The sequence below is a fragment of the Podarcis tiliguerta genome (genome assembly GCF_965153285.1).
Source record: "Podarcis tiliguerta genome assembly, chromosome: 9".
In the NCBI taxonomy this organism is placed as follows: domain Eukaryota; kingdom Metazoa; phylum Chordata; class Lepidosauria; order Squamata; family Lacertidae; genus Podarcis; species Podarcis tiliguerta.
In genome coordinates, this window is record NC_139542.1 from 40,146,438 (window position 1) to 40,218,526 (window position 72,089).

General features: G+C 41.6%; 3 long non-coding RNA genes across 4 annotated transcripts in view; 1 reads left to right on the forward strand and 2 right to left on the reverse strand.

Annotated features, from left to right (window-relative positions):
* Window positions 1–21,485: 21,485 nt before the first annotated feature.
* Window positions 21,486–28,925, reverse strand: LOC310685433. The gene is made up of 2 exons (XR_014515250.1): window positions 28,827–28,925; window positions 21,486–21,781 (listed from the first exon to the last, which is right to left on the reverse strand). It is a non-coding gene; the product is annotated as an uncharacterized lncRNA (long non-coding RNA).
* A 619-nt stretch (window positions 28,926–29,544) lies between these two features.
* LOC310685419 lies at window positions 29,545–44,637 on the reverse strand. Of its 2 annotated transcripts, none has more exons than XR_014515225.1 (4): window positions 44,357–44,637; window positions 42,836–43,076; window positions 40,230–40,473; window positions 29,545–30,895 (listed from the first exon to the last, which is right to left on the reverse strand). It is a non-coding gene; the product is annotated as an uncharacterized lncRNA (long non-coding RNA). The 2 variants fall into 2 exon arrangements; XR_014515226.1 differs by having other exon boundaries at window positions 42,775–43,076.
* Window positions 44,638–64,124: 19,487 nt separating this feature from the next.
* The window catches only part of LOC310685463, a 16,937-nt gene continuing 8,972 nt past the window's right edge, over window positions 64,125–72,089 (forward strand). The window contains exons 1-2 of the long non-coding RNA XR_014515295.1: window positions 64,125–64,272; window positions 70,481–70,657. This is a non-coding gene — a long non-coding RNA (uncharacterized lncRNA). The remainder of the gene's footprint in view (window positions 64,273–70,480; window positions 70,658–72,089) is intronic.

The window sequence follows — 72,089 nt, forward strand, 5'->3', positions numbered from 1 at the left end:
GAGCTTTATTTTCCTTCGGTGATATTTGTTCACAATCTAAGATATCTTGGTCATATAAAGGCATCTCTCTGAATATTTGAAAATGTATGGATACACCCTTGAGCTCCACAGGCCTCCTTATTAATACATGCACCATCAATAACTGTTGCCTTTTGTAACACGCATTTGAGTATCCTATGGGAAATTCTGTGAAATATCACCAGAGTAGAAACATAATAATATAAATTCCTGTTGAAAATTATATCCTCACAAAGTACATTCCCTTGGTAGTTTAGACTGAAACCACAGTTAGGCTGCATTTTTTTAAACACACACACACACACCATATTGCTCGAAAAATAAGTTATCTGCAAAGACCTCATCATTAATACATTGATATGAAAAGCAAAGCCATACATCACAACTGACAAATATCCATAGGTTTGTAATTCTGCATAACAGCATGTGCACAAACCCACAGAGGGACTAGTCTTTAAAAACCAAAGAGACATCTCAGAACATCTCTGAGTCAGGATAGGACATAAGGACCTGATGGTAGGCCAATGGTCTTCCCTATTCTGAAATATCCCTAGCATCAAAACTCCTGCACTATGTTAAGGTAATAGGTAAATACTGTGCTGAAGCTCAAGTATCAACATTTTTTGCTGCTTGGGATCAAAAGCAACCCTCAACACTGGAACCCCGAGTCAGCTCTAAAACCTTGAGTGGCATGAGAAGCAGATCATAGGATCCGGCTGCAATCCTAAATACACTTAAGTTGCCCTTTGTCTTGTGTGGTTCTTTTAAAAGGAGATTCAGAAGCAATACAAAATGCACAAGTGAGTGAGAAGATTAAATATTTTATTCTAAAAAAGCAAGCAATGTCTACATACTAAGCAAGCACTTCAATCTGTGACTTCGAAGCCCTCAAGAAGTGGTGAAGTGACTCTCCCAGGTAGCCTCAGTTTGCACGGCCCAGCAGCTGATCAGTCCATGCATGAGCTTCAAAAAGCCTCTGCCCAAACCATCAAATTTTATAGATAGCCTGTGTGGCTAAGTAGAGGTCATCCATTAGCCACCCTCCCCCAATGCCTCACTTTCTCAAAACAATGTCTAACATCAAAGAAGATACCCAGCACTATCCTCCACAGCTGATTAAGGCAGCTGTGTGTGGGGCTTCACCTCCTCCCAAAGTTCCCAGGACATTAAAGACTGTTCTCACACCATCAAAAAACTTAGCAAGAGCGAGGGAGCGGGGAGGAACAAAGGCAGGAAGGGCAACTGTGTCAGATCACTAACTCCTCGATACATTTTGTCTTCCGGATGAATTTCCCATACAGCTTTTAAGAGTAAGCTACACTGAACACAGTAGGACTTACTTGCCAGTAAACATGTACATAGAATTCCACTGTCAGATTTTAAATAAAAATAATAATCACCATCAAAGTGCAGGGATTCCACTCCTATCTCTGAGACACTGCCAGAGATTAGCATTGAGGGACTTCTGCTAGGATGCTTGAGACTTTTATTGTGAGGTCCCCATGCTAATCAACACCTGGGCAGAACCTGGAAGAGGTCTGGTTTACCAGTTGCAGGATAACCTAGCTTCAGTGATAACCTTACAGCTGGGCTACTCCAATGGTAAAGGTAAAGTGTAAAGGGACCCTGACCATTAGGCTGACTCTGGGGTTGCGGCGCTCATCTCGCTTTGTTGGCCAAGGGAGCCGGCGTACAGCTTCCGGGTCATGTGGCCAGCATGACTAAGCCGCTTCTGGTGAACCAGAGCAGCGCATGGAAACATAGTTTACCTTCCCGCTGGAGCGGTACCTATTTATCTATTTGCACTTTGAAGTGCTTTCGAACTGCTAGGTTGGCAGGAGCAGGGACCGAGCAACGGGAGCTCACCCCGTCGCAGGGATTTGAACCGCCGACATTCTGATCGGCAAGTCCTAGGCTCTGTGGTTTAACCCACAGCGCCACCCGCGTCCCTAATGTACTGCGTCCCTAATGTACTAATGTAGAGTGGAGTACTCCAATGGTACTCCACTCTAAAGAGGAGTAACCTTGAAAAAGATTCAGAAGCTGCATGTGGTGCAACATGTGACCACCCAGCTCCAATTGGAGAATAGCCTCTACAAAAGGCATCATGAACTTTCAAGAAGCACAAACTCAGGACAAAAGGGAGAAGTGAGCTAAGAGGAAGGCACATTTGGCAAATCCTCACTGCGATCAACTCCCGCCCAGAAACTTAATGTCCCCACTGTGGGAGGACATGTGGATCCAGAATTGGCCTCCACAGTCACAGACACACCATTAAAACCATATTCATGGAAGATAATCTTACTCGGCTACAAGTGATTGCCAAAGAAAAAGCAGAAACAAAACAAGATGCAATACCACAATGCACAGCACAGGCTGCCTGTAAGGTACCAGACCTAATTCAAGGTACTAAAACCAATATTTAAAGTCTACAGTGGTTTGGGCCCAAGGAATCACAGGGGTGACTTCTCTAATACAAGCCCGTTCAAGATCTGTGGTGGAGACTTTCATCCCCTCCAACAGGTTCCAGATGAAAACCAGGATACGTGTCTTTTGGGTTTGTGCTCCCACGTGAGTAACATCGAATCAGAAAGCAATTCTGTTCAAACCAGAAGCGAAAGTCTGTGTGTGAACTCCTCATCTTGCCCTTAGTTTGACATTGATGATTGCTAAAGGAAGTTCTGTTTCAAAAAACCCCCCAAATTAATAAAAAAATTGTATTATTCATTACATTAACATAAATCTTTGCTTTTATTCTGTGGGTAGCAGGCAACATCTGCAGGTTATGTGCGGCATGTGACTAAGATTGAGCACGTGTAATGGGACAGTAATGCTTCTCTGACAAACCTTTATGAATTGTATTTGTGCAGGTAAAGAAATATAGCTGCTGTCAATGCTTCTTAGAAAAATTTATATCAGTGTCAGATCTAAAGCATTTTATAAAACATATCATTAATGTAAGTGGGGGAGAATGCATTTAAGTCTGGGTTTGGGTAGAGATTGTTCTACAGCTATACAGTTGTCTCAGTTTAAAGAATATAAGCAGAGCCTGCTGGATCAGGCCCATGGCCCATTCAGCCCAGCAACCTGTTCTTACATTGGTCAGTCAGATGCCTGTGGGGAACCTGCAAGCAGAATTCGAGCACAAAAGCATTCCCCCCTCCTGTGGTTCCCAGCCACTGATATAAACTGGTATTTTCTTCAGTTTTCTTTTTCAGACTTTACCGGTCTTATCTGACATAGTTGGATTTCCTGGTCATTAATAAATGACAGGCATGTTGCAAGAGAGCCAAACGTAGGCAGTAGTATCAAGCATTGGTAAAACCATTATCTAGAGTGTAGCAATGATAGAAATCTTCACTGCGTTTTATTTTCTGGGAAGGGTATTTAGTCCACAGACAAGATAGCATGACTGAAAATACCATCTATCTAACTTCAGCTGGTGGTGGCACCGATATGGAGGGATGGCTGCAAAGTTTGTATAGGCTTGTGTGATTGAATATAGTCCTCCAGGTACCCAGAACCAAAGATGTTTAGGCAATCACCAGCATTTTGACCTGGGCCTGGAAATGGACAGCAATCAGTGTTGTCGTTAGAGACCTGTAATATATATAGCCAGCACAAGTTAGTAAGCTATGAGCTGGATTTTGTACTAACGGAGATTCCCAGGAAGTCTGCAAAGGCAGCCCCATAGGCAGCACCTTGCTGCATTTTAATCTGTGACCAGGTCAAATTGCAACTTTTAGAAAACTTTTAGAAAGCATGACGCAGGTCAGTTGGGATTCCAGTGACAAGCCAGCATTACTCTGAAACTACGAATCTGGTCCTTCAGAGGGAAAATGACTCTGTCCCAAACAGGATGAATCTGCCCTTCTTGGTTGAAGGAGATTTGAGGAAGCATGAAAAGGTCAACCTGTGTTCTAGGAAATATTTTCCGTACAGTTTATGTAATAGATCACAGGTCTGGAAAGGTCTAGAAATTCCTGGCACCACCCCTCCAAAGCCATAATCACACACACACGTATATGTACACATGCACAACAATCATATAAACAAAACAGAAGAGCAGCAGTGAACAAAATGTTCCCCAGCAGGCAAAGAATTACATAGCATAACAAGGGACCCAAAATGAAATGGAGAAGGAATTTATTTGCAACAGTCTGGGAGGGTATGAGGCACAATGAGAAGCTTGCTATAGTACAACCATAAATACTGGTATGAAACTGATGCTACCACTAATCACAGCCTTTAAAGATTCCACATAGTGTTGTCAAGACATATTTGCCAGTAATTTTCACATGATGCTATTTCTGGAAGTCCTTGCCTGTCATGTAGACCCTAGAGGCAGCAATAACTGTGCCAACTGTTTAGCTAGTGACAGTGATGGTGGTAGCTCCTGTTCCATCCACCATATGTTCCACAACCAGGACAAAAATGCCTTGAAATTGTGGCATGATGTGATTCTTTAAAGCTGTACCATGGCACTGCTGGACTTTAAAGCAGAGATGGGGAACCTGCGGCCCTCCTGATATTGTTTAACTCCCATCAGCCCCCAATGGTGAGGGATGATGGGATTTGTGGCCCTTCAGATGCTGCTGAACTACAACTTTCCCATTCCTGTTCTACAGATTCATTCTGAAGCCTGCATCATGAACCTCACAGAAGAGTAACAGGAAAGGATGAAAACAACAATGCAATTTTATCTTTCAGTTTACTTAAAGTACATTTGTTTCTGTTACTTGTGTGTTCATATTTTAATGCTCAAGTCTTCTCCAGATTTCATTTCATAAAAGCTCATTCTGACTGTAAAGGCTGTTATCTCAATAGAATGGTGGAAGCGTTGCCATGGAAATAAGAATCTTTGAGTATCACAAAGGATAATCTTGACTCAAACATGGCTGTTATCTTTCACTTTCAGCATCTGAAATCTGCTCTTCAATGTATTTAAGTGGCTCCTGCAAAAATGGTTAAATGGATATGCAATCCTATTTTAAATATGTTTAAGGGGGGGAAAAAAAACATTTCTTGGTGTTCACATAAAGTTATCTGATTTGTCCTTGTAAACATGCATGTGGAACCCTGCAGGGGTAATATCCACAGGCCACAAGAGATGAGATTTGGAGCTGAAAGTTGGTGGGTGGGGAAATGGTTAAGCATCTCATGTTGCCCACATATCCATTCTAAATTCACCTCTCTCGAAGCAAGCTCCTAAGTGGTCGGTTTTAAATTCAGCTTCCTCAGTACCATACCACATACATTTGTTAAGGATCATTTCCAAATAGAACTGGGTTTATTTTTTTCTCTAATTAAGCTAACCATCAGAGGATGCTACAAAAAGTTCACAAGATGGAGGTGCAGAGCCAATCTTGTTATTAGGCAGGGTGAGGAGAGTGCCTCAGGCAGCAGAAACTGGAGGGGCAATAACAGCAGCCCCTGGCTGTTCCTCTTGAACCACTGCCTATGCCATTCCCTTCTGTTGCCTCTCTGCCTGTCCTTGGCCCCCTACTCTGGTCTGCTACCTCAGGTTCAGAGGGGGATGCTATCCCATCACCAGTTTCAAAATAAGATTTTATCACCTGCCCAGTTGGCTTCCGTACATGGAATGTGGAGGAAGTAGTATCTTGTCACTTGCCTCAAAGCAGCAAAATGCCTGGCGGGGGTGGGGGGAGAGATTCTTCTCCAGCTTGGAGTTGCTCTAAGCCAAAGAAGAATGACAGGTGCCAGGAACAGCCCTATGATGAGACAGCATGAATGCCATATGACCTGCCTGATGCCCCCTGTAGCCTACTGCACTCAAGTGCAGTGGAAGACACTTTCCTTTCACTAGTACTGAAGTAAGATTCAACTACCTGTCAACTTGGCTTCTGCGTGTGCCTGGGGCAAGAAAACCATCTTGTTCTTCACTTCAGGCAGGCAAAATGTCTTGAGGCAGTCCTGACAGGTGCCTTCAATGTTTGCCCCTCCTTCTACTTTGGAGCCCAGCTTGGGATAACTTCCCTGACATCCTGGCTAGTCCTGCTTTGTAGTCTGACCTAACTTTGCATTGCAGTGTCTTCAGCCTTCCTTGGTGTGTTTCAGTTTGTGGTTGGCTTTTCACTCTCCTCAGCACTCTGCCTGCTCCTGTCCTTTTTGAATGCCTGCTTTCTGCAGTCTGCTGTTTCCTGTTTGCTGCCCCTCCCCCGCCCCCATGCAGCATTCAGATTCTGACTCCTTCCCTCCACTGCCATTACCCAGTTCTCCATCTCTCCCCCCCTTTTGCAATCCAGCATAATTTTTTTTGTGGCATAGCAGTACACCAGACAATGACTAAGAAGAGATAATAGAGCAGACCCATTAAAACAGTTAGTCATGACTATCTTAAGGTTACAAGGGTGTAACAGCATGATGATGCCATTTTAACTTCACCACACTATCTTAACATGGATTTATGACAGTTTGGAGGATTTAGTGGCAAACCCATCTTCATGCAGCTGACATAATTGGATAGGATTGAGTGAGGACTTTTTTAAAAAATTGACAATGAATCCAGGTGGTGCTACTCTAAAAATAACAGGAAGCATGCACATTTTTATATAGTTATATCTGAACTGTGAGGTTTCATTTCTTACAGCAGTATTGGATTGGCTAGTAAATCTTATTCCTATCACAAACCTATTCCCTTCCCTCCTTCTGACAAAGTGAAAGCTCTCTTCTTAACAGAAAAGCTGATCTTTGGCATGTCTTCAAAGTATGCCTTGGTTTTGTGGTGTTTAATATTTAACATAGAGTGCCTTTAACACACTTCTGAACATTTTCTCTACGTTATTGTGGAAGGCTGAAAATGGCAAAAGCTTTACACACTGATCCAGCAAGGGTGACTCCACATGTACAATGGGATGCTGCGGGGGGGGGGGGTCTGTTTAAAGCACTGATAATCACTTGTCAGACTGCAACAGCGTTCCTTGCAGACATCTCCTTCCCCTTCCCCTTCCTCCAAAGGAGATCAGCACTGCCAGAGATAACAGCAATGGCTATCTCTGTAGCATCCTTGCAAACCTCTGCATTTTCAATTTCATTTGTGTTTGCCTTTTCAGCAACAGCTGAAATTAGGTTGTATGATTGATGTACAGGGTCATAAATTAATCCAACGCCCAAAACACTAGGAAAGGCACTGTGATTGTAGAAAGCTCATTTCTCTTTTGTAAAATGCAATTTCAGATATCCATTAAGTTTTAAGAAATATTTCCAGACAATACTTCCAATGTGTTGTTTTCAAGGTGTTCTTGTACTGATGAGACTGCCGTGATTGCCCTGTGCAAAACTTATACTGATTTCCATTCATTTGAGCCATGGATTTAGAAAGTAGGTTAAATTTATGTTGCTAGGAAACAGAATGGGATCCTAGCAACTGCTACTAAAAATGAAGGTTATCTGGGTATTATATAATAGCACAAATCCATTGTTTATAAGTTCACCAAAATAATGTTAAAATTAATCTTTATACTTTTTCAATATCCCTGCTGTTGTCGAAGCCATACCTTCGACTTTTGTTTTTTCTCTGTGATGTTATACATTTATTGCTACTCAGTGTGACAATTGCAGTTGGATTAATTTTATAGAGAGGGAAATCACCCCCTTGCAAGCTACAAAACAACCCATTTAAGGTTCCTCTTATGCAAGTATAGATGGCTAACTTAGTTCAGAATAAAGAAGAAGCAGAGTTTTGGAACACCAGTTTGCAGGCGCTGTGGGTAAAACCTCAGCACCTAGGACTTGCCGATCGCATGGTCGGCGGATCGAATCCCCGCGGCGGGGTGCGCTCCCGTCATTCGGTCCCAGTGCCTGCCAACCTAGTAGTTCGAAAGCACCCCTGGCTGCAAGTAGATAAATAGGGACCGCTTACCAGTGGGAAGGTAAACGGCGTTCCGTGTGCTGCGCTGGCTCGCCAGATGCAGCTTGTCACGCTGGCCACGTGACCCGGAAGTGTCTGCAGACAGCGCTGGCTCCCGGCCTATAGAGTGAGATGAGCGCACAACCCTAGAGTCTGGCAAGATTGGCCCGTACGGGCAGGGGTACCTTTACCTTTACCTAATAAATCTCACATTTCATATGGCTATTTTGAATACAAAAGGATGCTTTTTGCTCAAAACTACACGTGTGTGGATACAAAGAAATTCTTCTATTTGAAGACAATGGGCAGCCACTGTTCATACTAAGCTTGGTAAAGTGGTACCTTGGGTTACAGACGCTTCAGGTAACAGACGCCTCAGGTTACAGACTCCGCTAACCCAGAAATAGTACCTTGGGTTAAGAACTTTGCTTCAGGATGAGAACAGGAATCATGCTCCGGCAGCGTGGCAGCAGCGGGAGGCCCCATTAGCTAAAGTGGTGCTTCAGGTTAAGAATAGTTTCAGGTTAAGAACAGACCTCCAGAACGAATTAAGTTCTTAACCCGAGGTACCACTGTATATTCCGTGGAGTGTAGCATGACCATAGTCAGTAACAGACTCAGTAAGAGACTCAGAAACAATGAGTGAGAAGGCACACTGGTCTGGATGCCAGCAACTGGCCCAGGCACTGAGGAGGAGCACAAATGAAGAAGCCATGTAGCATACTCAAATCAGCAGCCTGGTTTGGAGAGGAACATGTGCAGATGGTGCCTCTGGACTCAAACCCCAAGAGAAGGAGTCTGGCTTCCCCAACCTGTCAGCTACCCTGCTCACTAATGCTGCATGTGGTCTCCAAGTGCCAAGATGCTGAGTCCAAGCATGAACCCTTTAAGGAGAAACTCCTTATTTGAAAGAGTTGCATCCCTACTAGGTCTGCAGGGCCTGCTTTTTATGTAAGACCTGACTCTGGCGCTGTACTTCACTGGAGCAATTTGCTAGCACCAGGGCTAGATTCTGAGGTCCCATCAGGACCTCTTCCAGTCAGACTGACAATCTTCCTGCTGCGTTGACCAGAGACATCTTGGCACTCCTTTGCCTTGCTATATATATAGACATCCCAAGGGAGAGGCTGTAGCTCAATGGAAAAGCACATGCAGAAGGTCTCAGTTTACATCCCTGGCATCACCAGGGAGACCCACCAGATGGAGACCCTTGTCTGAAATCCTGGAGACTGTTGCTTAGCAGTGTAGACAGTCCTGAGCTAGACTGACCAGTAATCATGAACAACCTGTTTCATCCAAGGATAGCAGCAGCATAATAATGGGTTGTGGGCTTCGTGCATGGACATATGCAGCTAGCATGAAGTCACACTTGCATGATGACAACACCCAGCAGAGCTTTGGACACCTTGTTGAGGGAGATTCACAGGTAGAAGGAGGTTTCCATGCTACAATTTCAGTGGCATTAGCATCCACATTGTGATGCTCATTGAGAATTGCACTGATGAAAATAAGAGTACGTATGCATCTAAATCCAATCCATTACTGGAAGGCTTTGACTACAGCTGAATTGGGGGCCTATATATTTACGGAATCTGGATACGTAGATAATTGGGGGAAATAAAATGAAAGGGACTTTCTCAGCCCTGGATCTCTGAATTCATTGAGGAAAAGCTTTGGCACTCATGTAGGATTAAAGAAAATAAGCACAGAAACCAACAGTGATCATTGATCAAAACCTCAGGATTGGATTGTTTTTTAAGCCTTAATGTAACAGAGTCCAATTTCATCATTATAATCCTTGAGGAATAAAATATAAATTGAACTTCCATGTTAATGCAAACTGGCTTTGAAATCAGGAGGCCTTGGCTCACAAAATGTGAAAAGTTGGCATGCCCAGTGGAAATGGTGTTCAAAGCAGTTCAAAGGAGGAATGGGAAAAGCAGGTTGTGGTGCCCTGGAAGAATAAACAATCATTCTCTCTCTCTTTTTTTTTTTTTTTTTGCAGAGCATGGATTCTACCTATGAATGAGTATTTAAAGAATAATGAATGTTTAAAGCAGGTCATAGTTCTTTTGGAAAGTTTTGAATTATTTATTTATTTGACTTTTTTTTAAAAAAAATAATCTCTACATAGCAACTGATATCAAAGGCTTTTTTCTTTCTTTCTGCAACAGAATAAGTTGGAGATAAAACTCTCGCACACATACCTTTAGGGGCTGGATGGAAGAAATCTATCAAGCTAGTTGACAAAATGCCCTTTCAGAATAATATATTTACTCCAGATAACTTGTCAAAAGATAGTTGATTTCTAGGCAAAAGACAGAAACTAGGCAGATTTTTAGAAACCATAAATAATACTGAAGGAAATTCTTGCATTACACACACTACAAATGTGGATATGAAATGCTGTGTCTGTGCATCTATCCCCACGCAACTGACATGAATTACTACCTCTGCAATACCAATGTAAAAACATCAGGCACAAACGGGGGGAGGGGGGCAACAGGGGGAGGCACTAGAGCTCCCCCTTCCTGCCACTCTGATTGTTTTCATTGTTTTTTAATGATCCCCCCCCAAAAAAAATGTTTTAGCTGTTCCCATTTTATCTGTAAGCTGCCTTGAGCCCCTATCAGGGGAAAGGGTGGAGTAGTAGTAGTAGTAATATTCTCTTCCCAGAAACAGCGATGGGGACTAAATCTTACTCCAGTTCATCCCTGATGAGAGAAGATGCTTTGCACATATGTAGTGCTGATAAGACCCAGGACGCCAAACTAGTTTCTCACAAGAGACGATGTTCTACCAGAGAGTGGTACAGTTTCTTTGCACCCTGGGTAAGTTGGAAGGGAAATATACCTCAGAGCAACAGTGAAAGTGGTTAAAAACATAGCAGGCATTTAAAGTGAATGCTTGCAAGGACTTGATCCTTTTTGAGCTACACTTGGAATGCTCTCAAAGGATCCACACATTTCAGAGTGAACAAAATCTCAGGAGCAGAGCATTTTAAGTAAGGGGTGTGTGTACAGGCGGAAACTCATATCAAGTAGGACAGCCAAATGGCTCCAACGTGCACATATGAAACTGTGTGCAGTAAGAGATGGGCTTGCTTTATTTAATGTCAAGGGATGTTGTATCAGCACAAAGGAGACGTGGAATAGAGGCAATATAGATCATTTCCCAAACTTGAAGATATTGTAGCAACCCTCAGTCATGCAGAATTCCACACATAGCTCTCCTTGGCTTGAGATCAAAACTAATCTTTTTTAGTTCTATTTAAGTAGCAATGGGCTGTGCTCAGTCACCATTGCAAATAAATTATTTTGGATTTTTATTGAACTGAATCATGAGAAAAACACCAGCAAGCATATATATGCTTGCTGGGGGTTTTCTCATGATTAGATTAGTGGGAGTGTTTGTTATTGTTGTGGGATCAGATTTGCTATTGGAAAGGTGGTATACACATATTACAGGTACAAATAAGTAAATATAATCATGCAGTTTCAAATATCTTCAGTGAAGCATACCGCCCCCGGCCCCGCCCCCGAATAATCATTTCTTAAAACACAAGGGGGAAAGGAATCATGTTAGTTTAAGTTCTGTTTTCACTGTGGATCTGATTAATATTTCTGCTCAACTAATTTGGAAAGTGAAGATGGCTTCAGTTCTGAATACTGATCAGGGCAAGGAAAATGAATGAAATTTTGGGGGCACAATGGAAACAGAACCAAATTGTCTGCTCTTTTATCCTACATAAGGGAAAACATTATTAATACATCGCCCTTCAAAAGAAATAAGAAAAGGCATGGGGATTTTATGACTTCTAAATGATTTATTGTGAGAAGAGGATTTGTAAACGCTGTAGTTATAATGAATATCACAATATATAGTATCATTACCAATATGAAAACAGCAAGAGTCTGGTAATGGATGAATTACATTTACTCATGAAACATTTCACTGCTATTATGCACAGATCTCCCTGCTTTGGAGGAGAATATTACTTACCTCAACAGTTTCAACCACACTAATTACATTCCTTGTTCTCAATTTTTATTGGGCTCCTTCTTTGACCATCACCAAAAACCCACACAACGTTCTTGTCCAAAAAAGCAGTGCATGTTCAATGGAGTCTTTAATTTATTATTCTAAATGCAATGTTGCTCTGACTCAAAGAGAGCTTGCAAATGTTTTGAAGTCACAAATCACATTTGTTGATCAGTTCATGTTCTGCCACAATATTATTATCCTCTGGCTTCAATCCTAGGCAGCAAATCCTGTTGGCAACAAATCTGGTTGAAATCAATTGAACTTACTTCCCAGTAAACACAGTTAGGATCAAACTCTAAGTGTTCTCTTCTAATATTAGCTTGGCACAGAAGGTTGAAACAAGCCATGGAATAATAAAATAACTATACACACACTAAATGCTTGCTTAAATATTCTTTAAAAAATGTTTAATGTATCTTCCAGACTTCCAGAAAAAAGGACGCCAAAGCTTAGAGCAAAACCCAACAACATATCTCTTTGCCCCAGTGTTCATAGCTCATACATACAAACTGTTCTCGGTAAATCTTAAAGGAAGATGAATTATGATACATACATCCTAAACAGATGCCGCAGTCTTCATCATGCTAAATCACATCATGTCTAATGACAAATTCATTCAACAACATTGCAGCAGTTATGTCTCAAAGTTACAAAACAGTGAGGTCTTAAGTGATAGATTAGCAGCCCTTGGAGTTCACTGACTGGGGAGATGGGGGCGTCATTGTTCTTGTCACCTGGGGAATAGGAAGAGAGCGATGACATCTTTCCTTTGTGCAGCTGGTGGTGCACTAAAGTTGCTCACCACTTGCCCAAGCTGAAGCCTGGGGCCTGGTAGAGAGCAGGTGACTTGGTGAGAACTACAGAGAGAACTTCTTCCCTCTGGTTTGCTTCCAGGCTTTAAGGGAGATGCCTGGAACAGTCACATGGCATAGCCATCACTGACTTCCTCACCCACTTGATTTAAAAGATTTCTTAGCCATCTTCCACCATCAGGTTCCAGGGTTGTTGTTGTTGTTTGTAATAAGACAAGCATATACGTACCTTGATAGGGTCAGAGGTTAGTCACTAGTTGATGGCTCTAGGAAGGTTTTCATCTGGCATTCAAGACTGTCTTCAGTTGTACAGGATTTTACCTTCCACTTAATTTTATAGTTATATATTCCCATCACAGCTTCTCACTGAAGGCTCTGGAGGCATTGGATTGAATCCATAGCAGGAGGAAGCAGGGGTGGGGTCCCCTTGGAAGATCTCCTTCAAGGACTAGATGATCCTGATGGTCCCTTGATTCTGTGATCTGGGGGTGGTGCTTCATGGCCCAGTACTGTTCTGGGGTTGGCATATCTGCCGCACACGCAAGTTGGCCATGATACTGGTTCTCAGTTAAGCTTGGGATTCCTGCTATCTCCTCTATCTTTTCCCGAAAACGATGACTGAATGGTGAAATTGGTCAGCAACCAGGGTGTCTGGCATCTGGATCCATCCTGCATCTCATACCAAACCATGTCCTATAAACATCATAGCCATTTTGAATCTCACTTCAGTCTATGTGTAGTTCTTGCTCTTGCCCGCCTGCCCTGCTCTGCAGTAGGGGCACAATCCCAACATTTCTCCAAAGGCTTTGAAGCAGCAGCTAAGCTTCACAACAAACCAGTGAAGTTGGTTAGACAGAGTGATTTGCTGATGTTATTAGTATACCTCGCAGCTGAATTTGAACTCAGGAGGCCCACGTCCATATCCAACACTCTGAGAACTACAGAATCCAGTCCCTCTTGTGAAGGCATTGCAATAAAAATTGGAAGGTTTCTAGAGTCAAAACTACTAGAAAGTGTGTGTACATATATATGGAGCAGAGCACATACTGTAATAACACACACACACACACACACACACACACACACACAATGTGGGTGTGTTATTACAGTGTGTGTTCTGCTCCATTTAACTACGATGCCACTATCATTTTCATTTCATTTGAACACGCAGCTGAGCTCTATTGAAGAGCAGCTTATCATGCAATAATTATTAAAATACAACAATAGCCGGGACAGAGAGAACAGCTCTTGAAAAAGCAACCCTGGAATGTCAGATTCTAAAGGATAAGGAGCACTGACCTAGACTAACCTAATCACTCATTCTCACAGCCTGTGATACCTAGTGTGCTCCTTTATTGATATCTACGGCAATTAAGTAACAAAGGGAGCTGGTTTGCTCTGCAACCCAAGATAAGGAGATTTTAATAAGCTTTACAAAATGTTTAATAAATCCAAATGTGTTCAACCTTACAAAAAAATTCTTTTCAAACTGGATTTCTCATTTATTTCAGGAAAAGTAGATTAGTCTGTTCTTGAAAAGAATTTAAAAAAACCCCAAACAAACCTGGCAACTTTTCCAGAAATTTAAAACAAAAAAGCGCTAGAACTTTTATTTTCAAGATAATAATATTTTTCTTGTGTGGCCTCCAACTGAAGCACTCACATTTGAGATGCTTAGATCTGGGGGAGAAAAAAATAGATTCCATCTGCTGCTTGCGCAAGATCCTTCCATCCATACCCCACCTCAAACTACCCAAGAGGGTTACCTGGACCTCCAGAGAGGCATGTGTGGGTGGGTGGGAGGAGGTGGGGAAGGATTGGTAAAAACGTAAAGTCTGGGGTTGCAGCACTCATCTCGCTTTATTGGCCAAGGGAGCCGGCGTACAGCTTCCGGGTCATGTGCCCAGCATGACTAAGCCGCTTCTCGCAAACCAGAGCAGCACACGGAAACACCCTTTACTTTCCCGTCAGAGCGGTACCTATTTATCTACTTGCACTTTGACGTGCTTTCGAACTGCCAGGTTGGCAGGAGCAAGGATTGAGCAATGGGAGCTCAACCTGTCATGGGGATTTGAACCGCCGACCTTCTGATCAGCAAGCCCGAGGCTCTGTGGTTTAACCCACAGTGCCGCCCGTGTCCCTTATGGGGAAGGATAGCTTATCATAAAAAAAAACTTACAAGGAGGATTTAGCATGGCCTGCTCATAGACCAGTTGATTTCTATGTTCTGAGATGCCGTTTTGTTCTTTTTTAATGTCAGATCACTCATATATGGACCCACCCTGCTGTCTGAGATGGTACAGTCTGGAAAAATGTTAACACTCATTTTTGCTGATTGCACCTAAGGTCAAAGAAGGGAAGGAAGGCAGAAAGCAAGGAACAATGCATTTCTGATTTTTCAAGTCTGGATATCCATGGAATTTTGAGTTTTAATTTCACCTACACAGTAACCAGCATTCTAGCATGGAAACTTCATTCTGAATAAAGCAGATTCACAGAACTGCAAGAAACGCATGCCAAGTACAGAAGTGTAAACCTCTAATAAAGTGTTTCCCCGTACTGGTGGAATACTTTGAAAGCTGCCAAGCATTTTATGGACTACACGTTCCGTTTGGATTTAGTACATTGTACACAGATGCTGACACATAAGAATTATAAATCCTTGCAGCAGGCAAGGGGAAAACACTTCAGTCAATTGTCATTCACTGTTGTTAGTATTGTGTTGCTTTGCTTTGCCGGCTGTGGTGTTAGAATACTGGCATGGGTCACCTGGAAAAGGTATTTATCTCATTCAAATTAGAACCCCAACCCGACTTCAGTACAGCAGTTGATGGGATGTAAGAACCATCTCAATCTTAGGTATGGCATTCATGTGCAAGTTAACCACACAGCGGATCCCTAGGATCTCCTGTCACATTGTCTCCATACCCACCACTTCAACTCTACATATACCACTTCAGGAGTGAGCTGGTAGTAAACCACACCATGCAAGTTGGAGTTATCTCTTTATTAGCTAAAACACCCTCTTCACAGACTTGTCAGAGTGTCAGGCCTAATGAGCACAACAACTCATCCCCAGCAGATATTTTCCCCATGAAGCGGTTGCTGAAACTGCAGGTCCCTGCCTCTGTATAGCAGCCTAGGTCTCCTCCTCTCCACAGTTTTTTTTTTTTTTTTTTTACCAAGCAATCAGAGACTGTGTCTGTGCACAGTCAATCTATCCTCCACCCTTTTCATGTGTCTACTGGTTCTGGGAGACAAGTGAGGAGGGGAGCTTGTCGTGGCAGGAGGAGGAGAGACTCGTGACTCTTTACCAGTCTCTGCTTCTTGGCCTCCCTCTTTCCCTGCTTCAGCTGCTCCCTGGGATTCTATCCTTCCTATCTATCACCAACTGTGATGGCCAAGTAAACTTAAGGTAAATAACAGAAATGGAAAGAAACACTCTGTGGATAAGGATCCACAAAGCTGGACACTCCCATCCAGATTCACCCACATGCTCCACCTTCAGGTCCAGGGCTAGCACAGGGCTAAACAGATATGCCTCCAATTGTGAAACATTATGATCTGTATATAGTCAATATGCTTTTCCCTACACAGAAGCTATTTCTGCTTAAAATTGTTGATGTTGTTGTTGTTGTTATTATTATTATTATTATTATTATTATTATTCCTCTTATGGGGCTTTGTTGTATCCCTTACAACATAACAAACTTTTCTTCTCCTTTTTAAAGAAAACTAATAAATCTTTAGAATAGCAAAAGCAAAAAACAAATTAAATCAAATTAAAACCCAAAGAGAAGTCTTCCTACTCTGCACAAATGAAGTTACTTGTGTTTTTTGCTTGTTGGACCAGACCTTATTTTTCATCCATAGCACGTTTAATTTGAGATACAGAACAACCAGCCAAAAGCTTTGCAACATCTGTGAACACTGTGTCTTGGAACTGAAGAAAGCAAATGTAAAGTTTCTATATGAAATACTTGTACAAATACGCCTTTGAAATTTCTCTTAAGTTATCCAAAGCCTGAAGAAGCAACAAAGGAGGGTGAGGTTTATTCACATGGGAACTGCAGTTATGATGGATGGATGCTCTTCCCTTAGCCTCTTCTTTGTGGCTTTTCTGTATTACTGTAGAATTAGGACATATCTTGAACAGCCAATAGTAGTTGTGCCATACAATGCACCTCAAAAAGCAATTTGAAAATGTTTTACTATCTACTGCTACCGCCCGCCCAAGTGGCAGAGGCATTGCAGCTAAGAGGGTCCATTCCCAAGCTGCCTTACTGTAGACACCATGGGGATTCTGAAAATAGATGTCCTAGATAACCAAAGTGTGCAGACTGACGTGGGAAAATGTATTTTGTTGCACAGATCCCAAGCCTTGTGTGTAGAAATGAAGTAGGAGCTAGTGAGTGGTCACAACAGAGTTATTTATGTCTGGTCCCAGTGAGAAGCCGGGTTGTTCTATTTTGAACTAACTTGCATCTCCCAAGCAGTCTTCAATTCATTACTGCAGCCTCGTTTAGAGTTCAGCAGTGAATGGATGTGGTCAGGCTATCCTGAAGGGGCCACAGCTGGTGCACTACCTTGAGGTGGTAGAAAGTGTTATGTGCCATGGTGTCCCCGGCAGGGGTGGAGGAAGGGGGGTGTGGTGGGTGCGGTCTGTCCCAGGTGTCACCACTGAGGGGGGTGACAAAATACCAGGCAGCACTCACCACAGGGCCTGTAGCGTGCCCAAGCCAGGCGTCTCTCCTGGAAGAGACGTGGTGGCTTGGGCGAGCGCAGGCTCTGTGCTGCCCAAACAGTCTGCTTGATGTCTCCCCCCCCCCCAGTTGTAGGGCGGCTAAGTGGGAGGAGGCAGCCAGACTCCAGAGGCCCCGCAGTGCACCCCACCCCTATGGGAGGCTTGCCCCTCCCCTGGACACACCGCCCCAGGCGCCCGAGCGGCTTCCTCCATTGCTGGTCTCAGGTGCAAGAATAGATCAGTAAGACTGTGAATCCATATTCCACCCCATTCACAGGGGCAGCCCAAGACATTTTGCTGCCTGAGGCGAAGGGAAGGATGGCATCCCCTCTTATTTGTGATCTCCTACAATGCAATACTATACATATCAACTTCAATGTAAGCTCTGTTCAGTTCAATGGCTGTTATTTTCAGGTATGTATAATACAGAGCTGCAGCCCTATAATTCAATTAATAAAAATTATGTTAGCATATGAATAACAATATAAATGGATATTTTTAGCTTTCATGTCTAATAGCCAATTATAGACATCTTTCATGAGTTTAACTAATTCATCTTTTAAGGCTGGCAGAGCTCACCATTGTGTGGGAATGAATTCAGGTAATTATGTGTTGTATGAATTCCCCACCCCCACCCCAATTTTATGTGCTAACGATACTAGCAAGCAATCTTATTGGATCATTCTGTAGTACTTTGAGAATCCCCCCCCCTTCAGTCTCTCTATATTTTTCAGCACTTGGATACATATATCACAATGAAGAAAATCTAAGGATAATGAACAGGGCTTTGAAAGGTCCTTTAGGACCCATTTGGATGAGAAAGCCAAAAGCTACAGAGAAGGAATGTGATGAGCTCCCCAATAAATAATTATATTTTATAGATATCATTGCCCCAGTGAGCAATCCAGACACTAAATGAGATGTATGATTTCATTTTTTGTACTATTTTTATTCTCCAATTTTGACTATAGAACATAGATTTAATTATATTGTCATTGCAAATGGCTAGGTAGACTTTTTTAAAGCACTATATAAACTGCAAACATTAATATCAACAAGAGTTAGAAAGTGGAGGCAGGAAACAAGAAAGGTGACAAAGAACTTCATCCATATGGCACAGTGGTTAGAATGCCACACTAGCATTGGGAGAGATCCAAATTCAAATTCCCACTCAGCTAGGGAGCTCATAGGTTGCTCTTGGGCAAGTTACTATCTTTAGCCTGACCATACTCCCAGGGTTTTTGTGAGCATAAAAGTACCTGGGGAAGGACCATTTATTCCATTTGAGCTCTTTGGAGGAAAAGGTGGGCTATAGATGAAATCAACTGATAAATAAATAAATTTATCCATGTATTGATACAAAGCTGTGAGTCCAGGGAAAATGAAAATGGACATCAGTTTTGTCGTAGCTTCCAGAACAGGTTTAATACCTGCCACTAGTTCCACTAAGTGAAATTAATGCAGTCCTGTAACAAGCAATAATGGGCATTAGGCAGTACAAATATTTGTGGCCCCACCTGATATGTAAAGGAAGTGTGCTCACACATGATAATAAAAACAGTGATGAAATGATTAGTTATACAGTGGTACCTCTGGTTACGAACTTAATTCATTCTGGAGGTCCGTTCTTAACCTGAAACCATTCTTAACGTGAGGTACCAGTTTAGCTAATGGGGCCTCCTGCTGCCACCGCACCACCGACGCACAATTTCTGTTCTCATCTTGAGGTAAATTTCTTAACCCGAAGTACTACTTCCAGGTTAGCAGAGTCTGTAACCCGAGGTGTTTGTAACCCGAGGTACCCTGTATTTCTGCACTCCCTTCCCTCCAAGACCCTCAGGACTGTGTACATTCTCCTCACTGCCCCATTTTTTCCTTGTTTGAAGGATTTGAACTTGGGTGATCCCACTCCTAGTCTGACTGCCTAAGAATCCAGTTTCCTAACCCTACTTTAACCACACAATATGCTGGATCCTAATTCTTCATATCCCTCAGATTAGGTCTGCTGGTATCCATTTTTGTTTGGTTTATCATTTTTTAGATAGATATCATTTTTTTAGATGCCTATAATGTTGCTAACAGGTCTTCCAGTATCACATTTGCCCTTTTCCCTTATTGTCCCCAAACGGAGAGTTATCACTAGATTTGGATCAACCTCATACAGACACTGAGATGAAAGAAGAAAATACCCTTCTTTGTGCCTTGTGTATCAGTCTGTTATTTCATTTATGCACAGAATTCAGTAGCTAAGTTTTGATGTGCTCAGCGGATATACTGGCAAAAAAAATAATGCAATAAACACAATTTCAAAATTCAGGGCAGCATTATAATAGCTTGGGGAAATATTTGACCTTCAATGTAATGAAATGTTTGGATGTTGCTCAATAACAATACCAGGGCAGATATGTTTACTTCCATGCTATTTCCCCCTGCTCAATACTGGTAGAGTTGGGTTGAATTTAAGATGGCGTTGCAGCCGAATGCTTAATCATACTATGATTTTGGCTTCCCCATGTGTTTCCTATAAAGATCCAGGCTCTAAGGAGTGCTATGTGATTGGCTGTCTAGAAAATGAAGACAAGGTGAAAACATGTTTTTTAAAAGTCTCTTTCTGCAGTGGCTTACGTACAGTAGCTAAGGTTGCAGCCTGTTATTCTAGCATGCTGTCTGGATGTGGAGAAACTTAACAATGTTCACACTGTAACTTTCCCTTGGCATGCCTTTAAAGTTTAAAGCCCTTTGGTGCATACAGTATGATACAAAAACATGTTAAATATATGTCTGCGAAAGATCTGAGTGATGAAAAAGGTGAAAGAGGAATTCAGAACAATGTGCTTCTGTACTCTAGAGGGCAAAAAATGAAAATAAAGGCTGTCAAAAATGAATTGTTAAGTACATGGGGAATATTTCCAAGTCTGAGAAAAGAAAAGGGGACTTTGATTTGGGGAATAAAATTATTGTGGAACAGTAAATTCTCTTCCCATCACACATTTTTAGAAGTTATCCTGTACGTATATAGTTTATGGTGACTTGTACATAGGAATTCTGTGCAGAGTGGCTACACTTAATGGAAATCAACAAGCCTAAGAGCACTTGCAGAGGATCAAGCTGTTAGTCTGTTTAGCACCCAAGTTTATATGGATCAGCTAAAATGTCTGTATTCCTACTTTGTGTTCTTTTATTACATAAAAATATGTGTCATGATGCACAATTGCTAGTTAAGGAAAATTAGGGAATACAAACAACTGCTGTTAAAAGAGGTGCTAACGTGGCTATTGATTTTCAAGTAGCTCTTTAAACTCAAATATTTATCTATGAGAAATACTCATTGTATAGGTAGCATCTCCTAAGCATATTTCAGCTGCATATTTTTGCTCTCCAGAATCAAAATGCTGGGCCATAGACTGTCTAGAGAACACCAATATCTTACTAGTTCTTGGATGCATCTCTTTAAACGGTTATGATGTACACAGCAGGGAAATATTCAGTGACCATACTTCCAAATCCTATCTCATGTTGTAGGATCTTGAAAAAATTCAGGAGCTAAATGATCAATTTCACAAAACAGGTGGACATGTGCAATCTTCATACAGTTGAGAATTACTTCAATTACCTATTTATCTCAGGACTGCAGGGAGCGAGGGAGAGGAGCTGCTTCCTTTGAAACCCGGGAAATTTAAGGGACATCATCAATAAGGGACAGCAGCGGGGCACGGCGCTGGGATAAGGGAGTTTCCTACCAAATAAGGGACAGTTGACAGCTATGGTCCAACTACATTCAGCTCTCCCTTGCCTCTGTATCATGAAACCCAAGAGGACAGGATCACTTCCCCCCAAGGGTCCCAGTCATCTAGTTCCTCCTCCTCTCAGGCCCAAGAGAGATGATTCCCTTGTTACTTTTTCCACTTTCTGGGAAATGAAATTGTCAGCAAGACAACTGATGAATATGTGGGACCTTACATTCTTGGCAAAAAAACTGGATATTGTAATTATAGCATCCATTCTAAGAATTCTTTTAAATCGTACACTGCATTTTTGCAGTAAAAAGCTAGGTGTTGAAACAGGGCATTGTACTAAACTTTCAGAACCGCTAATTAGAGATATTTTGCTGCTAAGCTGCACATTTTACTCTGCCACCAATGACTTCTGTATTCTTAGTAGAAAATTCTGTCTTTCATAATGCGTTATAATACATTGTGCAGCATATTCTTTCCTTAATTGGTTTCCTTGGAGTTTGGCTTGTCTCTAATTGCAAATCAGGAGCATCATTCATGCACAGATCCTTGTAAAATACTGAAAAAGAAATTGACATAAAAAGGTTACAGGAAGGGGGTGAGTTAAAGAGCAAGTGTGAGTTTAAAATACAGGGAATTCTCTCCTATTTTAAGTTGTATTCTATAGTTGGCAAAGCATTACAGGATTTGTCTACTAGCCAAAGGTTTGAAGTTCAAGATCTATGAATGAACTAATTCATTTTATTCAATAAACCATTTGTATGTATTTTTTCTTTTTATGTAGACAGTCTCTCTCCCTCTCTCTCTCAGCTGACCTGAGCACCAGGTTAAGTAGTTCTTTGAATACTTATGGAGAAATCATTTAGAAGGCTTACCAACCAATTTCTTTCTTTCTCTATATTCTCATCACATTTGTATGTTCCTTTTTAGGCCATTCATCACACACACACACACACACACACACACACACACACACTTTTATCATTTCACAAGAGAAAGAGGACAGTCTTTTAAATGTTTGTGTGTGTGTGTGTGTGTGTGTGTGTGTGTGTGTAAAACACAACGGCTCAGCAGTTTTGATAATATAAAAGATGGACCAGTTCCATAAGATGGGAGGGGGAGGAGACACAATGTATTACAGAAATTCCGCTTCTACCTGTGAGGTCAGTTGCAGAGGGTGTCAATGGTTGATTATGCCTTGGCACCCTGGTTGTTAAGCTGTAGGATGCCACAAGCTTATATTCTACCCCCAAGCCTGTATAACATCTGTATGAAGATTTCGGGGAGCATCATCTTCCTTCTTGTCACACTTAAGCAGATGGGTGAAATCAGCTAATAAACTAGAAATGGTTAGTTCCTCCTCAAGTTATTGAGTATTGGTCTGGATGACGTTTAGATTCCTTTTCATCCTTTCTGTGTTTTCATAAAGACTTTCTCCCACACATGGATTTGAGTGCTTGGAGATAGCTTTCCTTATTCACAAAAAACAATCACCCTGGAATAAAGCTATAATGTAGAATGTCACACAGAATTTGAGATTTTGACAAGGACTAGAATCTCCAGACACTTTTAAAATTATTTGGCATTTCTTTATGACATATACAGTTGTCACATGCCTGGCAAATATGGAACTATGATGCTCTGATAAAGTTGACAGTCTTTATTTTATGTGCCTGTTTTATAGTTTTGTTTTTCATCTTTTTTTGGCTCTGAAGACGGTTCGGAAACTTCAGCTAGTGCAGAATTCAACGGCCAGGTTGCTCACCAGAGCAAGACAGTTTGAGAGTATTACACCGATCCTTGTTTGACTGCACTGGCTACCAATTGGTTTCCAGGCCCAATCCAAAGTACTGGTTTTGACCTATAAAGACTTAAACAGCTCAGGACTGCAATACCTCAAGGACCACCTCTTTCCATATGAACCTACTCGGACCCTGATATCATCTTCTGAAATCCTCCTTTGTGTGCCTCCTCCTCTAGAGGTCCGGAGGGTGGCAACATGAGAACGAGCCTTCTCTGCAGTGGCTCCGCATCTGTGGAATGCTCTCCCCAGGGAAGTTTGCCTGGCACCTTCATTATACACCTTTAGGCACCAGGCAAAAACGTTCCTTTTTAACCAGGCCTTTGGTTAATTTGATTGACATCCTATGCCCTTTTAAAATGTGGATTTTGGGGTATTGGGTTGTTGTTTTTATTTTGATTATATATTTTGTGGTTTCATATTTTGATTTTGTTCTGTGAACCACCCTGAGACCTCTGGGTATAGGGTGGAATATAAATTCAATAATAATAATAATAATTCAAAGCTGAAGTTAGATCTGCTGTTACTTACTACACTGTACTAGTTTGGGGCATATAGAAAGTTGATATGCAAGTGACTCCTCTATGAAACGTGTGTGGGACAGGGTAAGGAGAATTAGTTTATGATTTATTTATTTCAAAACTCATCATGAAAATTTGCTGGCATGTTTGTGCAATTTTCCCTCGAATATACACATCTTTGCAAGCAATTTCGCCATATTCTATGCTTTTTATATGCTATTTCCCATAAATGTATGCATTTTACACTTTCTCCTAATGTACAAATTTGTGTGCAGATTATTTGGTTGAAGAACTGCTACGCAAAATTCAGAGAAGTGTGAATTTTGAAGGATGGCTTCATTTGGAGTCACATATTGTTTCAGAAAGTGCAAACTAGAGAGGTTCACATCAACCTCTGACCCTAGTACAGGGCCTGCCTTGTGCTGCGGGGTATAGCCAACAGTACAGGCAGGAAACAGTGTAGTTTGGGTTCTGCTTCAGGCAGCAAATTGTATTGGACCAGCATAGGTAGGGGCAGTAGACAGAATGTCAGTATTGGACTGGAAAAATCTGGGTTCATACCTCTGAAGCTTAATGTGTGGTCCTGGACCAAGGATTCACTTTATGCTGAACTTACTCCAAAGGACTGTTGATAGTGTGAAGCTTAAATGGTGGCTGGGTGACCCATGTCTACTGCCCAGAACTCCATTGAAGATGGAAACAATAAAACTGGGATCAATAAATATGAAGATACTGATCTGCATATGGATGCTGAAGGGGAAAAGCGGTAAGAGACCAATTACAAAGCTCTTAAAAAAATATAAATCCAAATTGTAGCCCAAGCCAACCAGAAGAGGGAGAGAGATGATGGAGTTGAGACTCTTCTTTGCTACATTCAGTAAGTTTAAAATTAATCTTGTCATTCAGACTTAACCTTTGGAAATCAATACAGAGAGAAGGTTGACATTGATTCCTTTACAATGAAATCTATCTTGGTTTCCAAGAAGAAAGCTGCAATAAAATGCAGGGAAATTCTAAAGGACACACACTTTCCTCCTTAAGGATTTTCTCCACCTCCCTCCCTTTTCAGAAATTCACTTGCGACACATGTTCCACAAAACAGAAACACTACCTATGCAACCATGCTGTCAAGTGATTAAAAATGATCAGAGTGCATGTGTTTCTTTTATTATATGTATATAGTGCCATTCTTCCACCAGAGACCAAGGTAGTATACATATGGTTCCCAGGGTGTCACTCATCCAAATAATGACCAGACCCAGACCTGCTTAGTTTCAACAAGATGGTGACCTCATGTGCCTCCACACCACAACCTGGAATCTGTCCTCTACCTTTGGGGACCCTAAAAGAGAGTAGCACTTTAGATTCTCATAATTAAGGTAATCGTTGGGTAACAAGAAGTGCAGACTATTGAGGTAGAAGCTGCAATTGAGGGATTCCCTTCTTATATGGATGGGTTTCTTGGCAGTGCTACTCATGCAGTGAGTGGAGAAGGAGAGAGATTTTATATGCTAGCCCTGCTCTCAAACTCCGTGCATATGGTGGAAAGTGAGAATGGGTCTTCTGCATAAGCTGATGGTGAAGAATTTATGTGGAACAGTATGGGAGAGCGCAGCTATTTATACACAGAAGCCCCATGCTTATCTTCCACAAAATGTAAGCTGGGAGTAGATCCTTTCAGTAAAATCTCACTACTCTTGCCATGTCCATGGCAAAGGTGAGAGGAGAGGGCTCTGTAAGTAATAAGACAGAATGCTCCTCTCACTGAACATGCAGTCACCTAGATCTGCTAGAATAACGCAAGGAATATTACAAGGCTCTATTTTTAAACTGTAGCATTGTGCTTTCTTCCATCAAAATGATGCCATAGTCTACAATAATGTAAGTGCGGAATTATTCTTACCTTCCTAATTATGCCACCCCCAAAAATTTGACCATGAAAATGTAGGAGGATAGAAATGGGTGGAAGCCATGCAAACCCTTTAACAGCATCAAATTAAAAATGACTGCTTGTTTTCACTTGTCTGCTGCTGGTGGTGTAGAAGGAGTCTTCCTCGACATAGCTTAGTGCACTGCTGCTGCAGCATGCTTGCTTTTGTAGAAGAACTAGCAAGATTATTTTCTGCATGCATTTGGTTAGAATATTGTGTTTGTGTGTGTGTGAATTTTCTTGTGATTTGTTTTTTCTTAAATATAATCAAGCTCAGTCTCTTTTCTAAAAAAAAGAATCTAGAGAAAATAGAGTCTTCAGCATTTCAGAGAAAACTTGATGCTGGCTGATAGTTGAAGTGGAATTTTATCTGGAAGGTCTGACATATCTCTACATATATACAATTATTGGCAGCAAGAAAAGAATGAACTAAAGAAAATGTAGTGTTGTTAATTGACCTGGCCACTGGGTGTCATCCTAAGAATACATTTTGGACAGATTAGGAAGCATTACTATGGCAACAAACGTACTGCTTTTGAGAGGGTTAAAAAAGAACATGGATTCGTTTTAAGAAGTGTAGTTTCTACCCTGTGAACACCCTGACATTGTTTGCCTTTCATACTTGGGCTATCAGCTTTGTGGCATGTTGCATGATGAATGATACAAACTAATGTGTTTGGAAGGAACGACTTGGCAAGTGTCCATCCTCAGGACATCAGAGAACAGGAGGGCAGGCCAAAGAATGGAAAAAAGAAAGGAAGAGAAAGGATAGCAATGAGCCCTTCCAAATAATGTATGACTAGGAACATCATGGCAGCAAACTTCTAAAGCCTATTTGTAATGATCAGAATACCCCACCACCACTGATGGGGATGGGCAAGACCTTTCAAAATTAATTTTACATTTATTTATTAATAGTTATATACCATCCAATAACATCTAAGTGGTGCACAGGGGTTGAAGGAGCTGGGGATGTTTAGCCTGGAAAATAGGAAACTGAGAGATATGATAGCCAACTTCAAATATCTCAAGGGCTGTCACATGGAAGATGGATCAAGCTTGTTTTCTCCAGCTCCAGAGGATAGGATCCAAACCAATGAATTTAGGTTCCTAGAAAGGAGATTCTGACTAAACATCAGGAAGAACTTTGATAGTGGAACAGTTTCCCTCGGGAGGTGGGGGACTTTCCTTCCTTGGAGGTTTTTAAGCAGAGGCTGGATGGCCACCTGTCATGGATGCTTTAGCTGAGATTCCTACATTGCAGGCGGTTGGACTTGATGACCCTCCCAACTCTACAATTCTATGATTCCATTATCAGTTTTAAGTCCTCCATAGAGCCATCCACTACAGAGATGCCCCTATGTGTCTTCCCCAGCAGTGGGACCATGAAAAAGACCCCCCACCCACCCAGATTTAAGAACCCAACCAAGCTGATACAGCCATTATGACTGGAAGCCATTTATAGGCTTATCCATGAACTGTGGAAGGATGCCCTCCCCCCCAAAAGGTATTCCAAAGCCATGCAATTCCTTACTGGATTCCAGACACTAAGAAAGCAAAAAACCTTCTGGTTGCTAAGTTCTTTGTTAGCTGGCTTAGAAAGAAATCCCAAAGGGGGGGGGACAGAAACTAGAACCAACAGTTCTCTTATGCAAAATATAAAAAATAAAGTTAATGGACCATTTCAGCACTGGAGTATAATAATTAATTATGTATTTAAAACCTGCCATTCTAGCCATTATACAAACTGTATAAATATGCATCTGGTCATATAGTTGCCTAGACAAAGGAGCATTGCCATCAAAAAGCAATCAATCACTAAGCCAAATAGATATATTTCAATTATAGAAATACATAGTGCTGTATTGTGTTTTAAATATTCGATTGGGAGCCACCCAAAGTGGGTGGGGAAACCCAGCCAGATGTGTGGGGAATAAATTATTATTATTATTATTATTATTATTATTATTATTATTACGTGGGTGGCACTGTGGTCTAAACCACTGAGCCTCTTGGGCTTGCCGATTGCAAGTTCAGTGGTTCGAATCCTTGCAACCGGGTGAGCTCCCGTTGCTCTGTCCCAGCTTCTGTCAACCTAGCAGTTTGAAAGCATACCAGTGCAAGTAGATAAATAGGTACTGCTGTGGCGGAAAGGTAAACAACGTTTGCGTGCCTTCTGGTTTCTGTCATGGTGTTCTATTGCACCAGAAGTGGTTTAGTCATGCTGGCCACATGATTCGGAAAGCTCTCTGTGGACAAGCCCTCAGCACACCCCATAGTTGCCTTTGAGAGGACTTAACCATCCAGGGGCCCTTTACCTTTTTATTTTTTATTTTTTACCAATTATAGAGCCGAGTTTTTTAGAAAGCAGATTTGGTAGGGTTGCCAGCAAATCTGTCTAGGTTTCTAGTGCCAGGGTCAGCTGCCTGTTACAAACGGATGAACTGGGTGACTTGTGTGTACAGCCTCAAAGAAGGCATTTCATGTAACTGATCTGGTGTTGTGGAACATTCTTCCAGCAGAGATTCAGCAGGTATCCTCACTGTTAACCTTCAGATGTCTCTTGAAGACTCATTTATGCAACAATCCTGTTCTGTTGTTTAGCATGCTTTCTCCTCTAGATGAGACAGTAACTGGTGATTATTTTGTATTTCTTTATGGTATTTAATAGAATTATAAAACTGTAGCGTTCCAAGGGACCCCAAGGGTCATCTAATCTAACCGCCTGCAATGCAGGAATCTCATCTAAAGCATCCCTGACAGATGCTCTGACTGTCAGAAAGTTGTTTTCTGTATGTTTAGTTGGAATCTCCTTTCTTGTAACTTGAAGCCATTGGTGTTATGGACATGTTGTTTTACCCATTCTTCAGTCTGCTGAAATTGATTTATGTACTTGCATAATGAAGGGCTGGCCAAAATATTGTCTCCAGTATCAGAAGCTACTTAGGCTTCTGATGCTGTCACTCCCATGTGCTTCTTGTGGGTTTCTCACAGGCAGTGAAAATAGAATGCCGGAATAGATGCTCCTTTGGTCTGATCTAGCAGGCCTCTTCTTATGTTGCATTCCTAGAGATGAAGTTGGTGAAGCTTTGCACTGCTCCGTGCCTGTTAGGTAACACAGCCATGACTCTGTGGACTGGAGAAATTTAGGGTACCCTACCTTCCTGTTCCTTAAGCAATGTAAGTAATTATGAGCCAGACCCAAATGATTGTTTTGCTCACATACATATACCAGCCTAGTGACTCAGTAGTAAGTACTGATTTTAGACCTGAGCTCTGTGACACAGGAAATCTGGCTTCAGGGTGACTTTGGATTCCTCAAATCTCATGCCAGTGGGAAGATGACAACTACCTTTTAACAGAACCACATCCTAGCAAGGCAGCTTGTCTTTGTTCTTCAGAGGGGCGGCTGATGACTTGCCTCACCCTTTCCGACTCACCACATCCACAGCTGTTTGAACAGATGCAAAAGGATGGAAACAGTTTTTTAAAAAAAGAATTCAAGTTACTAATTCCCAGCAATACTTTGAAGAGGACTTTCAGAATCTTTTCGAATTTCACAGATGTTCAAGGAATATCACACATGCATACACACAAACACACACAGCATTTTAAATGAATCAACCAGAGAGAAAAATTAAACTCAGGACTACCTTTAATGTTTATAATAATTTCTGCAGTTCTCCTTCTTTGCTTCATTTTCATATCCACTATCTTAAGGGTTTCTTAAGGCACGGGATTCAGAATGGTATAAATAAATGATCTTGCTTTGTGCTTTTGAAACAGCTATGTAGATGACAAACTAGAGAGAAGGAATTGATATTGGTGTGGAGGATCCAACCAACTGGACTTGTCTTCATTTCCAATGATACTGAAATATCAGGACTGCCGGAAAAGCTGTATAGAAATACTGTAAATAAATATATGAATTACCCCTTTTCCTTTATGAATTTCAGAGTAGCATGCTTTGATTACCCAGTAACTGTTTTATCCAATTGTTCTTTATCTTTAAACTGGACATGGACTGGACAGCCTTTCTACTAGAGAGCTGTCCGCTGTAAAATTAGGTTGGGCTAAGAGGCACTACCTTACTGGGGTGTTACAAAGTGAGCTTCAAAGCTCAGCAAGTATTTGAATACAAGCATCTCCAGTCAAAATCCAACTCTCTAGTCCAGGATCCCCAATATTTTTTGCCTTGGTAGAACATTAGGAAATCTAAGTTACGGGCACCACAAAATATCCATTGCACAGAAGAATAACTGGCACTGCTCAAAATGCTGCCGCCCCCCAAATACAAGTAAAACACTGGCACGTACCTCAAAACAAATAAAACTGACAATCAAACAGCAGCCAACGCTCCCTTCCCTTCAAGAAACCTAGGGTTGCTATACATCCCAGACATAGCTGAAATACAGCAGTCAGAAACAGTGTCTGGGTGGAAATTGCTGTAATGTCCGGGAAAATCCGGAAGTATGGCAACCTATGTGGCAAGTGCAGATTTTGGCAAAAAACTCAACAACTTTTGGCAAAACCCATAAAAAACCAAAACACTCAGCAACTTTGCCTGAAAAAACTCAACAAATCAACTTTTGTGTCCTGATTTTCACTTTTTGAAATATGTCAAACCTAGGCAAACCCCTCCTCCAAATTTTTAAACAATTAAAATTGGAAGGGGCAGGGGTTTTTGGTGGGCACCATGGGGGTATCTGAGGGTGCCACATTGGGGGTTCCCGTTCTATGCAGTTATGTTATTTTGAAACAATTGTGATAGAATTTGCCCTGCTACAGAGATTATCCACAGCCAATTGAGACCAAAAATTACTTTTCCTCTCTCAAATTGTCACTCCTTCCTCCACCATCCAAATCGGGCTTATTGCAGCATTTCAAAACATCCATATTCCTAGCTTCTACCCTAAAATACTGTATGTATTTCCACCCCTGCAATATGGATGACTAAACTACTCAGTGCTATTGAGTGATTGTTTTACTGATTTGGCACTTCACAAATTTATTGGCAGAGGCAAAATGAGGAGAGGGACATTTTGTGTGTGCATTAAGTTACGTGTGTTTATTTTCCCTCAAGCGTGCAGCAAGCAGAGCTCAACATGCTTCAATTTATCTGAATGCACTAACCCTCTTCCCAGAGATTTTTCAAAGGGAAATAGTGATGTCGTTTGACATTATGAAAACACTGCCGGGAAACAAATTAAGCTATTTACTCTCCAGTTAGGAAATACTTATTGGATACATGCGCTAAAATGTTTGTAGAGGCTTGCTGGCGTGCACGCCTGTCTCTTAACCCATCTTAAGCAGCGTCTCAGAGTAATCTCATTTAAGGCTTGCCTGAATTCTTTAGACTTCTTGGATTAGCCAATGTTCTTCTCAGTGTGGAAAAATCTCTTTGCTTCCCTTTTACAACAACTACAAAAAGTTAGAACAATATAGAACAATATAAATTTGACAAAGCTGCAATCCTATGGCCTCATAGAGGTTATTCTAGTGGGGCATAGGATATTGTGGTTGATATCCTACCATAGCTGGTGCACTTTAGGGTTGCAATTGTAAAATAGAAAATATGTCTCATTTAAATATTTTCTGCTTATAAAGCTACTCAGAGAATGAAAGCATTGGAGAGTACTTCTTCCTTAAACTCTGGAGCAACAATGCCCATCGGTGTAGACAATACTGAGTTGAATAGACCACTAGTTTGACTCAGTATAAGGCAGCTTCCTGGGTTGCTATGAAAGCCCCATATTTTCTACCCAGGCTTGTGCAAGCATAGAATTTTGAGGCTTAGGTTGCTCACTTTTAAAAATTTATTTATTCCTTTACAGCATTTATACTTTAGCTTATAGTAAAGGTAAAGGACACGGGTGGTGCTGTGATCTAAACCATTGAGCCTCTTGGGCTTGCCAATCAGAAGGTCAGCGGTTCGAATCCCCTTGATAGGGTGAGCTCCCATTGCTCTGTCCCAGCTCCTGCCAACCTAGCAGTTTGAAAGCATCCCAGTGCAAGTAGATCAATAGGTGCCACTGTGGAGGGAAGGTAAACGGCATTTCTGTGCATCACGGTGTTCTGTTGCGCCAGAAGCACTTTAATCATGCTGGCCACATGACCCAGAAAGCTGTCTGTGGACAAACACCAGCTCCCTCGGCCTGAAAGCAAGATGAGCGCCACAACACCATAGTTGCCTTTGACTGGACTTAACCGTCCAAGGGTCCTTTACCACTTTACCTTATAGTAAAAAAAAGTGGGGGAGTTCTCAGAGTAATCAGTCACTTGAAACCACAGGAGTCGAAAGTGCCTGCTTGCAGGTTTCCCTCAGGTAACTTGGTTGGCCACTGTGAGAACATGATGCTGTACAAGATAGGCCACTGGCCTGATGCAGGATGCTTCTTAGGCCCTTGAGAAAAAGCAGTCCCATCCCTGAAGCACTCTTTCCTCACCCACCCAACACTGGATCGAAGAACAGAGCTGGAAGCAACATCCAGGCCAGGAGGACAGGATAACTCCAGTCCCACAATTCTTATAGTGTCAAACTGAGTAGAAAATGTGTTTTCTACTCACTGAGCATAACACAAGCCAATTATGTTTGTGTGAAATCATATTTTTTTCTCATTGGAACTGTTAATCAACATTTGCACTGATCTTCTGTCAGTGTTTTTTGGCCATAGCCACACCTAACCAATAGTAATGACTCTGGAAATAGCTCACATCCACACACAGCAGTAAAACATGACCTTGGCATTAACTATGTAAATTAAAGCCAATGGTTTTGGCATTATTTAAATACAGTAAACTCTTCTCACAGCTGTACTCATGAGGAGAATATAAAATTTATCTGCAACTGAATGATGCCTAGAATAGAAATGGACAAAAATAGATTTTTTTTAATTACAAGGGGAATGGAGGGGGGTTATAAATCATGTCCGCAGTGAGAAAGGGCCTGCATAAGCTGGAAAGATGCATAAAAAGTAGTTTACAGGATTTAATTAGGTGTGTCAGAATTATTCTTATGAGAGTGGACATCAGATAATATGAGGGTGGTTTTTATTTTTTTTTAAAAAAAAACTGTGTTATAAATGCATGAAGAACGTGTAGGGAAAAGAATCGATATAATGAAATATAACCTAATATATTTAATAGAGGTTAACATTTGTACTGAAGTGAGAATATGAAGCATGGAACAGGAATAGAATTAAAGCAAAACAAGCCAGGAAAGGAAAACCATGTTTAAGCACTGCAGAATGGGACTTAGGCTGCATTCACACGTCCATTTATTCCATTTCTCCAATGTTTTCCTGTTAATTACATGATGTAAAAGCCACTTCCATAAAACTAATGGAATATAGCACATGTTTAGGACTCCTTTTAGTGTTGTTTGATGATGGGGGGAAATCCATTTGCATTCCCCTTAACCTGGAAGATTGTGGGAATAAAGTGAAGAAATTTGGGGCATCTATGCTGGCATATATTTCTTTCCTGCTGTTTTCATGGGGGGGGGGTCATAGGAGTACAGAAGCAGACATCTGCAGAAAGGGTGGGGAAGTAGTGACATTGTCCAATAACATCTGTTGCTGTGTCACACAGAACCCTCAGCTATGAATGGAATTTTGTCTGACATGCCGGTACATTGGTCAAAAAGTCACAGTCCCATAACACAACAGCTACTGCCGTGGAAGAGAAGCATTAGAAAATGGAACAAAAGTGCTGGCATTATAATACAGTGGTACCTCAGGTTACAGACGCTTCAGGTTACAGACGCTTCAGGTTACAGATTCCGCCTACCCAGAAGTAGTACCTCGGGTTAAGAACATTGCTTCAGGATGAGAACAGAAATCACACGGTGGCAGTGGGAGGCCCCATTAGCTAAAGTGGTACCTCAGGTTAAGAATGGTTTCAGGTTAAGAACGAACCTCCAGAATGAATTACGTTCTTAACCCGAGGTACCACTGTATTCCCCATGCCTGAATGCTCGGCAGTCCTATACAGTGTGCATACAATATACACAATTATAGTATACACACTTACATTTTGAGGTAATACGCTGTGGCAGCGCCTATGTGGGGAAACTCTCTCCCCACATCTGACACCTTCCTTACGCAGCAGTCAGCAAATGTTGAATACCTATCTGTTCACCCTGGCTTTGGACACTTGAGATTTTTACAACCCACTTTTTTGAAATCTTAAGTTGTTTTGAATTGCTTTTACTATTGTTTAATATTGTGTTTTGATACTAATTAGAAGGGAGGGGAATAAATTGTAATATCTAGATCTGTGTGTTTGTGTACAGCAGAGTTCTCTTTAAGAGTTGGACTACACAGGAATGAGATTCTGGAGTGTGTGGCCTATGGCAGGAATGAGCCTCTTTAGTATTGAGTTTTTTTAATGGAATAATTGGTTAGTTTATTAGTTAAAGTACACAGCTAATTGAGTAGGGGAAAAAATCTTTAAGCCTTTGAAAGCCCTCATGCACATGGGAGCAGGAAGGTACCAGGAGTGAAATCCAAATCAGATCACATCCTTGCATATATTTCAGCCAAGGAGTGAAGGAAAGAGAAGGCATTAAGTTGAGGAGAATGAAATATCCTTTAGCCCTTTACCCAATGAAAATATTTGCTGGCTCATGGAAAGATGTTCTAGGGCAGGGGTCAGCAAACTTTTTCAGCAGGGGGCCGGTCCACTGTCCCTCAGACCTTGGGGGGGGGGCTATATTTTGGAAAGAAAAAAATGAACGAATTCCTATGGCCCACAAATAACCTAGTGATGCATTTTAAATAAAAGGACATTGCGTGGCAATACCCGCCCCCTCCCACAGTTGAATGAAATAAGGACACAGACACAAGAATATAAGGTTAAATGGGCGTAAAATGGCCACAACTTTATTGATTACAGGTAAGAGAGGTATTGGCTTTAGGCATTGGCCCTAACGTTCAAACCGGTCTAACCGGGAAGGGTTAAGCACCAACAGGGAGAGCCCCCGAGATGCACATCCGTAGGCGCTCCCCCAGGGGTTACCGCTCGGGGGCGCGCTTTAGGCCCTAGCCTCCGTAGGTTTCGGACGAGGCGACGCCCCCCGGAGTCCTTTAACGAACTACCCTTCATGAAGTGGGGGAGGTGATGGCGCTCCTCCCCCCCGTCCTCATATGCATGACTATACCCCGCCAATGCCTAACCGCCAAAACCGGAAAGTTGTGACGTATTGCTACGAGGTAGGCGAAAAAACCAAAGGCTTCAAAACACAGCCAATTAGCCAAATGGAAAAACTCCTACCAGGCCCCTTGCGGCGACCAGCCGAAGCCCATAGCAAGGTCCAAAGCAAGCCTAAAGGGAGGGTGGGTGGGAAATACCCGAGCTGTGAAGAGAGAAAAGGGGCGAGCCAGGGCTGCCCCGACCTTAAATTGACCCTGGAGGTCCGCCCACACAGCCAGCCGATTGGCTGGCCCTAGGGGAGGTGCATAATGATGAGCTGGGGAATCCCTGACCTCGCGGTGCTACCCAGCCCCGCGAGACTGTAGTCGCGGGGCGAGAGCCCGCAACCCCACCCCCTCTCTAAGTCGGGAGTGGCTTTCTACTCATGTAAAAACACGCTGATTCCTGGACCATCTGTGCAGTGGCGTAGCATGGGGGGTGCAGGGGGGGCCGGCCGCACCAGGCGCAACATCTGGGGGTTAAGGTTAGGGGGCGCAAATTCACGGGTTAGGGGGCACAAATCCACGGGTTAGGGGGCACAAATTACTTGCCTTGCCCCGGGTGCTGGCAACCCACGCTATGCCACTGCATCTGTGGGCCGGATTTAGAAGGCGATTCAGCCGGATCCGGCCCCCGGGCTCTAGTTTGCCTACCCATGTTCTAGGGATACTGTAGAATAGAGCGAGTGAAAAAAGATTCCTCAGTTTTAAGGAAATTTTGTCTGGTGGTGGAATGTTCCCTGCTCCTGTTCTAAGGAGCAAACAAGCTGAGTCCCCCGGGCCAAATCTAATTCCCTGTGAAATGCCTTCAGGCCACTCAGTTGCTGACCTAGTGCCAAAAGTGATAGAGAGAAAGAGGTGTCTTTTGAACTTTCAGGCAGGTGACTGTCGTTGTGGAATACAAAGCGACCCACCTTCGCCTTGCATTAGGAAGGTGCTCTACAAGAAAACTAGTGGCTAACAAGGGTTATTCAAACTCTGTGTAGATAACTACTACTACTACTACTAATAATAATAATAATAATAAAATTTTATTTATATCCCGTCCTCCCCAGCCAAAGCCGGGCTCAGAGCAGCTAACAACAGTAAAATGATACAACATTCTAAAATCATTTCATTATAAAATCAGTTCAAATCAGATTAATGGCAACCATTGGGCGAGAGTTCTGTGAAGATTGCCAAAGGAGGGAGTCAGGCTGTGCCCTGGCCAAAGGCCTGGTGGAACAGCTCTGTCTTGCAGGCCCTGCGGAAAGATGTCAAGTCCCGCAGGGCCCTAGTCTCTTGTGACAGAACGTTCCACCAGATCGGAGCTACAACCGAAAAAGCCCTGGCTCTGGTTGAGGCCAGCCTAACCTCTCTGTGGCCCGGGATCTCCAAGATGTTTTTGTTTGAAGACCATAAGGTCGTCCGTGGGACATACCAGGAGAGGCGGTCCCGTAGGTATGAGGGTCCTAGGCTGTTTTAAAGGTTAAAACCAGCACCTTAAACCTGATCCTGTACTCCACCGGGAGCCAGTGCAGCTGGTATAGCACTATGTGAATCTGATAATAATTGGCTTTTTGATTATTGTTCAGAATATACATTGCAAATCATTATAGTGCCTCTTCTGCAAGACTTGTTAAACATTTTAAAGTATTTATTTTCTATGTGCATTTCAGAAATCAAAACAGAGGGTTATGGATGTGTATTGCATTCTTAAGCCTTGTCCTGAAGGGTATTAATTTTTAAATATGAAACACTCTCAATTAGATTGCATCAGAAAGGAGACCTTGTTGTGCCAGACTGGGGTGATATACAACTTCATTTTGTTTTGTTTTTCATAGAATGTACTTCTCATCATGGTTTGTTTTGCTCATCAGCAATATAAAGTGAACTTTTGCTAGGATACAGAGCTTATTATTGGAAAATTTGCTTACTGTGATATGTCAAAAAGTTCTCTTCTCTTGAAAGTGAAAAAACCCAAAATTCTTACATAGTCTATAAAAAAAACTGCAAGGCGTCATAATATTCCTGAGGCACCACTTTATTTTCAAACTGAAGACTGTAAAAATAAGGATTCTGATCCAATCTGACATTAAAAAATAGGCAAAAGTATGAATGTTTGGATCAGTGGCTTGGGGTAAAGAAGATGCCATTTTGACAGAAGTAGGTTTGTTCCTTCTGAAACTTACTTCCCCATCCTGAAAATCAAGTCTAATGGTTTCCCATAATGATATTTAAGAATTGCAAATAATCATATAAAAAAGCACATTAGGCTAATCTGACAGTTCATGAAATAAAATGAGACGTGATTTCCTCCCCTTCCCCCCCCCCACCCCCAAACTGTTTTTCTTGGGACCACTTTTATATATTGGTATGAAACTAGTATTGCTTAAAGAATATAAATATATATATATAGTATCCTGGATAAAGTTTTTGCTAAAGGCTGGACAATGAAATAAATTGTCTGATAAATCGTTCTAATCATATTAGTTAATTAGCTTTCTCCAGTAAGAGATTGTGCCATTTATGTCCTATTGAAATCAACAGCAGTACCAGATTTAGGGTGGTGTGGGTGATTTCCCAGCACAGGGCACTCAGCGAGGGGGCACAAAATTGAGAAGCCCCATTTGAGGGTACCAAGTTTTGGCCTTGCACAGGGCGCTATAGTATGAAAGATTACCCAAGTCTGCCCCTATCAATAGAACAAATATCCGTGACTAATTTGAGTTCCATTGATAACCAAAGGACTTTGGTAGGACCACCTTAGGTGGAAGGGGGTGTTACTGGGTTCTTCTTCTTTTGATAATGCATTTTGTGTTTTTATATTGTGATTTTATCTTGGGAACCACCCTAAGACCTGCAAGTATAGGGCGGTACACAAATTTAATAAATAATAATAATAAATAAATAATACAGCTACCAGTATTTCTCATTCACTGGGCTGAGCTGGCTCTTCCATACAAGCAATCTAATGGGGGGGTGTCAAATGCTTTATTTATCAGGATGGATTAAATGACTTATTTATTAGGATGTCCATATTTATTACATGGCTAATCCTGCAGCCCCTATGAGCATATATCATTTAGTGCAATGATGACTAAAGTGTGCTTGAGATTTGTTTATACTTTAAGCCTATTTATTTATTTATTTAAAACACTTAAAGGTAAAGGTACCTCTGCCCGTACGGGCCAGTCTTGACAGACTCTAGGGTTGTGTGCCCATCTCACTCAAAGAGGCCGGGGGCCAGCGCTGTCCGAAGACATTTCCGGGTCACGTGGCCAGCGTGACATCGCTGCTCTGGCAAGCCAGAGCCGCACACGGAAACGCCGTTTACCTTCCCGCTAGTAAGCGGTCCCTATTTATCTACTTGCACCTGAGGGTGCTTTCGAACTGCTAGGTTGGCAGGCGCTGGGACCGAACAACGGGAGCGCACCCCGCCGTGGGGATTCGAACCGCCGACCTTTAAATCGGCAAGCCCTAGGCGCTGAGGCTTTTACCCACAGCGCCACCCGCGTCCCTTTAAAACACTTAGATACCACTTAATTTCCAAGCAGTGTGCATAACAACAAGAAAATGGGACAATAAAGCAATAAAAAGTATCATAAAACCCAATACTACTTTAAAAGGAGAAGGTTAAGCCCCTGAAGTTCAGCAAGGAGAATGCCTGTCTTATCTCATTTGGAAGGGACATCCATGGTTTGGGGCCACTACACTGATTGCACTGACTGTGGAAAGCAATCCTCTCTTGCTTGCAAACAGAACTAGAATGGCCACTTGGTTGTTACAGATCCTGCTTTCCCCCAGAGTACCATGAATGTGGATTGATCGAAGAGGCAGCCCACACAACAAACTGCATCACAGCTTCTATGACACCTCAGTTCTTTAGCTCCTACTCTTCACCCCTCCTTCCTCAGCCTCCAAATTAAAACCTTCAATTAGCCTGCATTTAGAAGCAGTCTCATTTCCATTCCCAATAAGCTGCCGTGCATTATTCAAATGACATTTAGGAGGGCTTTCAATATAAGTTAGACTTATACAAACAGAGAAACTGGGTGGAGCCTATGCAACATAATAACATAACACATAACAACATGCTGAAGTTTGTGCTTGACTGCCATACCAATAACAGTCTGTTAATTCCACACACCCCCAAATAAAATCTAGTCTCTGCGTGTAACAAATTCCCTCTTCAAGTTTTCATTTGTTGTAAGCTTCTACACTTGTCCAACCAACCCATGTCTATGGGAAAGGGGTAGCAGAGAAAGAAGGGGAGAGGGAGGGAGGGAGAGGGAGTCCTGGTTGGTGCATGTGCACACACTGCCAGATGTCAATGGGTCTGTTTTAAATATGACTTAGATCTAGATCCAGCCCTATGTGTTGTACAGGAGAATGGAATCATTGCTTTAGCTTATGAAAATATATTTGACGCAGAGAAACATGCAGCCGATCAATTTAAATAGGAAAAGAAAATATAGCAATATCAGTCCCTCCAAGTGTCCCTATTTTCCAAGGACAGTCCTGGATTTACATAAACCATTGCGGTTTCTGATTTGATCCTGGAATGCCCTGCTTTTCCTTAGGATGACCCTATTTTCATTGGAGAAATGTTGAAGGGTATGGAGTTATATAACCCCTGAGTCAAGGAGATAAGAAACTATGCAACCTTTAGAAGACATTTGAAGGCAGCCCTGTACAGTGGTACTTCAGGTTAAGAACTTAATTCGTTCCGGAGGTTTGTTCTTAACCTGAAACTATTCTTAACTTGAAGCACCACTTTAGCTAATAGCGCCTCCCGCTGCCGCCGCACCACTTAACCCGAGGTACTATTTCTGGGTTAGCAGAGTCTGTAACATGAAGCGTCTGTAACATGAAGCTTCTGTAACCTGAGGTACCACTGTATAGGCAAGTTTCTTAAAATGTTTAATCATGTTTTTATATATGTTGGAAGCCACCCAGAGTGGTTGGGGCAACCCAGTCAGATGGGCAAGGTATAAATATTATTATTATTATTATTATTATTATTATTATTATTATTATTATTGAATGGGACATCAGATCAGGAGCTCTGGACTGCAGAATTTGGAAGCATTAAATATGCCTCCAACACCTGTAGTTAGAGCTGTCTGTAAGTGCCTTAAGTGACAAAGGCAGGCAACCCTCTGAGGGAATGCAAAACAGAAGGGCAATGGACTAGAAGCCGAAATGAGAGGCACACACAGCTAGGCTCTCATTAGCAAAAGGAATGGGTGCAATAAACCAGTTCAGAATGAAAAACATTTGCTAGGGAAGGATGGGGCATGGGAGGTGACTGTAACAGTAGGATGTTTACTTCCAAGTTTGTACTTTTCCTTTGCAAGATGCAGACTCATCTGATTAAGGCACGAAATGTTGCAGCCTTTGCCCAATTTTCTGTGGAAAAGAAACATTGTTTTCACACTTTTTAGAAAGAGCAGTAAAGCATTTTGCAACTGCTCCAGTTCTTGTTTCCAAAAAAAGAAAGCCCTATGTCAGTTTTCCCAAAACATCTCGCTTTCCCGAAAAACATCACTACCGCAAAGCAGCCTTGTTTGCTTTTTAAATACCTGTAACTCTGCACTTCTCAGCTGATCTTCAACTAGATTGAGAGGTTTCTTCCACCTTTGTGTTTTATGTGCCTAGTGGTATGTTTTCTTCCAGTTTCTGGACACGGCCTGTAGTACTTATGCGGGTTGTGCTTGTTCTCTTGTGGTTTAGATCAGAATATGGGATGGTTATCAAAAGCTAAGTGGGATGACCTGCCATTACATTATCCAAGAATTACATCTCTTCCCCAGTTGCAGGTAGAATCTACAACACATACAAAAACCATTCTGAAAATGTTTGTTTGTTTGTTTGTTTGTTTGTTTGTTTGTTGCTTTTCTAGGGAGTTGAATAGGGGTCTCCCAACAACTCTCAGCACCCTTAACAAACTACACCTCCAGAATTCTTTGGAGGAAGCTATGACTGTTTAAAGTGGTATCACAGCACTTTTACATGTAGGGTGTGAATGTGGCCTAAATTCTCAAGATCCAACCTTTAAAAAAACACACCAAAACATTAGCAAACGGATGTGGAAATGTGGTGAACTGAACCTAAGCCTGGAAATGGAAACCGAGAAAAACCAAAATTGACAGATTCATCCTTCCTTAGGCAGAAAGCTAAGAGAGAAGAGAGCCTCTTGAGAGATATTATACCCTAAAGTATTTATACATGGGAAAAGTGTGTTCTTTTCTGCAATATGTGATTGACAAGTGCTGATGACATAGAACAAATATTTTTATTATTGGGGGAGGGAAAAGACATAGCATAAAGGATATTTAATTTTGGGTACCACAGATGGATCTCTGCTGGGAAAGATTTAAAAGGTGGCTGGCAGAAGGAGTGGTAAGTGAGCTCTTCCACTACTTTTCCTTACAATTCCCCTGTTGTCATTCATGGATTAAGGAAGCACACAATTATTTTGGCCTTCTCTTCCTCTTAATGTTAACCAGTAAAGGTAAAGGGTAAAGGGACCCCTGATCATTAGGTCCAGTCATGGTCGACTCTGGGGTTGCGGTGCTCATCTCGCTTTATTGGCCGAGGGAGCCGGCATACAACTTCCGGTCATGTGGCCAGCATGACTAAGCCACTTCTGGCAAACTAGAGCAGCACACAGAAACTCCGTTTACCTTCCTGCTGGAGGGGTACCTATTTATCTACTTGCACTTTGACGTGCTTTCAAACAGGTAGGTTGGCAGGAGCAGGGACCAAGCAACGGGAGCTCACCCCATCCCAGGGATTCGAAACGCCGACCTTCTGATCAGCAAGTCCTAGGCCACAGTGCCACCCGCGTCCTAATGTTAACCAGTATCAGCCCCCAAAATGAAGGTGATGGAGAAGAGAGGTCAAGTCTGAGGTGGCAGCAGTGTTCTGAGAAGTCTGCTGCTCTGTTTCTGATTGTTGCACCTCAGTTTTAGGAAAGGTTCGGGATTAGAGGTGGAGGCTGCGAGGAAAGTGATTACTCAAAAATTTCATCTAGCTAATCTAGTTTAGTCCTACAGAAGGTAAATTCCTTGCTCTTCTCAGTGATGTAGACATGGAATACTGACCTGCACTTAATGGCTCCTTCAGAACTGGATTTTTCAATTACTTGCATGATACTTCCATTACCAGTCAGAGTGCAAAGAGTGCATAAAAAAAAAAGCAAGCCTAAAAAGATCAGCTCACCAGGAAGCCTGGAAAAAAGAGCAGATGACTAAGATACTCGCTGAATGCTTCATTTGCCAGAATGCACTTTGTTGCAGTTTTTCTTTTTCTTTTTTGTAGGACCTCAGGATGGACCTTCAATGAGATATTTTGAGTTTTGGGAACAGTGAAAATTACACTTTGACTCATCTACCAAGCAGCTGTTTACAAAGAAGTTCCCTAATCATTCTTGGAAAGTTATGACCTATATATGACTGTTGGTCATTTGGCTCATATTTGGCTACTATTGGGTTTTACCTTATCCAACAAATTTAAAGGGATTTAATTGGTTGATGAGATATAAGACAAGAGCTTTTCTTTCATCTAGCTTGCCACAGTGCAATAGCTGGTGCCACAGGGTGCCAGAATGCCTCTACATGCATCAAAAGATGCTTCTAGTCAATCCATTGGGCCTGCCTGGGAATGGCAATGAGGATGAGGACTTACAACCACTCCAGATGTGCATCTACACCCACATCAGCCACATGTCCTTATTACTATGCAGGTGACCCTGACTGGATCAGAGGAGTTAACTCTTGTCAGATTCATATATGTTGTACACAGTCAAATGCCACAATGCTAATGGATATTTGCTTTCCAATGGGCCATGATAATGCTTTCGATTTTACATTTTTTTGGAAAATGATTTCTAATTAACATCTATTGCTATAATCCGAAGGAGAGAAAAATGATCAGCCCCTTGACACTGGTTTATATGCCCTGTTAACCATATCGGCGCAGATTACTGTGCATTTTGAATAACAACTGATGAATGTTTTGTGAATATTTGCATTTGCATTGTCCATGTTTTTCCATACAGTAATATAATACAGATTCTATTTTCAAAATGGAAGGGTATGTGTCTGGACTAATCCAGACACATACCCTTCCATTTGTGCATTTGGCAAGCGGCTGAAATTGCCCCAAACACATACTACACACCTACTGATGTATCCATGTAGAGTACATTCACATGAGGGCGGTTATGGTGGTCTAGGCTTCCTCCTGGGATGGAGGCACTCTATGCATATTCAGTGCTGCTGCTGGTCATGGACAGCAAGTGCAGTGGTGTGGGCAGGGTAGCCGCCATGGCTGTGTGTGATAGAAACACGAAATTGGATTCTGAATTAAAACTCTTTTCTTTCTTCAATCTGAGTTGGCTATCATGAAGGTGAAGGGTAAAGGATCTGCTGGGTCAAAGTACAAATAGAACGCAGAGAGTTGCTTTATACTGAATCACTATACTGACTGGTAGTGGTTTTCAGACAGGGAACATTCGCTGCCCTGCCTGGAGATGCCAGGGAGTGAACTGGGACCCCAGCATGCAGAGCAGCTATTCGGCCACTGAACTATGCCCTTTCCCAAAGTTAATTCATCATCTGTTACTCTTTGTTCTGTTGTTTTTGTTGTGGTCTTTTCTTGAGCATCATGTGAAAGAAGACTGTGGACTATAGCTTGCTGAATCATGGCAATTCTTTGGGTTTTTGTTTTTTGTTTTTTGCAGATGGTCTCACTGGTTGAGCCCCTCACCTTTGCCCTGCTCAGACTCCCAATAACATTCCATCCTTTGCCTCTTTAGGAGATTAATGCAAGAGCCTGATTTTTGTTCCACTCTGTGAAGTCAATAAGAAGTTCTGCCACAGACTTCAGCAAAAGCAGGGTCAGGCTCTGAATCATCCCACAGCCAAGGACAACTTTCTTTGAAGGGCTGTTTTCATGAGGCAAGTGAAAACTGTCTGCCAGCTTCCATATAACCAAGGGAGTGATTAAATCTTAAAAATATGCAGAAGTCAATGGTGGGGTTTTTCCCTGTTAAATCTCTTTATTTTTGCAGGGTATGGATAATACTTCCCAATTTAAAGACATGGGCTGTTTAAAAAACACACTGAGGAAATTTATTTAGGGTCTTGGTATTTTTGGAGTCATATTGGATGTGTACTCAAAACTAATGTCTCTCACGGGCGGCGGGATTGCTGCAGCCAACACACAACAGTGCATTGTGAGAAAATATCGGCTACTTTGAAAAGTTAAATATGACATCTATTCCATGATTCACAACTGTCCCATAAGTTTACAAATCCACTCTCTGAGTCCTGAGGTAACCAAATAAGGACTGAGAGATTCCCAAATGAAGGTTAGCGTCAATGTGAGGTGGTTGCAGCCAGCCCTGCTTTCTTGGCAGTTGCTGTGTGACCAGTAGTTCTGTGAGGCTGGCCCAAAGATAATTGTATATGTTACAAAACCGCTGCATATTATGGTTGCTCAAGAAAGGCTTGGCACGGTGACAGCAGGAATGTTGCATGTCAGGATTGATGTGATTTGGCAGGGACATATGGAGAAGCTTACACAATGCCTGCCCACCCTCTGTTCTGCTCATGCCAAAGAGGTTTTAGTCCCCCTCTGTCATGAGGGCTGAAATCACTCTTGAAAACATCGAATATATACTTAAAAATAGATGAAACCCTACCTCATTCTTCCTTCAGCCTGGAACCCAGCGGTTGATCTACAGTGCAAGGGAAGATCACGTCCAAATTCATGAAGCCACCACAGTTTGCCTCTCAGATGTCAGTTGTGCGGTTGCGTGTTTGCGAAGGATGGCAGTCGTTGCTCCCCCCCCCCCAAGCTGGAAGGAGGAATGGATTAGGCTAATTGGCAGGCAACAGTGGAGATGATGTGGGAGGAGCTGCCTCAAATGGTGAAACAGAGCACTGGACCAGTTGTCAAAGTGACTGGGACGTACTCATGTTACGATGAATGTTCCAGCTGGGTGAGGATTGTTGGCCAGGTTGCCTAAGTGACTGGGATGCCCATCCATACTGGGCAGTGGCTGAGGCGGCCACTCATGAAGTGTGAGATGTGGCAAGCTGAGGAGGTTTCCTACCAGAGCTTTATGGAGAGAGCCATCCAGTAAGCTCAGTGAAGAGGAGGAGCACTGGGGGAGGGGGGGAGAACCTTCCTTCAATCCACTGTCAGTGACCAAGAGAGCCTTGTCCTTGTCAGGAGCTCATCCTACACTTGAGTAGCACCCTGGTAGAGACACATGCCTGATTGGCATGTTCTCTCCCTCCTGGTCGATTGTTTGGGAGCTTCAAAAGCTTTCTTCAGCCTAAACATCACAGTGACCGATGCCAACAGATACCAGCACACTTAAGGATCCGCAGAGCATGTTGGCTAATCTACTTTATTTACATATAAACACACACGGAGCACTGCAACACGGCTCCATCTCTCTCTAGCATCAGAAAGCAAAGAGAAAGTACAAAGGACAATAGTCCCACTTCATGGAACACAGTAACACAAACATCCTTTCTCTGTCACATCCCACTTTGTGGAGTCAAAACATACCACGTCATGTGAAAGACAACAATCCCATGACTGCAATCATGGAGCAGGAATTCTAACAGTCCCGACATATGGTAGGGATGGGAGGAATGAGTTTGTCTATATTGGTTTCTCCCAATTTCTCAGTTTTCCACTCTGTAATTCAGTGCACCCCATTTCCATATCAGTTTGTGAATGTTTTTTCTTCTTTTTTAAAAAGTCTAGATGAAAAATTGTATGAATTGCCTTCCATATTTATTCTTATATACATTTTTGTATGCAATTTAGCCTAACAGCGCACATTTTTGCAAGCCATTTCCCCTATTATGCATTTGTAATATTATTGTCACTTAATATATGCGCTTGTGTGAATTTTTGGTTGAGAGAGGACTGCATCAAAATATTCAGAGAAGTGTTTTGGCTGGCTCAGGACATGCAAATTAGGTAGGCTCATATTACAACGATGGAAGGCAATGAAGCTCCAGGGCTTCTTTCACAAATTAAATGTCTGAGTAAAATGAGCAGCTCCATAATTTTTTTACTTCTACTATTCATAAATAAAGATTAACCTGAATGCTGAAACACTTTGGGCAGCCTTCTCAACACCTGCATCTTATCTGTGGCTCGTCCCAAGCATACAGAAGCCATTGTAATGCTGATATGGCTAATGGAAAGCAGGAATGGAACTGTTTGAAACTGTAACATTCAGCACAATGGTTCTAGGTGGCACATGGACAAAATGACAGATACCCATGTGATGGTCCTGATTTGACCATGGTAAGTGAATGCCATGGTAGCCTCAAGGATGAGGTTGTAAGCTCCTGATTCTAGCTAAACACATTCATAGCTGAGGTGTAATTTGATCTTAGACAAACTACTGATGGACTAATGGTAATTTCTTTGGGTAGGATTCTTGCAATCGCTAGACTTGATGGACCTTGGTCTGAACCAGCAAGGCACATGGACTTAAGCAAGGGTTCATAGTTAGTATAGTTCAATGCAGATAAGCTATGCTTTAAATTTAAACTGTGTAGAGAGTCTGCTTGTAAATTTAAAATATACCATGTATGAGCAACCGCATGAGTTTTTCTAGTGGGGAGAGACAAAGTAAAACACTGAAGTGGGGAGCAGACTAGTTTCTCACACAAAAGATGAGAAGTGTAGTGCATTTGGCCTCAACTCTCAGGTACTACAAAAGCTAGAAGGGTGTTCTGTTTTGTTTTTATGAAAGCAGGGAAACTGACCATTCTGGCTTCTTATTATTCACACACACATCACAGATGCTCATGGTGCCATGGGAATTTGAGTCAGAGTAAGGAAATTTTGGTGGTGCAAGACTGATGTCAGTCTAACAATATTGTACAGCCTCTTCAATCTCCACAGAGTGAAGGATGGCTCCCTTGTGATCTCTACCCTCATGGTAAGTAGCAAAATAAATAACCCAACAATTTTTCATGCCTATTTCCCCAGAATTTCCTTGTTTGTGCTTCAGCCCTCCACAGGTGCTTCAGTAGCAATTGCATTAAAACTTAATATTTCCTATTTCTCATTCTGACTAGCAAGCAAGCTTGCAATTTTTATTCTAAATTGCTGCACTGAGCTAATGCACATCTTAACCTTTAGTAACATTGGCCAAATTAAAGCACTGTTGACGATTGCAGTCAACTTTCACAGGTTAAAAGGAGGGGTGAAGCTGGTTAAAATCTGAATTCCCTCTGCTTAAAAACCTACTGGCGGTTACCACTTTACTTAGCAATTCATCTCTTAGCAAATGGTAGTTTGACATCTCGTAATGTGACCAAGTAAGGCTATCATCATCACAGTTTGCTAATGGATTTATCCATCATTCTCAGTCAATTCTTTCAGAAAAGAATCCATGGAAGTTTGCTTATACAGTTCTCAAAATGAAAGAGGACTTTGTATACAGATTTAGTCATTCACACACAGTAAGCATATCCTAATGGACAGGAACTTGACTTGGAATGTTAATTCCATTCTGCATAATTACTGAACTGAGCAATTGGGTGAATGTCATGACATAGAGGCTCAAATTGTTTCAGATTTTTATTCTTTCCAGTGGAGAAAGACGTCTGTTAATGTCAATGTTTGGCTATTTACCTCACTCTATGCTAGGAATCAGCAAAAGAAATTATATATAGATATAGATGATATAGATGGTGGTCTGAAAGACTGTATTCTCTCGCACGAACCTGCCCGAGCTATGAGATAGGAGACCTTCTCTCAGTCCTGCCATCCTCACAGACATGCTTGGTGGGGATGCAGAAGAGGGTCTTCTCAGTGGCTGTCCCCAAACTTTGGAACTTACTACTTAGAGAATTTAGACTGGCTCCCTTCTTCTTGTTCTTCTGCTAGCAGCTGAAGACCTTTCTATTACAACAGGCTTTTGAGAACTGAATGTGTTTGAGGGAAGGACCAATGCTGTGATGTTTTTACTGTTATTGTCTATGTTTAATGGATTTTTAATGCTATTTTAATTCTATTAGTGTTTAATTGTATTTTAATTAATTCATCTTCTATGTTTTCACCTTCTTCTATTTTACCTATGTAAAAAGCCTTGTGTCTTACACACACACACACACTTTTTGTTCATTGGCCACCAGGATCATAAAGAATGAAATAAAATTATGATATAAAAGAACTCACTTTTTTCAGTTCCCTCATTCTTACAAATATTAAGTGCATGGGTACATTGCAATGAGAACCTATCAAAGTGACTTACAAAAAAAATCTCACACTAAAAATGATATTAAAGAAATGGTCCTTATAGTGACAGGATTCCTTAGTGTTGTTCTCCAAGGCAAAGCAGGAGGACTGAGCAGCTGAATCTCACGCAACCGATGGGACAGGCAAGTCTTCCCTTCATTGCAGCTGGTGTTGGAATTTGCAGCAGCATCTGATGGAAGGGCTTTGTTACCAAAAACTGGGATTTCTTGGCCTTAGGGCACCACCACATAAGAGTATGGTGCTGGCTCAGCTGGCCTGTAATTTGTCAGTCTCTGGTCACTGTCTCTTCTGCCATTGTGGTCTTCACAACATGGTGGAGCTGAGCCATGGCTGGAACTAATGAAGGCAATGAAGAAACTTCTGGAAAAACATGAAGGGCGTCCTAAGGGCCCTGTGTTGGCCAAGTGACAATAATTCTTCCACCTAGCATGTTTTTGATTTGTAGCCTGTGAATTAACTGATGTAATCTTATACTTCAAATGTAATGGAGCATTTGCCACAGAATGTCTCACAATCTGAAATTCCAGATACAACTTATAAGTGCATTCTGTGCGCAACTGTTTCCTTGTATGCAGACAACTAAATGGGATTGGAGCATACAGCTAGTTGACCCACAACTCATTCTCTCCCACTCTTATCTTTTCACAACCCACTTTCCTGACTTGACATTCTTAATCCCTCCCGCTTTCTCTTCTAGTCGGTTTGATGCTTAGAATCCTTTTCCAAGCTTAATTCAAACATGCAACAATAGTATGTGCTACCGTCTGCCCAGGACCAGATTACAGATGTTTATTTGCACCTGGTCCAGCATCAGCATCAGACATTTTCATGCAATTATTGGTACCTCTGAGCCCCAAGAGTCCCCACTGGGACTGACATTGACATTCCACTTTTTTTGGTCTTGCATTTTGTTTCTCTTCCTTCCACCTTTCCTCATATGAACGTGCCTGGACTCTGAGATGGTCATCAGAGGCCCCTCTCTGTCTGCCATCGCCAAGGCAGGATGAGAAGGTAGTAATGATAAAATGGAGCTTTTGTGTAGTAGCTCCCCATTTATGTCCTAGCAGCCAGTGGAGTGAAGTGGTGTTGCTTACTTGGCTTCCCAATGTGGAGGCTGCTGTTGGTATCGGAGAGTGAGAGGTGTAGGGATGAGGCAGCAGGAAGGTTACTGTGGTCCAGGCACAGTGGCAGGAGTAGTGGATTGGCCATCCCACACCATTCTGCCTCACTAGCTGTTATAACATCAAAAAAATGGGGTGTGGGTGGCGGTGTGGTCTAAACAGCGTTTCCATGCACTCTGGCCTCCATCACAGTGTCCCATTGCACTAGAAGTGGTTTAGTCATGCTGGCCACATGACCCAGAAAATCTGTCTGTGGACAACTGCCGGCTCCCTCGACCTGAAAGTAGAGATGAGCACAGCACCCCATAGTCAAATTCAACTTGATTCAATTGTCCAGGAGTCCTTTACCTTTGCAGCATCAATGGTATACTCTCCCCAGGAAAATCCACATGGCATCAGTTCTGCCCTACTTTTTTTAGTCTATGTTTTTAATAAGGTTATTTATTTATATTACTGTATTTTATTCTTGTTGTCAGTCACTGGAAATTTTTTGTTGTAGAAACAATGGTTTATAAACAGCCTAACCTTCCTTTCTCCCTCCAGTTTCACAAAAGTGGTGGCTTTTTGGCTTCCTACCATTTTCTGTTTAGGGTTTATTTTCAGAATTCAGTACAAATCTTTTGCAGGTTTACTCAAAAGGATGTCTCACTGTGTTCAGTCAGGCCTACTCCCTAGTAAGAGAGTTCAGGATTGTAGGCTTTAGACTTAGTTTATTTAAATAACTCAGCAGCTGCTGCTACTGACTAATCTTAGTGAAGAGATCCCTAAATGGCTTCTAGCCTTACCAAAATTATGCACATATTTAGAATCCCTTGCCCTTTGGCTTCCGTGGGAATAGATGGAAGTCCATAATAGACCATTCTTCAATAGAAAGATTCTGCCCATCAACTTGGGGAGGCACCCCCCTCAAATATTTTATTGGGGGCCTCAGCCCCTAGGAGTTGGCTCCTATGAGAGTTAGCATCCCATTGCTGCAGTCTAGGTCCAGAAGCACATCCCAAGAGGCTGCTTTTTGTCAAAAGATTAAGTGCTCAGGGTTAAGCTTGCTTTTTCAAAAATGTGCTTAACATGGCATCAGCTTGACCCTGTATTAAATTTAAGGAAGTAAAGACAGTAGTTGTTTTGAATCTTTACAAGAGAAAAAAATGAGTTGCTGTTTAGGTACCAAAAACGCACTTTCTTCAAAATTTCAGTCAACAATCCTCTGAGGGTGAATTCAAACTGCTGGAGAATCATAGCACCTGCTGTGGCTTGCAGAGACCAGGGTTGGCATCTATCTTAATGTTTCTTAATGAACCTCAGAAGGGGAAGTAGATCTTTGGCGGTAACCAGAGTAGCAGGAATCCTTCATCTTTACACCTTGAGCTACTGATTGTCAATTAATACTCCAGTTGTATTATTTAATACTGCTTGATCATGGTTGTTGCTGTAGGATACTAATAATAATAACAGCTGTCATCAGTCATGCAGATCCAAATGCACTCAGATGCCTGGATGTATTCAGTGCCTATGCAGGACCCATCGTTGATTTCAACAGAAAAACCAATTCTCACATACTAAGTTATGTACTGTACATATTTATTGGTTCCTTCAGAAAAAAAGCTGTCCCAGACATAGGGTATATATCTGGAGGCCTGATATCCTTTGTTTGGGCAAAATTTTGCATGACTTTATGGACCTACTGTTGGACAGATACAACAGTCAATTGTGCACTTGTGGCTCTATGTCTAAAGTTGTCACCAAGACAGGCATATGACCAAAGTTTTCCCCATCCATGAATTCCCATCTATGTAATTGAAATGCCAGCAGTATTCTGGTACAACAATAAAAAGAATTCTCATTTCACAGCCCAAATGTAGGCTATAAATCCACTCTCCATTCTTCAAATTCAATCTTCATTTATTGTGAGCGAAGGCTGTTAAATGTTGCATCCATACATTTCATTCTTGAGTAGCTTCTTTCTTTGGGGGTAACTACACTCATTGTTCTTTTTATTAAGCTGTTGATCTTTTGCAAATATACACTGAAAATAACTAATTACTCCTGCATGAATTTATTTATTTTTTAAGGAAAAACTCCCAAAACATTGGTTGTATATACAGAAATCCAGAGAATGTTTTTAGAGGCATGTTCAGGTTTATGTAGCGGGGCTTTCTTCCTATTCTTGGATGTGTGTTAGAACTCCCTCTCCCCCCCCCCCCCCATTTATATTACACAGCATTGAGGAGGGATAAAAATACTGAGGACAGGAACTGGCCCCCAGCAAATCTTGTGAACAAATTGTTAACATCTTCTCTTCTTCCAAAAGCCACCACAAGGGGATTGCCAAGAGCTCTCTATGCTTCTAGCAGCAAGCCAGCAATATGTACTGGGAAAACGCACAAACACAATTGCAGTATGTACTGTTAGCACTAGGTTCCTAGAATAAGTAAGCAACTTCAGAACAGAACATTCTTAACTGCAAAGCATTTAATTATTCACTTATCATACTGATGAAAAAACCATACCAATAAAGCAAGAATGTCTGAGCGCAAATCAATATCCACGATGAAGCTATCAATATGTTACTTCTTAAGTTGTTCTGCTAATAACTTCAAAGGTCACCTTTTTAACAGGCCTACCATAAAATTGCAAGAATGGAAGTACAGATATTAAAAAATCGGCACTTAGAATATTTTATATTCAATTACATTACCAAATAAAGCTGTCTTATGGAGTAGAGTCGGGTGAATTTTGCGTCTTTCCCCCAATCTTTTATTATTATTTTTTACTCAACTTGGATAGAAGAGAAAATGGGAGCAAACTGAATCCTTCTACAAGGCAGGTAGCTTGTCTGCATGGTGGCTGTATGGGGCATCTATCATCATAGACAATCTACTTTTGAGTACCATTTTTTTTTAAAGGGGGAAATAGTGGTGATAGTATTGACCTCATATCCTGCTTGTGGGCTTCCTTGAGACATCTTATTGACCACTTTGAGAAGCAGGAGGCTGGACTAGCTGGAGCTTTCATCCAATCCAGCTGGGTTTGTTGTGTTAAGGAGTTCCTTAACACACATAAACCGGATTCTACACTGGGAATAGAAGCCCAATACCCTTTTTGTCTTCAGCACTCAGACTTACTATACATGATATCAGGAATCTCCGCAATACACTTATAATAGTCCATAAAAACTCCTCAATTCAGTCTGGTTGCAATACAGAGGGTATCATTAGGGTTGTAAGATTCAGCAAGGAAGGGAAATATGGATTGTAGGGAGAGAATGAAGGAAGTAAAACTCATAATGTGCCACCAACCACAAGATTTGGTTCAGATCCAAATTTGTTGCTGTGTGGCTTGCCTGATTTGACTTCTCTCTTGAAATCCACTGTTTTCACTCTTGCATTGACTATTCCAAGACACCCAGCTTCAGGTCATGATTTGTGCAAACTGACTGCATACCTCTAATTAAATCTAAGGCCTCATCCACACTACAGTCATGCCTTGGAAATCAAATGGAATCTGTTCCAGAAGTCCGTTCAACTTCCAAAACGTTCTGAAACCAAAGTGTGGCTTCTGACTGAATGCAGGAAGCTCATTTGGCTTTCAAAGAACATTCACAAACCAGAATAGTCACTTCTGGGTTTATGGTTCTTCGGGAGCCAAAATGTCCGAGTACCAAGGCATTTGGGATCCAAGGTATAACTGTATATCTTATATCAATTGTATGCTACTTTAGTAGTCATGGTTTCCCCTTGAAGAATCCTGGAAAATGTAGTTTGCTATGGTTTGCTGGGAATTGTTAGGAGATTCCTATCTCTATCACTGAGGTACAATTCCTAGATTTCCCTTGGAAGAGGGATGGCTGTTGAACCAGTTTAAGTCTGTGGTGTGGATGTACCCAAAGAGCATGACTGTAACAGTACTCTTTGTGGTTCCCTCATTTGTAAATATACGGCATTCATGCTGAAGCAAAAGTGCTCAATCTGCACAATGGTGTCAATGGAAAGTTTAGACATTTTGCTCCTCATTCATACATTTTTAAAAAAGAAAAGAAAAACAGAAAGGCAATGAAGTCCCATGAGGGCATGGGTGGCATATTGATCTGGGACATCTAAACCAATATATAATTCCCAGAAGGTATTTTTCCTACACACTCCCTGTCCCCACTCATTGTGAAGAAGAGAAATCACTTGAGTGAGGCTTTTCACACCAGTTTGCCAGTGTGGTGTAGTGGTTAAGAGCGGTAGTCTCGTAATCTGGGGAACCGGGTTCGCGTCTCCGCTCCTCCACATGCAGCTGCTGGGTGACCTTGGGCTATTCACACTTCTTCGAAGTCTCTCAGCCCCACTCGCCTCACAGATTGTTTGTTGTGGGGGAGTAGTGATAAAGCAGGATATCAAATCCAAACTCTTCTTCTTCTTCTTCAGTTTGAACAGTATCTACAGTGGAACCTTGGTTGTCAAATTTAATCCATTCTGGAAGACTGTTCAACTTCTGAAACGTCCGACAATCGAGGCACAAAGGGCTGTTCACGATTTTCATTGAGAAAATGGAAACACACACGGCGGAAGCCGTTCGACTTCTGAGGCGCGTTCAAAAACGGAAGCAATTACTTCCAGGTTTTCAGTGTTGAGGTTCTGATATGTTCTGCTTCCGAGATGCTCGAAAACTGAGGTTCCACTGTATTATTTTGGCAACAGCACTGCTACATGTGGACATCTGGGGAAAAATTAATTTAGGCATTTAGTGGTTGTTTTGATCATGGCCATAGAAAGGGGGGGGGGGCGATTGCATCAATTAAGGGTCCTTCCTCTAAGAATGTTAATGTTTACTCAGGAGCCGGTGGACAGAGTTCTATGAAACTCAAAACTCATTAAACTAACGCTTTTAAATGCAACTGGTCAAGCAGAAGCGATCACCTAAAGAATTTTACAATTTATTTAACTTCTTTGGACAGACACACTCTTTTTTACTGAATACTAATTCCAGCTAGATAGTAATGTATTACTTTTTCTAATGCTTAAATTGGCATGAACAGAACACCAGCCACTGTATAAACTATGGCATGTTGCTTTGTGGGGAGAGTTGGAATACCACTTTTCCTGCTTAGTAACCACCAAGATTTCATTTTATTCCACTGTAAATTAATCCATCCATTTGTTTGGTGGCACTGCAAAAAAAAACCTCCATTGTACTTTAGAGCCTGTAAATTCTTATATCTGAAAACAACCAAACATATTAGCGTTACCCTTGGTGATGTACAAAAGGCAGAGAAAACTCAAATGGATTTTTGAGGGGGGGGGGCCGGGGCTGTAAAATAAGACTTTGACATTCCCATCCACTAAATAAGCACATAAGCACTACAATGATATGAATTTCTTGGCCTGAAACGGTGTTATATTTCAAGGGGATTAGAGTTTTCACCTCCTGGGTAGCTGCTGGAAAACGGTAAAATAAACCCTTTTGAGACATATGGAGATTTGAACACAATCAATACTGACAGGTTTCACATCTACAAATTTATAGCTTGATCCACAACATTGTTAAGCTTGAATACTAGAATATGAACCCATTTTTGTTCCATTGGCTTCAAGCTCAACTTAAATCCAAGTATTGGCCATAAGTGAGTCATGGATCTCGCTGTCTATAAAGTGGAAATGAAAAGCACTTCATTTTATTCAGTCCCAAACTCAAGTGTATGAGCAGGCAGCCCTGAAGACAAGGAGCTGTTGTCTCTGGGCTACTGACTACACCTCTCTTCCCTTCAGCAACACACATTGCTATCATTCACACTCTTAAGTGTTAATTTCCTCTCATTTAATTGCCTGCCCAGCAAATTAGCACTCTGAGTCTCTCTGGTGATGTTGCTACCTGGAAATGTGCAGTTAAGGCTTCTCCAGGAAATGTGTTGCCTTAGATCAACTGTGCCATTTGCACTTTGTGCAAAACAGGATCATGTTCTGGAGATTTGTAAAAATTAAGAGAGGGGAGTCATGGGGGGCGGGGAGAGAGAGGAGGAGAGAGGACAGTGTGTTCCAATAACAGAACAAAATACTTGCACATATAAAGATCACTGCTGGATAAAAAGATTTAGGAGTCTCAAGCTTCCAAAGGTGGTTCCAGGGCCATCGTCAAGGGTTGGTACTGTTGGGGACCTGCCAAGCCCCTGTGGCCTCATGAGTCCTCTTTCTTTGCTCTCATGATCTGCCCAAGGGGGAGGGCAAAGGAATAGGCAACATTGGCAGCAGCAAGCCAGTAGAAGGGACTGCGGGTGGGAAGGAATAAGCCTCAAGCTCAAAGGGAACACTTACTAATTTTTTGGCATTTGATGACTTCCACAAATTGTTTCTTTGCACATTAGACCAAAACTTGACACTGCCTCGGATAGAAAAGCCCGTGTCTGTGTGCGTGTGTGTGTGTGTGTACAAAATATGTCACACTTTTTTGTTAGTGCCTTATCCCCCACAAACACATGCTCTGTTTTTTTATTATTATTATTTTATTATGGGTAGAGGTATCAAGAGCTGTAAGTGGCCCAGGTTTCTCTGGACATTGTGAGAGGGCCTGGGCAGCAGTGAAGAGGAGGTGTGCCAAGTCAGGGAAGGGGCTCACTGAGAGCATCTTGACTCAGGCCAACATCCTTCCCCTCCTGCAAAAAACAAACAAACAAACAAACAAACAAACAAAGCCAGTATTGGTGTGGTGGGTGCAGTGAATGAAGAGTCTATCTTTATTGTGCTTCATGCTGTCTTTCCATGGTGAGCTGTGCCCAAAGTGGTCATCCAGTTGGGAGGTGGAAACCAGCTTACAAAACATATACAGTATCCACAAATTCAAGTAGGACAAAATGTACAATTCCACAAACATAGAATAAATTCTATGTTGTGCAGAAATAATCTAGCTCAGAACAAACTGAAAGTTAACAGACAATAGATAAATACATAAACGCAGTTCGGACAGGAATGGGATACTTCTTCACCAAAGTAGCTGATTTGCAGCTGGCTCCCTCACTTCCAGAGGAAGCTGCCATTGCAAAGGGCAATGATGGCGAATTCTCTTCCTCAGCCTCCTGGATGTGCCAGTTATGAGTGCTGATCAGATTGGGACGCAAGAGAACTTAATTGCATAGCCTGTTCTCTGTATGTAGAGAGAGATGCTGGAAGCTGCCCAGAGTGGCTGGTGCAACCCACTTCAGGTGGGCCGCATGTAAGGTGATGATGATGATGATGATTAGAATAAGAGATCCTCTGAAGTAGATTAAGCCTACCAAATTGCAGACAAGTAAGTCCATGGATCTTTTTGTGAGGGAATAAAAGGGATTCCCTTTCCTCCATGATCCTTTATGCTAAGCGAGCGGCTGGGATTTTTCTTACATTAAACTGAGGCGGCTGATCTGTGTATATTTTTGCTTGTCCTATTTAAAAACTTTGCAGCTTCACACTATCCTCTCTTTCTGATGATTGTTTGTGTTCTTCAGTAGGCTTCCTGATAGGCCTTCATAGGACCCTGATAGCCCTTATAATGTGAGGGTATTTAGAACACTACCTGCAGAGCTTTGGGTGTTTTTTGCTGCTGTTAAAGCAGAGCAACATAGGGTTGTTTTTTAAACTTAATTAGGTGGTTAGCTTTAAAAACAAAGCTGTGCTTTAACAACAACAATCCAGAGCTCCTCAGTACTCCATAGACAATATTTTTAACAGCCTCATTTCTTGTAGAACCCAAGGATCTAGAGAAACATGGAGATATTATATAGGGGGAAACAGACCTGTATCAATACAGAAAAGTGGGCAATAGCACTCTGTAGTTTTGAGAGGCAGGTTTATTGACATCATGTTCCATCCCCAAATCCCCTTTAAATTTGCCTTGATACTTAGACACCACACATTGCTGATGCACAGCCTATTAGAATTTTTCAATGGAATCCCTGATCTGGGCCCTGTGTAGAAATAAATGATCTTCCATCCCACGAATGAGTTTCAAAGCTTTACTGCAGAACAGTCTTAAATACTAGTTACAAAAGATACATGTTTCAGGAACAAAATACAAAGTAACACATTGCACTGAAGTAGCAGGCAATGCTGTTCTTTGTGCAGTTCAGTAAACTTTCCTCTCTCTGATCCAAGAGAGACATCCTAAACTTGTTCATCACTGCGGAGCTTAGCTTCACCTGCCACTGCTACTGCTAGCCATCATTGACTGCTCAAGTTTCCCCTCCTGCTGTGAAAAACACCGGCCTTCTGCTTTCACCTAGAGTGGAACCTCTTGTTTAACATAAATTTATCTGCAAATGCGGGGGATGGGGGGACATTTACAGAAGTTTTAATGTCAATGCATACAAACATTACAGTTTATGCATATTCAACTTAAAACTTTAGCATACCCTGCATATTGTATATTGCATATTTCCCCATGAAAAAGGGAAGGGCAGAAAACCAGAGATGGTAAATACAACTGCTGAAGTTTATGGAACATTTGCAGTTAGATCATACTGTGCCACACATGAAACAGGGAATAAGAAAAGAAGAAAGAGGGTGTTGTACATTACAACATGAAAACTGGCTCTCTTGCTGCTGGCTTGGCCTAAAGGAGAAGTTGGGTCTGATGAACACAGGCATTTTGCTTGCTCTTTCATTCAAAGGTGGGAATATAATTTTTATACAGTAGTAACTCGGGTTACATATGCTTCAGGTTACATCCGCAGAAATAGTACCTCAGGTTAAGAAATTTGCTTCAGGATGAGAACAGAAATTGTGCTCTGGCGGCACAGCGGCAGCAGGAGGCCCCATTAGCTAAAGTGGCGCTTCAGGTTAAGAACAGGTTAAGAATGGACCTCCAGAACGAATTAAGTACTTAACCCGAGGTACCACTGCATAAATAAAATACAACGCAAAAATCCTGGAAATGTTTGGCTACCACTGATTTTAAAAACAGCAATATGGTATCATTTGCCTTATGCTTAGTCCTTCCTCCAGTTGTCTTTTTGACACCAGTGTCAAAATCAGCCTTGAGCCAAGCACCCACACTTGACAGGCCGTGGAGCAGGGTGCATGTGTGCAAAGAGGCCTTCTTTCCCCCCTGCTCCCTACAAAGCCCCGTTTCTTCATTAGCTCCCTTGCCAGCTGGCTGCCCTCCAAGATTCAGCAGAAGCAACTTAGTCCTAACGCTGTTTTAGGCACAGCTGCAGTGGGATTCATCTTGTCAGCACTCATGAAAGAACGAAGTGAACTGAGATGACAATTTAACAATATTGCGCCGCCAACCATTTGGTGCCTTCAAACCTAGGCTGGCACAATTTTTTAACGGCTATAATTCACATGCTTAGACTTTGCACGGGTGATAGAATCGGGAGCGTTTACAGGTGAAATAATTGTAACTAGTGCTATCTTTACATTTGATTTTTCCACTTTCATGTATATAATGCAGATTCCAGGTCCTGATAGAAGGGGAATACACTGCTCTAGCTCTGTGCTATAGTAGCCCCTTTCCTCTGCTACCTTTAGCTGGTACATTTTAGTTTTCTGAAGGAGCCAGAAGATTGAAACCTTCTCCCAGCCCATCCTGCATGCAAGGCAGATGCTGGGAAGGCAAGGGAAGTAATTATGCCCCTTCCGTTCCCTATATTGACCCTGCTTAGCATTAACTTTTATGTGTAATTAATGCTTGTAGATCAGTCAGGCTCAAGTTTTGAAGTGAAATTTTATCTGATTGCAGGCATTACTAATGCTAACCTGATCCTTATCTGTTGAAAGAAAAAAAGCAGCTCTTAACAGGCATGCACAGCCCTTTTTACGACTGCACATACCGTACTGGAAATTACAAAAAGGCCCATTGTGCGAAATAGATACTAAATGGACATTTGAAGTTGCAAGGACATATTTGCACTTTCAGTTAGTCCGATCGGTGCAATCTGTTAAATTGCACTTTGTTCCAAAAAGTCTATAAAGATAAATGTTTGACTACAATATTTGAAAACACTTTTCCTATCTAGGTCTTTATCCTTTGGCCCAGAAAACATCTCAGTGATGAAAATATTCTGGAAGAGAGATTGTATCTTGATGCAACCATTGCTAAACATTTCAATGCCTAGCGGTGCCAAATCTTTCACAATCTGTAGTGTTTTAGCACCCCGCCCCCATACACAAGTGTCATCTTTGTTCATAATGCCGTATTCTGTCTTTAGTCCAAGATGTTAAGCCACTTGAAAAAAAGAAAGAAAGAAAAACTCACTTCCAGGAAGTTTGAACTGGCTGCTTTCCCAAAGGATTACAGGAGAGTGCCAACATTTCCCATTTTGCTAACTCAAAATGTGCCAGTGTTCAAGTGTAAAAACAAATGTAAAGCAGGAACTTTTTAATATATATGCCAAAGGGGGAGTTAGTTGAGCAGTTAATGCCCATTATGACAGGCCATTGTGCACATTTACCAGGCCTTATGAAAGATGTGCATATCATCCATCCATGAAGAGGAACATGTTCACATTTCCCAGTCAATATACAAAATCCCCAACAGGCCTTGAGCAATGTACATATATTGACTCATTTTTGCACATTCTCTGGTCATTATGTATAACCCCGACAGACTTAGAGGAATGTGCATTTATTGGCTGAATTTTGTACATTCTACGGCTATTATGTGTAATCTCCATTAGGCTTTGCAAATGTGCGTATCTTGCTTGTATTTTGTACACTCTCTAGGCAATATGCAAATTCTCCAGTCAGTGTTTACAGTCTTCAGGAAGCATTGAATTCTGTTCATATGTCAGTAATGTTTTGTACATTCTCTGAGAAATATACATCATCTCAATGAAACTGAGAAATGTGAATACTTCAACATAATCTGTGCATAATTTTTCTTCACCTATGCAATAAGAATACTCTCCAAAAAGAAAGCAGCAATATATGAAAGAATTTTGTATAATTTCTTCTGCAAATGATGTTGGCAAATGTTCATATATAACCAATAACTGCATGGATAGATTATGTGCACATTCTCCATGAGGTCTGAAGAATGTGCACAATGGGCAGTCATTATGCACATTAACTGCTCAACTTACATGCCCCTTGACATATATCTAGTATGTCTGGAGGTGCATTTATCGCTCAGTTTTATCAATTGTCCTGAACTGTTGAATCTGCTAGAGATATGAATACTTCCTTGAGATTATTACTACACCGATAATTTCAGTTTTTTATTTTACTTTCCCTTTTTTAGATACAGAACTGGGGGAACAGCTAGAAGTCTGTTATATTCATAACACTATAAAATGAATGTGAATTCCATTGCCTATTTAAGAGCAGACCACCCACATTTCTTACTCTTTAAGCAAATGTTTTCTGACAGTTGGGCACCATTCCAGGAAGGTGAGGACCGTTCCCTCCTTGCTCTGTCCTCCCCTTACTGCATTTCATGGGCAAAGTAGAAAAGACACCATTTACCCAATTACTAATGGTGTCACTCCTTATTTGTGTCAGTTTCTGAAAGACACCTCTAATAGGGAAAGGGAACCTGTGTCCCTCCAGATCACCCCTAAAGGTAGCCCAATGTGGACCAAACATGGTCTATGGGGATGGGAGATTAATTGATTGTGATGGGAGGGATTGGGGATGGAACAAAGTGGCTGGAATCCTGAAAAGGGAGCACTCTGCACTGGAATATTTAGTTGTAGGTCCAACTTCTTTATTACTATCTCTTTTCTCTGTATGACTGTTAGTATACAATGTCTCAATAATTTAGATTACTGCATGACTCATTTCTTTATTCTCAATTAATACTGTGAGGGGTGTCAGGCTGAGAGATACTGATTTGGTCAAAGTCTTTTAGCCGCAAAGTGTTTGTCAGGGTTTTATGTCAACCTCTGTGACATATTGGCTCCTAGTCAAAGCCCTAACCTACAACTGGTGTTCAATCTCACCTTTTTATATTAGAGAAAACATTCCGGGCTAATGTAAAAATCATATATGTTTAGTGCATCAGCACTGGAGAAAGTGCTGGTGACAGCAGAGGTTGTGCTTCCATAAACTGTGCTGCTTCGCTCTGGAAATTTTCTCGTTTCACTAGAGTATGTGTTGAAAATACTTTGATTAGATTCGTTAGATCACATCATACAATTGAATTTGGCTGCTATCAATGTTTCCATATTTCCCGCAAGTCCGAGTTCCTCTACAATAAATGATCTAAACAGCAGATGTCCTAATAAGTTATTTCACAACACTGTGTTGCTGCAAACAAAGTGGTCAAAAGTTATTGCGGAAGGCTTAGCTTACAAAGAAAGAAGGTGGTCACCATTTGGATGTAGGCCTAGTGAGAAAGGGCAGGTGAGGTGACAGATCTGTCTGGTTAGCATCACTTTGAAATGCAAGTGGAGACTCACTTGCATGATCCTCTACACTAAACAAACCTACACAGGAACAGCTCCAAGTTTAAGAAATGTCTTCTGGTGAACCTACGAACAGGGGTGCTAGGTGACTTGCCTGGTGATGGAGTTGGGCAGAGGCAGAACTCCAAGCCAGGTAACTGCTTCTACTGCCATTTTAAGATATGGAGCCTTTGTGTACATAATTCTCAGTACAAAGAGAGATGAACACACAAAAGCTCACTTCTGCACACACATCGCCCTAACTAGACTGGGACATACTGACTCCAAGCTTGTTGATTTATGCAGCTACAATGTGTCTCCAGCTGAGCAAGGTCTATGACAGTCTACTAGCGATTGAGAAGGTTACACTACAAAGTGCAAATCAAAGTAAATTATATAAATTATATGCTACATCGCACAAAGCTAAAGCTCTACTCCTAAAGCTGGCATTATGAGCTTTTGTATATAACAGTATATCTAAAAATACCAGCTGGAATCTCACCTGATCATTTCCCACCCCCAGAAACAGCTATTTGGAAACTTTTTGTGTATAAAAGGTTTTTTTAAAAATCCTCAAAAATTACAGCATAGCTCTTAATCACAGCATAGCCCTAACAAGCCTCACAATTTTCAAAGTTCATATAATGTGTGTTGGTAATGTCATGCAACACATTCTCTCAATTCTTCTAAAATCACATTCTGAAATGTATACTGCAGATCAGAAAGGTACTACCGGGGCCAAGAGGATGCCTATATAGTTATGAGCACAGTCAGAGAAGCTGTTAGAGGCAAGAAGTCTTGTTCAAATGGAAGTCTTGTTCAAATGAGGAGAACAAAGAGGACACAAACTTTGGCAAAAGAAATTTAAGCAGACAATGAGGGATGCTAAAAAGGAATTTGAGGAGCACATAAAGACCAACAACATAAACAAGCTGACATAAAGTAAATTGTAAAGAGCAACAAAACATGTTTGAAATACACTAGTAGCAGTAGAGCAGCTAGGGAGGTATTTGGACCTTTGAATGACAAGAGATTAAAAGGTGTGCTCAAGGATAATAATAAGGTTGTAGAGAAGCAGAATTAATTATTTGCATCTGTCTTCACAGTGAAAGATATACAGAAGATACCTATTCCTGAACTAACTTTTGCAGGAAGGGAGTCTGAGGAACTGTGACAAGAGGCAAAGTCCTAGGCCTTATTGACAAAATAAAAACTGACAAATTGACATTTCTGAATAGCATCTACCCAAGAGTTCTGAAAGAACTCAAATGTGAAATTTCTGGTCTTCTAGCAAAAATCTTTGCCCCTTAGGTCAGCCCCCATACCTGAGGACTGGAAAGTAGCCAATGGTAGCACCAGGGGGAATCATTGAAAATACAGGCTAGTTAGCTTAATGTCTGTACTGGAAGAACCAGTGAAAAGTATTGTTAAAGATAAAGTAGCCATGCGTATAGAAGACCCAGTCTGACGGAAGCAGAACCGACAAGGCTTTTGCAAGGGAAAGTCCTGTCTCCCTAACCGATTAGAGTTATTTGAGAGCGTCAACAAGCATATAGACAAGAGGTGATCATGTTGACATTGTGTACTTAGATGTCAGCACAGTGTGTGACAGCTGCAAAAAAAGCAAGGATGGAACAACTCCCCTATGAGGAAAGAGTGCATTTCAGGCTTTTTAGTTTAGAGAAAATGTGAGTTCAGGGAGGGTTGTTAAAGGTGTATAAAATTATACATGGTGTTGGAGAAAATGGATATATTTTCTTCCTCTCTCAGGAAAGTCCATTTGAAACTGAATGTAATTTTGAATATACTTTGAAAAGTACTTTTTCACTTTGAAAGTACTTTTTCACTATCAAATTTGCTTCCATAAGTGATAGTGATGGCCACAGACATGGATGTTTTTAAAAGACGATTTGAAAAATCCATGGAGGACAATGCCTCCGAATACCAGTTGTTGGGAATCACAAATGGGTGAAGTGCTCTTGTGCTCAGATCCTGTTTCTAGGGTTTCCCACAGGTTTCTAGGGTTTCCCCCTAGTTTATACTGGAGACTGGCTACTGGAGGCTTTGTTTTGAGACCCACCTCAGCACCTTACATCAAGGTGCCTGGATTGTACAGCAGAACGAGGTGACTTGCTTCAGGCAGCACCATGAGAGGGTAATAGATAAGGCAGAAATTGGTGCCTGAATGAGCAAGCAAGCCTTTTTGAAGTGTTTGCCCTAGTCAGGAAGAGAGAGAGATTTGGACTGTACTTCAGGCAACAAAATGCCTTGGCCCAGCACTGGCTGGAGCCAGGGAATTCCTTCCCCCTCCCAAATTATTCTTTTATTAGTATAAGGAGCCCAAAATCACATGACATTTTTATATTGCTTAGGGATCTGAGTTTAAAAAATGGCTATGTCCCGTGTTGCTCATTGGCCTGCAGACTCCATCTTTTCACACCAAATGTCCCGTTAAGTGTTCTTACTTAAGCTAAAGTGTGCTCTGGAAGAGAAGCATCTATTTTTAGGGCTGACCCAGGTCAACCAGCTGAGCTCTCTTTGTTTTTTTATTTCTCCATGCAGCCACTACGCCAACCCAGATAAATGGGACCTGTTATAATGGTTCTATTTTTGGTTTTATGTGTTGACCTAGGGTGTTAATCCAGTCCAAGAGCCCGCTATAAAGGAAAGAAGACAGCATAATTGTTACTGCAGCCTTGGTGGTTAGCACACACTCTTTTCTTGACAGTGTGGACACAGAAAATCAAAGGCGGCAGGAAAAGGCCCTGTCATTTGAAAAGGATGGTTCTGGAGAGGCTTCTGCTACAACCGGAATCTCACAAGTCTTCTCTTCTGCAGCTAAGCCCGTCTTCTTTTTCAGTAAGTCACAGGGGAGGGTTCAGTTGCTAAATCCAAATTAAACTGTTCTTGTTTCTTTTCGCAAATAGTGGTCAGCAACTGGGAAGTGGCAGATCTTCCCCATTTCCTTCAGTATCCTTGACTCATGCATCCTGTCTGAGCTAATGTTAGTGCTCTGATTGCAGTGTGTCTGGTGCTTTGTAGACTCTCATCAAGAGCCAGAACTAGGCCAGAAGGATCACTCCTACTCATGAGGAAATGCAGCTCTGCCCTCTTGTATGGCTGGCTTTTTGCGGCCTGCCTCTGCCAGTGCCATCCGAGGGCTAACATTTTGACCTCAGCTACATAGTTATCCCTGGATTCAGGAGGGGCCAATTCACATGACCATAGGGGAAGAGATAAACATCATTTGACATCTATATCTGTTAGCCTGTACAAATTATGAAAGCTGTCTGCGAAAATACTCAGAGATTATCTTGTTATTTAATTATAGGAAGTTACTGTAGTGGTTAAGAGCACCAACCAGGACTTCTTCCATTCAAATTTCACCTCAGTAATGAATTCGCCAGAGCCCCATTCAGAAAACAATCATATAGATGGGGCGTTGGCTTGATCCAGCAAGTTCTTCTTATGTTCTTACAGAATCAATGCAAAGAGTACAAGACTGCATATTGATTGGATTTTGTGAACAGATCCTATGCTAATATAAACTTTTTTGGTGGAAACACAGCTCATCAGAACTTATGACTGTGCAAAGGTCAAGAGGTGAGACCAGTGGGTCCAATCCTACCTCTCCATTTTACACATAATTGTTGTCTGAACATGACTTTAGTCTCTTCTCTTGACAAAGTCACTGTCTCCCAGCTTCAGCTTACCCTATTCCGGGTGGGGAACCTGTGGCCATCCAATTTCCATCACCATGAGCCATCATGATGTCACCATGAGTCAGGGATTATGGGAGTTGTTGACTACAACATCTGAAGACCATTCATGATTTCTTTCAGGGATGGGCAGACTTCAGGCTTGTAATATCCACTTAACTCTAGCGCGCTCCAGCCACTGGTTTGGGAGAAGATGTACACATGATGTAAGCTACAAGCCAAATCTATCCTGTATGTGTCCTGTTGTTTCTTATAAAATTGGGGGGGGGGGGGGAAATGTGTGCTGTTTTTATGTCCAACCACCACTAACTAGTTTCAATCCAAATTCAGAAAAAGAATGACCTAGCAATGTTTTAAGCCAGTAATGAGCTCTATCAACTGGAACTAGATACAAAATGGTGGTCAGATTGGTGGGAGTGTGGTGGGAGAAAACAAGTATGTGATTTCGACAAGTATGTGAAATGTGATTTCAATGTCAGAAGTAAGCTCCCAATCCTGTCACCCCAAAATCTATTCCTTGTTTTCCCCTACCCCAGCAGCCTAAAATGCAGGGCAAGATGCTTTGTGGCTGTTGCTGTTGCTAAACAAGTGGGGATCAGATAAGTGCTTGGTGATCTATTGCAAGTCATCCAGAAATCTACCAATAGATCCCCTTGTCAGCCTACCCCTGACCAAATGTTAGAAGCTGTTTATTGAGATAACATAAGGGAGATGCTGGGATATGAAGCAGAGGTTTTACTTGTAGGGGTAGAGAACAGAAAAGCTTTACTTCTGCAGGGTTGTACGGAAAGAACTGGTATGGGTTACTGCTGGATTGAATATATGGAATTAACTTTTCGAAAAGTTATTTTACAGCAGCAGGTAATTTGCCAGTGATTGCAATGATGTTGAGATAATAGGATTGTTGCTTTGTGGTGTCAGCAAACAATCATGTCGCAAGAGAGGTAGAAGAGACTCTGGGAAATTAAAAGGACATAAGTTCTTCCAGGAGATAATAGCATACCCATCCTATTATCTTTATTAAACTCTCTTATTAACTCCATTGCATGCAGTGCCCCAAATGAGAAATGTATAATAGACCATCCATCTGCTGCTCATTTCTTCCACACAGCCTTCCGTTTCCTAGTTTAGTACAGAAATTTCCCTCTAGGTCTGTCCTCATTTTAAAGGCATTCTGGATTTTGCAAGAGAGGATTCACAGTATGTGTGAAACTGGCATTGAGGAACAACATGATAGTTCCCAAATGGTAGGCCAGAATGTCTCTTAGAGTGCCATTATCGTCTGCTGAGTTAAAGGGATGTTTGTTGATCGGGGGATAATGTGGCAAAAGGGTGTTTAGGGAAGGTAATATTCTGTCACTGGCTATTATGGCCCAGACAACCTCCCATCACCCGTAGTGAAATGCTTGTAAGCACTGGAGCAATGTGTGGATTCCTTTTCTTCATAACAACTTAAAATGAAAGATTATGCTTGCTGTCAGTGAATCATTGCCAGGGCTTTGGCAAGGCTCAGAGGCAGGCTGCTGGGGTGTAAGGGGCTAGAGGCAGATGGCACAGTCAAAGACAGGCCAGGAGTCAGGCTTCTGTTTGAGCAGATGAGGAGGGAGAGGTGAGGCTATGAAGAACTGGTTGGTTTTCTATTTGGTTAAAAGCAGCGCTATTTTGCTAGAAAAAGATGTGCCAGAACTCACCATGAACACCTCCCTCGCTCTCTTAGAATGGCAATAGCACCCACCTGAGAGATGCCAGAACTGAGTTCCTGTGAGTTCCCCTTGAAAAAGAAGCCCTGGTTAAAAAGAACCAGAGTTCTGTATCACAGACAGTAGGGTACTAGAGAATGGCTGTGGAAGCCCTAATGTGAAACCTCTTTAAGACCTTTTTGTAGTCTAATCCCACACCTCTGAGTGAGGCAGATCTGACTCAGGAAGCAGAGGCAGTACACTACAGGTGTACAGGAGATGAGCACCTTCAACTTTCAGGCAAATAAAGCAATAAGCAGTAAGAGACAATTAATTCAAATAAAAAAAAAATATCCAAGAGAACTTCTGATCCACCTGAATGGTTTTCCATGACTAAACCAAACTTGCCATTATTGGACAATGATCCATAATTCCACCTCTAAGAATACTGTACACCTGTGCATGTGTTCCCAGTAAGTATTTCTATCCCTTATTTTCTTCTGGCAACTTTCTAAACAGAAATACGGTATGTCACACTATTGCCTATCATTGGTTCAAGCTAGGGCTGTGGTGGGCCTGCAGGAGAAAGATGTAGCTCCCAGATAACATAAACTCGGAGCAACTATCAAAAATGCTCTGTATTATACCAGCATCTTATTTAAATGCATATTTCAAAGTGAAAAAAATTGAAAACTAATACACATTTGTGATTATCCCCCCCCCTTTTATAGACATAGGGTTATAGCCAATGCCAGACCTACTCCGAGTACACCTGTTGAAATTAATGGGTGAAACTAAATTATGTGTATTAATTTCAGTGAGTCTACTCTGAGTAGGACTAGCATTGGACACAACCATAATGCAATAATTTGGGATGCTAAATTGGAGAGAGAAGAAAAAAAGTTTGTTGATCTTTTATTCATAAGCAGCTGAATGGCAATTAAGTCTGTTTTACAGCTATCGCCGTCTCTCACATCAATAACATTAGGAGTATGCAAGGCTCAATCTGCTACTTAAACTAAATTCCAAGATTTTTTTCTCGCCTCATCATGCTTGTTAGACAGCACAGTCTGACAATCTAAGAATGTCCATTTCTTTATTTTTAAAATCCTTATTTTTTTTGCGTAAACCAGTTACTCCTTAGTAGCTGAAAACTGGTATTCTTAGAGAAGCTAAGAGTTTATTAAGTTCAAATTGTTTTGCCTAAAGGAACTGGTGAGATTCTTAGATGGTGGGGAAAAGGAGACAGACTGTTGTAGCCAAAGATGATGAGAAAGAAATGACCTTGCTTTAAAAGAATATGAAATGTCCACAGAGTGTTAGATGAAGCAAGGCAGCTGCTACAGCCTTTGCCAATTGAGGACAGACTTACAGCTGGAAGGGGATGAGAGAGCAAGTACTATGTACCCCTGTGTGTCAACAAAAATCCTTTTGTGTAAGGTAACTTATCTAGTTAATTCAGAGATGTCAATTTTGGTAAAGTGCAAAGGTGTTTTGTGTGTGTGTGTTTTACAACAAAACGAAAGCAGAGATTCTGACCTGCCATAAACAGAATTTCCTGGCATTTGTGCAATGCAAGAGGTCATTGCTTTAAAAGAGACAGTGCACCATGGACTAGTTTGAATTAGCGATTGGGTAAGAATGTTGTAGCATGGTTGCAGAAGAGTTTAAATTGAAGCAACAACTGCTGTTGGGTCAAAATGAGCACATGCTATAAATCATCCTTCAATACTCTGTTCTGAGTAGAAATAAATAACCCTTAAAAATAGGCAATCCAGATTATTCATTGTGCCTTCTTTGGTCTTGCCTACACAGGTAGACAAGTGTTTTTCATTACTGACTGGCAAGAACCTAGCAAAAAGGCTATATTCCTTTAGTTAATATTTGCTTTGTATATGAATCTCCCATGATCTTATCATGTTGAGTGATTTGTTTGTTTTCCATCTTTTGTTAACTTCTGGGCACTTCCAGATGGAATCCCAGCCCCAATTAACAACAATTTCATACAGTACAATTACATCTTACATGCATTTAACCTGTGTGATTTCAACAATAACTCTGTCGTGTGGGAATTCCTTGCAAATGACCACAGTGCCGGGTCATGTATCCACAGCAATGACCAGAGGAGAATTACTGTTGGGAGGAGCACAGAAAGAAGAAACTATGGTACATCTACAGCAGCAAAACTGGATGGCTACATCTACAAAACTGGATGTACATCTACAGCAGCAAAACTTTGTCTGCCCCAGCTGCAATAAAATATGTCTCTCCTGTATTTGTCTCTACAGCCCCCGCAAGCACCGTAAAGCTCCAATGGCTTGACTTTACCCTCAGTGGCACACTCCTCTGTTGCCTCTCAAGACAGACAGATGCCAACATGGTTGAAGGGAGACTGGTTGAAAATGTGAAAGTCAAATCCAAGTAACGCAAACAGCTTAAAACCTCTTTTTGCTCCAGATCTGCTCGGAGTTACCCAATGTATAAAGAGCTTCTAAGCTCTCTACCATGAGCTGGGCAGGTGGGAGCACAAAAAGCATTTAAGCTTTCTGCCTTGCTTAGGGACAAGACACACCCAGCATGATGGTTCTCTCATGAGATCTCTCAGGGCCATCTGCGTTCCCATGAGATCTTGCATGAGCACCCCTACCTTCCAATGCTAGTGTGCTGAGATGGCCTTGCCCCTAAGCAACGCAAAGAGCTTAAAAACTTTTTTTGTCCTGGGTTCACTTGGGTTACTTGGTGTGAAAAATGATTTTAAGCTCTCCACTTTGCTTGCTCGGCTCAATATGTGGGCTTTAGGTGTACTGCTCTCCCCCGCTCATCCACAGTATGCATGCACCCTTTCCCTAAAACATGCATTCTGTACACATTTTAAAACACTAAATGTGTTAATTTTGTGCACACTTTTGGGGGCCGAAATGCCAGTGCAAAATCCAGGAAATGTGCAATCTGACGGATAGTTATGTTTCAATCTGCAAGTATGTTCAGGGACATCAAACTGGGTCAGTCTGCTCTGAAAAAGCAGACCATGCCAATTTCTCTCTCATTCCTAATTACTACTGAAGTTTCAGCCAAATTCACATTGCGGACTTTACAGTGCCACTGAATGCCACAAACCTGCAGTGAGGAATTCAAAAAATTTAGAACTTCACCCCACTATTAAAAACATCTCTTTAATTTTTAAAGTTTAAACTAATGAAGCAAGATTAATATTTAAGAAGAAGAAACATAAGTAAGACCATGTACAAAAGCTTAAAGAGACTGGCATTCTACCAGCCAAATAAATGCAAGGGGAAGAAACACTTCCTAAGTTGTTACAGATGTGGCGTACATAGCAATAGGTTCACTTCACATAGTCAGAAAGTATGCCGTGTATCTTGTAAATATAAGTGGAGGTTACAGAACAAATTACCAAATGATCTACAATTAAAGTCAAACTATAATGTTAATTGCCTTTAAAGTCATTAAATAATTCTAAGGATAATTAAGAAATTAAGATGTTTAAATTAGCTCATCCTTGGCTAGAATCAAAGAAAGTTTCCCGATACATTCAAAATTAATTGAAGCTCAAGAACTCCCAGTTTTTCTAATGTAGAAGCTGACTCACCCAGTATTCTTATTCTCCTTCTCTATTAATTTACTAGATTTCTATCCTTCCTTTTCTCCAAGGAGCTCAAGATGCCATACATGACTCACCTGCCTATTATATCCTGGCAACAACCATGTGAGATAGGCAGGGCCTGAAGCAGCTACCTCAGGCAGCGGAATCCTGCTGGACAGCACTGGGGTAGCATGGCAGCAAGAGTTCTGTAACATATCACCAGAAGCCACTGTCATATGACCCTGGTAAGTAAGGTTTTGTGGAAGCACTCTCCTGTTTCATCTCAAGCGGCAAAGAGGGATGGGCTGCCCTTGTATAAAGGTTGGCTAAGAGACAGTGGCTAGCCCAAGCTCACGCAATGATACCAGGTATTAAACTTTCTAACCACTATGCTACACTGCTTCTCTCTTTCTCTTCCACAACCTCCTAGCCTATATTTGCTGTTCATAGAGTTGTTGCTGACCCACAGTTCAGCTAACATAGAGTAAGTCTTGCATGCTGAAGTATTGTCAAGTTCCAAAATGTCACTGGAATTTAGGGGATCTGGCAAGGCCTCTCCTGTTGTTTTAAATCCAGTCCTGAGACAGAAGCCTTGTGCTTAAACATAGGTCCCTTTCAAAGCTACTCAAGATTTATTCCCTGTGCCCTGAATGAGTGAAAATGAGCTTTGTTGAAACCTCCTGTGAATTAAGTTGATTTACTGTAGAATCTCCCCATTGCTTATGGGTTTGATGAAAGCATTAGCTCCTTAATGATTCCCAGACTGCTCTGGAGTTTGGGGGGCAGGGGCGGAGTTAAGAGAGGAAAAACTGTGCTAAGTGTGAAAACATTTTCCACAAAGCTTAAAAGACGAAATTCTTCCAGGTGTTGAACATTGTTATGAAGGTCTAAAATAATTACTGGCCTTTTCAATGTGTGTTAAAGGCACCTTTTCAGTTTTGTTTTTAAGGAACAGAAATGGATTGGGGGAAATCATTCCATACAGGTGGACCTTTCAACATCCTCAAAATTACCTACATCTGCTCTGATGTTTCAGCATCCCCACAGATGTTGCATGTATCTATGTCTTAAGACAAATTCTGTCATAAAAAGGCAAGGTGCAATATGTAGGGCAGCAAGTCCTCTTGATAACACTGTATGTGCTGGGTTCTTTTTTATGGCTTTATGTCTGCTTCTGTTTAGTTTCTAATAAAATCTAGAATGGTCATCTCAAATGTTTAAAAGAATTACACTATGGACAAGTGTCTTTTCTCATTTCTCCAACCTTGCTTACCATCTTGGAGAAAGCACTTCTCATTGGAGGGCCAGGGGAAATAACCTCCAGTTCCCTTCCTATAGAAGTCACTTTGTAACCTGGGCCAACTAGTGACAGGCAAATCTTCAGTCTCAGTTTCTCATTTTTCTAGTTCCCACATTTCCGTATCAGTTTGCTTCTTTTTTTTTTAAGTCCACATGAAAATTAATCTGCATTTTTGGTGTGAACTGTTCTGAACATGCATATTTTTGTATGAAATTTTGCTCAATGTGCCACATTTTTGCAAAGCAGTTCCCCATAATTCCACATTTTTATGCACGCTTTGCCCCACTATATGCAGTTTTGTACCACTATCCTGGAGAACTATCTGGAGAAATGTTTCAGTTTGACTACTGTTTTTGTTACTGTGAATTAAGCAGCTT